The sequence below is a fragment of the Salvia miltiorrhiza genome, chromosome 1, assembly GCF_028751815.1.
Source record: "Salvia miltiorrhiza cultivar Shanhuang (shh) chromosome 1, IMPLAD_Smil_shh, whole genome shotgun sequence".
Lineage (NCBI taxonomy): Eukaryota > Viridiplantae > Streptophyta > Magnoliopsida > Lamiales > Lamiaceae > Salvia > Salvia miltiorrhiza.
The window spans coordinates 77,559,394-77,620,341 of record NC_080387.1 but is presented as its reverse complement, the minus strand read 5'-3'; the positions used below and the strand labels follow the sequence as shown (position 1 = coordinate 77,620,341).

The window sequence follows — 60,948 nt, the reverse complement described above, 5'->3', positions numbered from 1 at the left end:
TGATTACTAGTTTACTACTCTCTCCTCCCCATGCCAGGATAGGTTTACTCCAGCCATAGGTGCTAAATTGCATAAACATGTTTTGTGCCTAGTTTCACTTGCAATTAGAACTATCAATTTATTTGTATATATATATTGCGTTTTCATGAAATAAATACATTTTACTTATCACAAACATAAACAAGAAAAGAAAAAAAATATATAAAAATGAGCTTAAAAAAATATAAAAATGAGCTTAGGGTTGGAGAATTAAAAATATTACATATTATTAAAAATAAAAATATTATATATTTAAATATAACCGGGTCCATGGACCGGATCTGGGTTTTATATCAACTACTCCAGATCCGGATCCGATTTTTTAGAGAGTGATCCAGATCCGCCGGGTCCAAATTTTGCAAGGTCCAAATCCGAAAAAAAGGGTCTGGATCCGCGGATTTGGACCGGGTCTCGGATCCATTGCCATCCCTACTCTCAGACAATCACACAGAGAGCAACCCCAGCCCCGGTTCAAATCTCATTTCTTTCTCATTTCTTAAATTTCGTTCCAATTGCAGATCCATAATTCTCATAAAACAAAAATGATGAATGCTGGCCAAGATGACAAGTTTTTCTCCATGCTTTTATCAAGGGACAGAAGGTCAACTCGTCCAAGCAGTGGGCGACGAGGCCTCCTTCAAGGTGTTGAAAGAAACACAACCCCAGCCCCAGCGCAACCCCACCCCACGCCGCCACAAACTCCAACAGAAGGAGAGGACGAAACTTCAAAGCTTCGAGATCTTTCGCCGCCTTCGTTGGAGGACGAAGCTTCAAAGCGTCTGGGCGGATCTGGGCTTCAGATCTGTCGCTGCCTTCGTTGTGGGGAAGTGGCAGCGTGGGGTAGGGGAAGAGTACAGATTTTGACCGGAGACGAAGTGACGGAGGTGGCAGGGAGATCTTCTTGTTCGAATTCGGCCGTAAATCTTCATGTTCTGTGCGGTTGGGGAATGTGGCAGCAGCGGAGGATGGGGGAAGGGGAGGGGGGGCGGCAGGTGGGGGGAGGGGAATTAGGGTTTGAGAGTGGGGGAGGTTGGGGAAGATGATGATATGTAATTTTTTTTCTTTTTTTTTCTTAATTTTTTATCCAAATGTGCCTATATGTCAATTTTCGGCTACCACCTTGTTGATTCCGGCTGCCACCATGTAATTTCCGGCACCGGCGTAAGAAAAAATCGATGGTCGGACAAAAAGAAGACATAAATGAAAGGTTATGTATTTAATAAACAAATTTTTCAAATTAAATATGAGCAAAAACCAATTCCGTGTAAACATTATGGATTTACAGGCAATTACCTCCAAATATATATATATATATATATATATATATATATATATATATATAGGGGAGGGCTACAGTGAAAACACTTCTTAAAATATAAATATAAACGTTTTTTAATGTACGAATTTTATCCAACAGGGTTACGAATTCATCCAATAGAGTTACGAATTGCGAAAAATAAATTTTTGTTACCTTTGGGATTCGAATTCAGGACCACGAATTCATCCAACAGAGTTACGAATCAACCGTAGATCTTGATGATCTAAGGGCTGAAAATCATTTATATTTTATACACTTAAGAGTGTTTTTATTCTAGCCCTCCCCTATATATATATATATATATATATATATATATATATATATAGGGTTAGCTTATATTGAGATTTTAAATTTTTTGAGATTTTGAGATAAATGAACATATCAATAAATTCTTTGAACATAACCAATATAACTGATGAACATATGAATCTATTTAATTTATTTAAAAAACACGCCACTTGTAGGGATTGAACCCCAGACCAACGCGCGTTCATAAAAATTAATTGACAAGTTCATCAAAATGTACTTATATGTTCATTTATCTCAAAATCTCAAAATATATATAAATCTCAATTGAACCAATTCCTATATATATATATATATATATATATATATATATATATATATATGGTTTGGTTCTAGAGAGAACTACATTATTTGTGAGAACGTGAGAACCATCAAATCTAATGCATTCACTGTAAAAGTTAATGCATTCGCTGTTAAAATTAATGCACTAAAAAAAATATAAAATAAAATTGCTCCCTTCAGGATTCGAACCCAGGATCTGCATTTATCCAACAAGATGATACCCGTAAATTTTGATGATTGAATGATTGAAAATGATTCTCCGTTCTTTTTTTATTTATGGTTCTTTCTTTAACCTCTCCCTATATATATATATATATATATATAAAGAAGTAAATTCCATTATCCCACTAAAGAAGAAGAGATTTATTTAATTTAGAGGTCTATAAATTTTCCCGTCAGAAATTTGTGTTGCCAGCTAAAGGGCCACGTCTTCACCTCTTAACCAATAGATACCTCGAGTGGTAATCATGCAATCTTACACTCCAAATCAGAAAACAAGCTTCCAAAACACACACAATATGACTTCCGCTCCGCCTCACATTTAAATATTCTCTCTTCTCTACTGCCTAGCTCTCCATTTATATATATAGAGAGAGATAGTGTGTTCCTGCTTCAAATTGACATTGAAGAAATAGAGATACAAGATATATATATGGGATTTAAGGCACTTGGTCTGCTTCTTCCTCCAACACCCACTGCACACACATATTCACACTACAATTTTAACTGCAGAGGAAGAAGCTCATCAAAAGTTGGAACGGTGTGCGCCAAGAAAGAGAATGTGGAAGAAGAACCCATACCCAAGAGGAAACAATCCCTATTTGAGAGTGTGACAGAAGCCCTAGATTTCTCCCAGGTTAGGTCAGCTCGTGATGCCGAGCTGCTCGATGAAGCTAGAGAAGCCACCAAATCCGGAGATAAGATGTCAAGGGAGCAGGTACGTATAAATCCAAAGTTGGTATATTAGATATTTGATTCATCTAGTACCTTAATTATTAATTGATGTTTCAGTATGGAGCTCTGAGGAGGAAGATCGGGGGAACTTACAAGGATTTCTTCAAATCATATGTTGATGGTAACTAATTAATTAACCATTCAATCATTATTGACTTTTACATTAATTCATGTGAATACTCACTTTTAATCACATGTATATAAAATAGTTAGGGTGCGCTTATTTTGATTGTAAATTTTTTATTGGAAATATGAGAAAATATTATCATTTTATTTTTTATTTTTTTTATCATATGTTTACTAGAGATGAAAAGATGAGAAAATGTTGGAAAATATTTTCACACCCCTACTTTAGGATAATATTATCCAACATTGGAGAGAAAGTGAGTGAAAATGGAGTACCCAAATAAATATTTCACTTTGTTCAGAGAAATTTTTTCATCATAGTAAACATGTGAAAATGGGTGAAAATATATTTTTTTCTCATTTTCTATCAAGGTAAAGATAAAATAGTCCTTCATGTTGTGTTAGATTATTCAATAAATAGCATTTAGTTAAGTAGAATACGAATTTGTAGGCGTGTAAGGGAATTGACTTTATTTAAAAATATTTTTTAGGGGAAAAAAACTATGAATAGAATATTAACAACATATATAAATAGAAGAGAAATATTATGAGTTGATCATATTTAAATTTGATTTTTTAACACCTGTATACATTATTTTTTATTTCTATTTTTTTTTATAATTTACTTATAGTTTTTTAAAATTATGTTAAATTGGATCCTTTGAGCATAATTTTCTGGCTCCACCACTAAATATCCCATTGGATTTCCTAATTGAAATGGATTTTGGATTGGCTTACTCAACTATTGGATCGCTGTTATCCAATCGAAAAATCTGATGAGACAATTGAATTGTCTGATCGGACAGTTCAATTTTTCGATTAGAGTATTCAATTAATTGTTCAATCCTAACAACTTTGCAATAACATAGAGGTTATTTTAGTCAATTTAGATAAATTCTACATTGTATTATATAAGTGAGTGTTTTCAACATGTTACTTATTAAAAGTGGACAAAAAAAATTCCACTCTTTGTTTTATAATTTGTGTACGTTTATTAGGAAGAAAGAGTTGATGAAAATATATAATTGGAAAATTTGAAATAGTTTTAATTTTGTGATGAATTGCAGTGGATGGAGTGTACGTGGAGGAGGGATGGGTGGACAAGACGTGCAAAGTGTGCAAGAAAGACACCAAAGGTGAGGCGAGGCAAGTCGACAAGTTAGGGAGATATGTGCATGTTGCATGCTTGCAGAAACCTTCTTCTTCTGGAAACTTCTTCACTAAACTCTTCTCCAAATAATAAAATTATTCATTCATACAACCCAATCTTCCATATTCATCTTTATTTTTCTATTCATTTTTCGATTTTGCTTATGCCAGGATATAATATACAATGCAATATTCTGCCCATGTTTCCTCTTACTTTTCTTAAACTTTCTGCATACCAATAATAACGATGGAGCTATAAATTTTTATTGGGGTTGAATTCGTATGGAATTTAGCGTGATAGCTCTGAGTTAAATTTTTTGGGGTAATTCATAATATTAATAAGGGTTAATTACGTGAAAAATCATGAACTTTGGGCCCATTTCCAATTATGAATAAGGGTTAATTACGTGAAAAATCATGAACTTTGGGCCCATTTCCAAGTTTGCCATGAACTTTTTTTTTTTATCAAATTTTCCCTAAACTTAAGGGGCTGATCAATTTTGCCACGGTTTTTACCTCCGGTGAAGGTCCGGTCTTAGTTGGCGCCTACGTGGCAATACAGAGCTGATATGGCGCCTACGTGGTAATACCGAGTTGATGTGGCGCCTACTTGGAAAAAAAAATAAACAAAAAATAGTCCCTCTTCGGCTTACCACCTTCGGAGTCTCTCTTCTCTTCCGGCGACTGCACCGCTGCCGATCTGCCCCCCCTTTCTCTCGCCCTCTGCCTCACTGAACCCGGTGGAAACCGCCTCCACGCCGCCTCCACCTTCCTCCTCCTTGGCGACGGCGAGGCGTCGCCGCCTCCCTCTATCTCTCTCCCTCCGATTGACAGCAACCCAGCCGCCACCGGAGCCCTAGATCCCAAATTCCATTCGCCGAGCCCTTGCTCGACTTACCACCTTCGGAGTCTCTCTTCTCTTCCGGCGACTGCACCGCCGCCGCTCTGCCCCCCCCCCCCTTCTCTCGCCCTCTGCCTCACTGAACCCGGTGGAAACCGCCTCCACGCCGCCTCCACCTTCCTCCTCCTTGGCGACAGCGAGGCGCCGCCACCTCCCTCTATCTCTCTCCCTCCGATTGACAGCAACCCAGCCGCCACTGGAGCCCTAGATCCCCAATTCCATTCGCTCAAAATCCTCTCTGAAAACTCTCTCCCTCGGCTCTCTTCTCAGGTTGACGGCAGCAAGGTAGCGGCCGTCGCCCTTCAGCCCCTTTCGCGTGGAGAAGACTCGAGGGAACTGGAGAAGACTCGAGGGAGGGCGGTGGAGAAAAGGCGGTGGATCTGTGATGGTGGTCGGGGAAGGCGGTGGAGGAAGAGGTGTGGTGGTGGGAGAGGGCAGCGGAGGGAGCTAGAGAAGACGCAGGGGCGGACGGTGGAGGAAAGGCGGTGGATCTGTGATGGTGGTTGGGGATGGCGATGGAGGAAGAGGTGTGGTGGTGCCGGTGGGGGAGGGCAGGAGCGGCGAAGGTGTATCGATCTCTGCTGGGTGTGTGTGTGTGTGAGAGAGAGAGAGATAGAGAGAGACAACATACATGACAAAACGACGTCGTTTTATTAGTCGTCCGACAATTCCACATCATTTTTCCGGTAACTTAAAATGTGCCATGTCAGCTTTGAATTTGGGGATTTTCGAAAATCATGGCAAAATTGATCAGCCCCTAAAGTTAAGGGAAAATTTGATATAAAAAAAAAAGTTCATGGCAAACTTGGAAATGGGCCCAAAGTTCATGATTTTTCGCATAATTAACCCTATTAATAATAATTTTTTTATTTTTCTTAAACAAGAATAATAGTAATAATATAATGAACAATATTTTCATAGATCAAATATATAGTTTCAATACATTACAAATAACCTGAGAATGAGTACATGACAAGCTAGTTGTTTCTATTTGACAAAACAATGACAATTGAATTCGACGTGTACTCAACGTTGCAAGATCTTCTCATTATCAATTGTTGAGAATATATCTTTCTCAATAAGTCAATATACATGAAACTTTCCTTTATCCAGTACTCATCTTTCATATACGATTTACAAATCATTCTTGGCAATCTTCATTTAAGAAAATGCTCTCTCAATAAAAGCAACGGATACATATAAAATCAATGTTAATTTAATGATATATATACTAAACGGATTGAACAATTAAATAATTGTAACTTTTATAAAATAAACATTAAAGAAAAAAAATAGCCAACCCTAACCCGTATGCGACTGCGCCCCTACATGCCAATGTGTAAGATACTAAAAACAGTTGCAGTTGAGGTGTATGTGTATATATAGAACGTTGATGTATTATTCTAAAATAGAATGGTGAAGGGTATATACCTAAATTAAACGTACGCCACTGTTTAAGTGCATGTCGTACTTCCTAGTTTTCATTTTACCTGGTTTATTTCTTTCGGGACCATTATTAAAATGGATAAAATTATAATGTAAATGTGTGTGAGTTTATATTTACGTGACGTTTACTTTGGTGGATTATTATTGAATATAAAAATAGTAAAGTTGATCTTTTGTTTAATTTGATGGATTAAAACTTAGAGAAATCCCAAAATCCTTGATTATTTCATACATTTGAGCTAATTTTGCTTGATTTTTATCAGATTAAACATGTGAGATTGTAGAAATTAATCATTCTCTTGAGAATAAAAATACTCTATCATGTATTTGATCAATCATGCAAAGTAAATAGAACAAATGAAATGTTCCGAACCGAGGAACCCGCGGGTTTGGTGGTGTTTTTTCTAGTTTTTTTAAGAGTGCAATTTTAAATTTTCCAAATTATGATAGTAAAAATAAAAAGTATCCACTCATACATAAAAAATAATCACACTTATTATTTTACCCTCACAATTCACAAATAATATATGGCTTGATTGTGAATTCTAACTTTAAAATTAGAATTCACAACTGCAATTATTCCTAGTTGTGAATTTCAGATTTAAAATTCGAATACGCAATTAATATTATTCTTAGTTGAGAATTTGAACTTTAAAACAAGTGTCGATACTAATTAAAAGTTTTTGTATATATCATAATCAATTAGAAATGCATACATTTCATTGAGCAATAGGGGGGTGTACATTTGAGATAGGAGGCCGAGCCCTGTGGCCGTTTTTGTCGGCATCACATTCCCAGATACATTTACAGTAATGCAAATAACGGCCGTATTTGAAATACTCAGCACATACACTTCTAATGAGGAAATATGGCGGGAAATACAGCCCACTTCTGCAAATGTTGGTACACGACGACGGGTGGTCCTTCTCGCAACTTGCAAACTCTATCGGCGTTTCGCACGTGGCGCCTTCTCCTCCATGCCAAAATCCTGCATGCCACACATATATTCGGTCGTTAATTTCGATCGTTAGAATTGTTTTTTTTAATAGGGCCGTTTCCACTGTCCTTGGTGATTATATATCTTGCAAAATCCACATGGAATCTAGACCCACTTCAATTTTTTTGTACTAGAAAAGTTTAGTTGTTCTAATCTAAAAAATTGATTAAAACTTTATGGGTGTGTTTGCTTTTTATCCCTCTAAATGAAGGGATAACAAAAATTTATGCATTTAAATGTCTCATTTCTTATCCCACATTTTACACAAAAGATAAGTTCACTATTTTTCCTTCCTTATTTTCACTTCAAAGGAGAAAAAATGGTGAATTTCTCTTTTGTATAAAATGTGAGATAAGAAATGAAACATTTAAAGGCATAATTAAATTTTTGTCATCCATCAAAGTGAATGCACCCTAAGTGTAGAATGTTTTTAGTTTGGTACCTGTTGTGAGACCGAAAAGGATGAGCGCAAATGTCAAATGCTGTGTAAGATTTGCCATTGATGACTTTTGAGTAGTACGATTAATGTCTTCGCAATTTGTTATATATAGAGAGAGATATATCAAACGAATGATGCATTATTAATATTTGAAACTTGATACGTAAGATATAATTTAAATTTTCATGTTTCTATGATATGAATCTGATTTGTAACATATATTTTATTTAGAAACAATATACCACGGTATATATGTGATTGACTAAGAATCTGATTATTGAATTCGGAACTTGTTCATACTTATTCTAGGAATTTAATATGAATCTAATTATTGAATTTGGAACTTGTTCATAACTTATTCTAGGAATTTAATATGAATCTAATTATTGAATTTGGAGCCTGTACACTTATTCTAAGAATTAAATATTTAGATGGCAATATATGCTTGTGATACATAACCTTGATTTATTCAAACGACATTATATGTCAGATTATGTTGAAATTCTCATTTGTCTTAAAATGTCTTATTACACAGCCATTATAGATAATTAAATTAATCTGAAATTATTTTTTGTGGCTAATTCAAGTATCACTCGCTAGTCTATATTTAGACACGTCAACAAATATCGAGCAACATTTTTTCAGCCTATGATTTTTTTTTAGATCAAGAGCTAAACTTTCATTACTCAGTAGAAGAAGAATTCAGAACAAAGGGAAGAGACACTTGGGAAATAGAAGGCGAGAAATTAGAAAGTGCAAAACTAGCAAGCCTATCAGTTATATAATTACCCTCCCGTGGAGTCCAGCTGAGCGCAACCTCATGCAGCGAATCCATCACTCTAAAGATCTCATCAAGAGTGTCCCCAAGATAGGAAAGATCTGGCTCCCTCTTCACCAAACACCAATGCAGCATCTGGCTATCAGTCTCCACAATCACATCCCCCACCTCCTTCTCAGTGCACAACCGCAGCCCCTCCAGGACAGTCAAAGCTTCCCCCTCCAGGATAGAGAAGACTCCTCGCCTAGCTCCATAACGACACCCTACGATCTCACCGTCACCATTCTGCAAAACACCCCTCACACTAATCCCAACATCGTTCACAACAGCAGCGTCACACGAGATCTTCAGCTGACCCGACCTCGAGCAGAGAATCTTACGAGGCGTCATTTGATTGGTGGGCGACCAAATCTTCTTCGGCCAACTAGCACGTTGGGCAATTTGGAGACACTCAACATGGCTTATCACTTTACCTTGGAAAATCAACATATTTCTAGCATGCCAGGAGGACCAAGCAAGGGAAGCAAACATCGCATGACTCTCCTTTTGGGGTAATCGCCGGATCCGCTCAAACCACTCGGGAATAGTACAAATATCATCAATCGAAATCGGTTGGAGTCTAAGAGGTGAAACCGCCCAAAGAGCTTGAGTCCATGCACAATCCCATAATGCATGTTCCATATCTTCGTCACACTCTCCACATCTCCTGCAAATCGGATCAATGTCAATTGATCTTTCTCTTAACGCAGAGCTGGTTGGGAGAGCATCCGCTAAACATTTCCACATGAAAAGCTTAATCTTTGGAATCACATCCAGCCCCCAAATTCACCTCCATAAATCCCGAGAGGAATTTGACACCGAGGGTTCAGAACGTCTTTTCAAATCAGAAGCCAACCAATATCCCGATTTCACCGAAAAGGAATTGAATTTGCCATAGGGCCAAAAGGGTTTATCTTCTTCATTCGGATTCCTATGCAACTGCGATAAGATTTTCCAGCCATCACTATGGTTAACCAGATTCAACACCTTATCCACATCCCAACTAGAAGAACCATTCAAAAACAACTATTGAACTTTAACATCTGCCAGCGTCTCAGCCACACACGCCTTCCCAAATCTCCCTTCGCCCACCGGAATCCAAGAGTCTATGCCAATTCTAATTCTTGCACCATTTCCCACCTTCCACGCAACTCCTTCCGCCAACAAATCACGTCCTACAAGCAAGCTTTTCCATGCAAAAGAAGGGTTATGAGCTTTGCTTGCCAAGAGAATATCAGTCCGCGGGAAATATCGCGCTTTGAGTGAACGAGCCAGCAGTGATGAATCATCCCTTAAAATTTGCCACACCTGTTTGGCTAAAAGTACTCGGTTGAAGAGTGAGAGATCTCTAAAACCCAGCCCACCATCGCCTTTAGCCAAACAAAGTCTTTTCCAACTACGCCAATGGATTCGACGTTCATCCTCCTTTTGACCCCAAAAGAAACTAGCAGCCACACTGTTTAGCCTTTGACATATCTGATCCAGGAGTGCAAAGCAGCTCATAAGATAGCTAGGGATAGACTGCAACACTGCTTTGATGAGCACCATCTTGCCAGCACCCGATAAAAATCTCCTTTTTCCAGTCCTTTGATTTTTTTCTAGTTCTGTCCACCAATATCTGAAAAATTTTAGACTTCGATCTGCCCACAGTGTTCGGAATTCCAAGATAATTAGAACGGTTTACATTGAGAGTAACCCCCATCTGTCTCGCAAGATCCATCTGCTTTTGCTCCAGAACCCCTCCACTAAAAGAAATTGTGGATTTTTCCAAATTCACTTTTTGTCCTGAAACCTCCTCATAGGCCCGAAGATTCTTCTTTACTTCATCCACCTCCCTTGTATTAGCACGCCCAAAAATGATGCAGTCATCGACGAAAAGCAAATGGCTCACACGTGGAGTCGTTCTGCAAAGTCGGGCTCCATCCACTAACTGTCTTGTTTCCGCCTGTCGAAGCAACCCGGATAAAGCTTCGGCGCATAAAAGGAAGAGAAAATGAGATAAAGGATCTCCTTGGCGCAGTCCTCGGCTAGGCTGAAAAACACCCCCTGGAAAACCATTCACTAAAACACGAAAAGAAACAGAAGAGACACATCTCATAATCAAGTCAACAAAAGAGGTTTGGAACCCAGGTGTGTCAGAATCGACTCCAAGAAAGACCACTCCACTCTATCATAAGCCTTAACCATATCCAACTTATAAGCAAAAACACCCTTATCTTTGGCTTTATTCATTTTCATCATATGAAAAATCTCAAAAGCAAGCAAAGCATTATCCGTGATATGACGACCCGGTACAAAGGCAGACTGACTCTCATTAATAATATAGGGAAGACACAATTTAAGCCTATTTGTAATGACCTTTGACACAATTTTATAAACAACATTGCAAAGACTAATGGGTCTAAACTCTGCAGGGATAGAACACTTCTTCTTTTTTGGGATAAGACAAATAAAAGTATCATTCAAGGGAGCGGGAGACGCACCATTATTGATAATATCAAGCAACATGGGAACAACCTCAAAACGACACGACGACCAACAAGAATTATAGAAAAGAGCAGGCATACCGTCAGGCCCGGGGGCCTTGAGAGGATACATTTGCTTCAAAGCTTGCTCGATTTCCGCCTGAGTATAAGGGGAGGTCAGCTCCCTGTTCATTCCCTCCGTCACAACAGGCTCTATGGATTGCAGAACCTCTGAAGGGTTATTGGGGAATCCCGTAGTGAAGAGCTCCTAAAAATATCTCCTGAAAACTTCATCCATCTCATCATTCTTCCTTGTGGTAGTACCATCGGGTTTCATAATCTCCTTGATATGATTTATGCGCTTTCCATTAACTATTCATATATTGTTATATTAATATATAAATAATAGTAAGAACTGATGAAATAAAGACTCATTTTCAAACATAAATTAGGAACTATTTTATGTTATGAGTAGTGATAAATTGTCACTTTTAATCACAAACTAAAGACTTAGGGGAGTGTATTCGTTGTGGATTTCCACAGACTTTAAAAAGTCCATGGAATTTAAATTCCATGGAATTCACATAGATTCCAGACGACTTTCAAAGAATTCGTGGTTGGATTTCACCCCGATTTTCACTGATTTTCGAAGACTTTACGGGATAATTTTGGAATTGAATTCCATGAAACCAGCGCCCGCTAGAAGAGACCCAGCGCCCGCGGAGTCCCTGCACCCGCTGGAAACCCAGCGACCGCTGGGAATATCGCCTATATATACATACTCAGCGGGCGCTGGTGCCCTAATTCTCACATTCTCTATTTTCGCCGCTATACAGACATCTCCCAAGCATCCCAGCCAAAACCAAAAAAACCACCACCACTTCAGTCCTTCCATACCACCACCCTCTCCGGTCACCTTCAACGACATAATGGTCCGAACCAAGAACGCCAACGTCCGTAGAGGCGAGGAGGAGCCAACTTTGAGGGAAAGGTACGAATGTCCCTTTGACTTGCAAACCGAACTAGAGGGAGAAATATTTAAGAAATTTAACATGAACTACATTACTTGTCCGCATTACTTGGATTGGGACTTGGTTATTGATTTGAAACTTGAGCGGCAAGTTGCTTTGTATTTGAATAATCTAGGGATGAAAGAGTATGCTAGAGATATTGAATTTTCTGGGTATGATCCTCTATGTTATGAGTGGTGATATGAAATGGATTAAAGCTAGGATGTATGAGCGAGAGTATAAAATTAGTTTGGCTAGAATGAATGTTGTTTTTGGTTTCCCTACTTTTGGATTATCTGATAAACCTCGGGGATGGAATGTTAATCAAGTGTGGAATCAATTGACTGGCTGTGATAATTGGGATAGCTCGGGTATGCCTAGTGGGTACATTAAGGATCTGGCGTTGTCTATTGTTCATAAATTTCTTGCATATAATGTGTCTGGAAAGGAGCAGGCGAATAAGGTGAATGCATATATGAGGTATTTTTGCTGGCTTGTGCTTTAGATGGCACAAAAGTGTGCGTTTCTTCCTACAGCCACACCGTTTCCAACAGCAATCCCCAAGTCTTCAAAATCCGAAAAACTCCCAGTGCGTAAGTATGCATCTTTTGGGTGAGCCTAAAATAATAAATAAGAAAATTATTAATTAACTATATTATTTAAATAACATTGTGTTTAAAAAATAATTGATAACAAATTTACCTCTATATACGCATCCCATACTTCATCTGAGGCCGTGAATTTTTTGGTGTTGTTGTCATAGCCAAAACCAGAGTTAAACTTCAAGAGTGTTGAATAAGCATTCCAACGGCTCTTAAACCATTTGATACGACTTTGGTAGTGATTATAATTTTTATTGCACCTAAGTATTTCATTCAGAACAGGCAATATCATTTCCTCTACTGTGGCTTTGCTAAATAAACCACTATTATCGCGTCATCCCCTATGTGCAGACTCAACCAGAATTTCTAACAAGGCATCACTTTGTTCCTTTGTCCATGATTCATACACTGCCCTTTTTTTGGAATCTTGTGGTTGAGAGTCTCCAATCATAATATTACTAGACACCGAAAATAAATACGGATACAGTACTATATCAATGAATAAAAATAAAAAAATAAAAAACATCAACAAAAAACTGAAATCAACTCATATGCAATAGAAACACAGCATACAGTTGCTAACAATTTATAAAGGTACAAGATTCATGCTTTAGAAAAATTGCATAATTGTATTATTATTAATAATTCCTAACCACTTATTAAGCCCAATTAATTCTTACGAGGTTATTAAGCGGATGTTCGATTTAGCTACTTTCTTTTTATCGATTAAATAGGGCGAGATCTATTTAATTATCAAGTGGGTTAGAACACTCTAAGATGAGCGGATTAATTATAGTTATTATCCGACCTCATGCGACGAGCCTTATTTAAGTTATTTATTTTATTTAATCCGAAAGTTAGGATCAATAGTAGTATTTCCCGAACTATTAAGCAAGATAATAAATCATGCATAAGAGAGTCATGCATATTTATTTTCGCATTCTCATTATTTGAGAATTCTGTTCGAGCAAATTTCTTATTTAAAGTTCTCGCAATAAAGGTCAAGCGGGATAGCAATAACTAGATTAAGAGTCACTACACCACAACAAGAGTTGCTATCAGGTGGGCATTACTTTCATATATATATATCAAATGAGTTTAAATGTTACATTTGAACAACTATCTCGTTACAAAATCTTTGAATTGAAGTTATTTCAAGTATTGTCTTGCCATAAAATGTTTCAATTTCAGTATGATATCTATCTGATGTGGCTTTGCCAAATTATGTAATCGAATTCGGGTCCTGAGCAGTTGATAGCTATCCTGCCAGGGCTAGTGTACACCAGTGACCGTAAGTCATCTAGCGGGTTGGCCGGTCAAGTGACCGTGAGAGGTGGCCACCTCTCCGGCACGTAGTTCCAGATATGATAGATTACAAGAGAACTTAGACTGCAGTCGAACTTTAAGAATCACAAATGAATTTAGTAAGCTTGGGCCTATTTCACGAAAACTCCCTTGCTGTACTGTTTATGATGGCATGACAATTTACAGTTTTGAAGCATGTATTTTTATACTTAGGCATACGTGCCCACTGAGTACTTTTGTACTCAGCCCTGCATATATTTCTAAATGTGCAGGTTGAGCAGATGCTGGTGGTGATGAAGTGACGAGCGGAGTCTTTTGTCTTATCGTTATGTATTAATGAACTCTGGGGATACATGTCTTCATACATGTAATCAGAGCCTTATTCCGCTGCGTACTCAAAAGTATTATGATATTTTGGCTAAGTTGGAATTATCCGAACTTACTAGTTTATTTGAGTCAATATGACTAAACCTTCGTTATATTATAAATATTCCTTTTGTTAACATCGATTAAATACTATCCTTCTTTGTTTAATTATTCCCCTTTCTACCCCGCTTCTAATCTCCCTCCCTTAGTCACGGTTTCCCCGGCTTAATTATCCTCAATTAGGTCCGGTCGTGACAGAGTGGTATCAGAGCAGATCATTTGCTCTGAACCCTAGAGTTAACCCATTTTTCTAGTATGATCACTAGTATATAAGAGTCAGTCAACCAAAGCTCAACACTTCATCACATCGCCATGCTCAACCAGGAGGAAGAACAACAAAAGGTTTTCAAGAGTCAAAAGCTTTATATTTCGCGCGAATCCGCAAGTGTTTATTATCATGCTTATGCCTTTATTAAGAAGATCACTCAATGAACTTAGATGCGTTAAGAATGCATGATCACCATTGTGAGAAATACAGTAGAAGCAACTTGCAGGAACACGATTACTATTCACCACAGGTTAAGGTGAAGAGTGAGCTACAAGAGGTGGAAGTCAAACGTCACACAAGGGGACACAAGAAGCTGGCAACCAAGATACAACGAGGTGTAAAGAAGTGTGTCATGCTAGTTAATGACACGGGCATAGTTCTTCGTTCGGACTGTTCACGCAAGGCGGAACGCCGAATCAACTATAGCCTTAATCGAACGAGTATCATGAGCATTTCTCATTACAATAAGTGTGATATATATATATGGCTAGCTAGACGCAGCATAATAGGATACCTCCATCGAACCCTAGTCAGTACTATTTACAACATGATAGCGACTACACGATTGATACCCGAGTCTAGTGTTAAGATCTTACGATGTTGAGGTACGGTAGTTCAAATTATGATCACCCGTTCCGTGACTGAATACCTTGTAAAGGTTCCGCCAGATGGCCAGTACGTCAGGGGTAGCACTTAGATAGATCTTTAGATCCAGGCTCTCATATCGATGTGAAGTCCTCATTGAGGCAATTTTCTTATGAGGTGCATACAGTGACCTATTGGTCCTTCGCGGCAAGTCGTTCCACTATGTTTTATTTATATGTTCGCTTAAGTTTTAGTAGGAGCAGAACTCGATGAGTTAATGAGTAACTATAGAAATGATAGTATGTCCTTATTGCGTTTTAATGCGCTGACAACTTGTGTTTTGACTCATTAGAATGCCACCGAGACGAGGACGCCCGAGAGGAAGGGGAAGGGGTCCCCGAAATGAGGAAAGAGGTTCGGAAGTTGGGCCAGAACCAGAAATTGTCCCACCACCTGTGCAGCCGGAACGAAGAATCGAAGAATTATTCCTGCGACAGAACCCACCTACCTTTAACGGAATAGGGGATCCGGCAGAGGCCGAAACCTGGATACGCGCTATAGAGCGCATTTTCAACTTTCTGCGCTGCACTGATCAAGAACGCCTGAATTGCGTGTCCTTTCAACTGACTGGGTCAGCTGATTTCTGGTGGGAAGCAAGGATGAAAACAATGACAGCCGAGCAATTGGAAAATCTGACTTGGGAACAATTCAAAGCCGGCTTATATGACAAGTATATACCCAAGAGCTATCGCAAGAATAAGGAGGCCGAGTTTTACAATCTGAAACAAGGGAAGATGTCGGTAACCCAATACGACAGGATGTTCTGCGATATGTCTAGGTATGCGCCAGGACAGGTTGACACGGATGAGAAAATGGCTGAGAAATTTTGTGCCGGTCTGAGGCACGAAATTAGGATGGCGTTGGCAAGCCATGGAGGATTGTCTTATACTGAGTCGCTTAGCCGAGCATTGGACATTGAGGCAGCAATGCCGGGAAAAAGACCAGCATCTATGCCAGCACCTCCACATAATCAGAATCATGATCAGAATTTCAAGGGAAAGAGAAAATGGGACAATAGTAACTCGGGCCAAGCCGAGAAGAGGCCATGGCAGGGGCAGACTTTCCCGTCACAGAGCTATGGGGGTCAGAGTGCATCAAAACAGATGGGAAATAGCCAGCAAAGAACTCCACCTTGCCCCAAATGTAACAAAAGTCATGTGGGAATCTGTAAGGCCGGCAGTGATAGTTGCTATATCTGCAACCAGAAGGGGCACTATGCAAACCGATGCCCGAATAAGCAACACGGGATGGGTTCAAGGCCGAACCCACCTATCCAGGCTCCGCATCTGCGAGCAATCCAAGCTCTGCCCCAACCATACCCAGGGCAGCAACCACAGTATCAGCTGCCACAGCAACACCAACAGCTACCGTACCAACCACAACCTCAACAACCGTATCAGCAACAGGCTCGCCAACAACAGCAGCGACAACAGAAACAACATGAAGAGCCTCGTCATGCTAGAGCCTATGCTATGAGGCAGAAGCAGCCCGAGAACAACCAGGGAAACCTGGCAGGTATGGGCATGCTACTCAATACTCCTGTTGTACTCCTATTTGATACGGGCGCATCGCATACTTTCATTGCAAGTGCCTGCGTTGATGCCTTAAGACTAAAAACGGAAAGAGCTTATCAGGGGTTGAGTATATCATCACCAATAGGGGGGATGACGACAGTAGAACATGTGTGCTTGAACCTAGAACTGAACATAGGACCACTCAGGGTTTTAGTGAACAACTCATATGTTATACCGATGGGAGACGTGGACATAATTCTAGGAATGGACTGGCTGGCTGAGAACTACGCCACCATCCTATGTAATGAAAGACGGATATCATTTCGACCCCCAGGAAGGGAGCCGTCACATTTCCACGGAATTAGCATGGGGAGAAGAAAGATGATCATCTCCGCTCTGCAAGCAACGAGAATGATGAAGAAATGACACCCAGCCTACCTCGTGTATTTACATGGAGAACCGGGAACTGAAAAGAGCATAGAAGATGTAGCAATTGTACGGGACTTTTCAGATGTATTTCCAGAGATTCTGCCAGGGCCGCCACCGGACAGACCAATTGAGTTTACCATTGATTTGGAGCCCAGGGCAGCTCCCATTTCAAAGGCTCCGTACCGGATGGCTCCTAAAGAGTTGGAAGAACTCAAGATACAACTGCAAGAACTTTTGGATCTTGGATTCATTAGGCCAAGTGTATCACCTTGGGGTGCACCCGTACTTTTCGTGAAGAAAAAGGATGGCACACTGCGAATGTGCATAGACTATAGGGAGCTGAACAAAGTGACACTCAAGAACAAATACCCTTTACCAAGGATAGATGACCTCTTCGACCAGCTCAAGGGAGCAAGCGTGTTCTCGAAGATTGATTTGCGGTCTGGTTATCACCAGTTAAAGATTCGACCAGAAGACGTACCTAAGACGGCGTTTCGAACTAGGTATGGCCACTACGAATTTTTAGTTGTGCCATTCGGGCTAACCAACGCGCCAGCCGTGTTCATGGACCTCATGAATCGAGTGTTTCATCCGTACTTAGATAAATTTGTCTTAGTATTCATCGATGATGTCTTGATATACTCGAAGAACAAGAAAGATCATGAGGAACACCTGAGAATTGTCCTAGAAACATTGAGGACGGAGCGCCTTTATGCCAAATTCAGCAAGTGCGAGTTTTGGCTCAGCGAAGTCACGTTTTTAGGACATATTGTGTCATTAGAAGGGATTAAAGTGGACCCTGAGAAAGTGCAAGCGGTGCGCGAATGGAGATCGCCTACTAACCCTAATGAGATAAGAAGTTTCTTAGGATTGGCAGGTTACTATCGGAGGTTCATAGAAGGATTTTCCAAAATCGCAAGGCCAATGACGCAACTATTCAGGAAGGGAATAAAATTTTCTTGGACAAAGGAGTGCGAGAAGAGCTTCCAAAAACTCAAGGAAAAGTTAACTACGACACCAGTGTTAGCCGTCCCAACAGCTGACAAGGAATACGTGATCTATACAGACGCGTCCAAAAATGGACTTGGCTGCGTGCTGATGCAAGAAGGAAGAGTGATAGCATACGCATCGCGACAACTTAGACCACACGAACTTAACTACCCGACTCATGATTTGGAGTTAGCCGCAGTGGTACACGCACTGAAGATTTGGAGACATCACCTATATGGAGTTAGGTGCGAGATATTCACGGACCACAAAAGCCTGAAATACTTTTTCGAGCAAAAGGACCTTAACATGAGGCAAAGGAGATGGCTCGAACTAGTGAAAGATTATGACTGTGGTATTAACTACCACCCAGGCAAGGCCAACGTAGTGGCTGATGCATTGAGTCGTAAGACTCAATCCAAATTGGGATCTCTCATCACTCGAGAGATGGAGCTCATAAGAGAATTTGGTAAAATGAGCATGGAAGTGGTCAAACCACCAGGAACGATAGCAAGCGTTGTGGCAACGGTACCTAACTTAAGGAAGATGATCGTAGAAGCACAAAGAAAAGACGAGAAGATGGAAAAGCTACGGGAAGCGGTAAGGAAATGAGGCGTCAAGAATTATCAAGAAGCATCAGATAATGCTATCCTTTTTGAGAGAAGGATATGCATCCCCCACGATGATGAACTTAAGGATAAAATCATGAGCGAAGCCCACGATACCCCTTATACTGCCCACCCGGGGAGCACTAAGATGTATCAAGATCTAAAGAAGCATTTTTGGTGGGAAGGCATGAAAAGAGACATAGCATCCTTTGTAGAGAGATGCCTAGCTTGCCAACAAGTGAAGGCCCTACACCAAAGGCCATATGGAAAGCTACAACCATTAGAAATCCCAGAATGGAAGTGGGAGCACATAGCAATGGATTTTGTGACCAGTTTGCCCAAGACAAGGAAAGGAAACACTGCCATTTGGGTAATAGTGGATCGACTCATGAAGTGTGCTCATTTTATACCAATACCAATCACACACGGGTCAGACAAGCTAGCTCAGTTGTATGTTCGAGAGATCGTGCGCTTACACGGCGTGCCCGTGTCGATCACTTCAGACTGAGACTCTAAATTTACTTCTAGATTTTGGATGAGCTTACAGAAGGAGTTAGGCACGAGGCTAAATTTCAGCACCGCCTTCCATCCACAGACAGATGGGCAATCTGAAAGGACAATTCAGACCCTCGAAGACATGTTAAGAACAGTGGTGTTAGACAGAGGCGGAAATTGGGAAGCGGTGCTGCCATTGACCGAGTTTGCCTACAATAATAGTTATCAGGCGACCATTGATATGGCACCTTACGATGCGCTGTATGGAAGGAAGTGCAGATCCCCACTTTACTGGGATGAAGTGGGTGAAAGAAAAGTTTTAGGACCGGACATGGTCAATGACTCAATGAGATGGTTGAGATAGTCCGCCAGATCAGAGGGCGGATAAAGGAGGCACAGGATAGACAGAAATCTTACGCTGATGCACGCCGAACTGAGTTACATTTTGAAATAGGAGACAAGGTCTTCCTAAAGGTATCTCCTACCAAGGGGATAACTAGGTTTGGTGTCAAGGGAAAACTTAGGCCCCGATTCGTAGGACCTTATGAGATTTTAGAGAGGATAGGTCCAGTGGCCTATAAGTTGGCGTTACCGCCAAGTTTTGGAAACGTTCACAACGTCTTCCACGTGTCGCAACTTAGGAAATACGTTTTCGATCCGAAGCATGTGATCCACCAAGAAGAGATGATCCTTAGCCCAGACTTAAGCTATGAAGAGAGACCAGAGGCCATTCTAGATCGAAAAGTGCAACAACTTAGGAATAAGGCAATCACATCAGTGAAAGTCTTATGGAAACACCACGGACAAGAGGAAGCCACGTGGGAGCTTGAAGACAAGATGAAGGAGAAATACCCCGAGCTGTTTTAGCAAGAGATATGCAAATTTCGGGACGAAATTTTTGATAAGAGGGGTAGTATGTAGTAACCCGCTCTTTTAATTTATTAAAACCAGCAATGCAATAATTAATTATTGCGTCTTTCAGTGATGATCTATTATTTCAGAATTATAACTGACTTAGCGAAGTCATGTTATTTATTAAGTGCAATAGAAATATTATTTTTATTATTATTATTATTATTTTACTCGAGTCGTGGATTATTCCGACTTGTGAGGAAAATTAAATCTTCGGATTTAATTTAGATATTAGATGATCAGATGAATTAAATCTACGGATTTAATTTAGAATTATTTTACAGTCTATTGACATTAGCAAAACAAGAAATAGAATATCGAGACACGAGATTTATTAGAATATACAGATACACAGATAGGCGATTAAATAGTAGAATCAAAGTTAGCATTTTTGAAACAAAATGACCAACGCTGGAAGATTCTATCTATCACAGCACAATTTTTACAACATATCTATTACAATGATCACACAAAGTTCCAAGCCCACAATTCAAAAACACCATCTGCCAACATAGAAACAAAAAAAGAAAGCAAAGAGGAGAAAAAGGGATAAGAGGCGTGTGAAATTGCTGCTGCTGCTACAGCTACAGCCCCTCCCCTCCTATCCCCTTCTCCCTACACCCTCCCCTTTCCCTATGCTATAGCCGCCCACCCCTCCAATCCCCTTCTCCCTACCCTCCTACCTATTCTTTAGCACACTCAAGTGTGCAGCTAACAAGCCCTTTTTCCTCACACTCCAGTCTCCAATTCACTATCCTCCTCATTCTGCACTTAGAAGCTTTTGGAGCAGAAATCTTCATCCATTGCCCTGCCAACTTCAAGGTAAGTTTTGGCTTAAACTTCTCCATCTTCTTCCATAATGTTACCTGCATTCGTTAAGCAACAACAAATACTACCATTTTCAGTTTCAAGCATTTGATACTCCAGCTAACAATGGAAGAAGTAAGATAAACCATCAGTTCATTTCCCTGCCAAAAACTTCAAGAGGTAAATTTGGCTTTAATTCCTCCACTTAAATTCTTATACTCCTGCAAGTATTGAGAAAAGCCAACAACCTTCTATTTCAGTTATCATCAACTCAACCACAGCAACATCCCACCAAAACAAACATTCAAGGTGATCAGTCTATCTCAGTTTACTCCCTCATGCCGCACAAGTCACAACATCATATTATGTTTTTATGAAAGGAGTGAATAGGAAACAGGAAGGCTTATTCACATAAGAAATACAGAACTTATCGATGAGCAGTATAAACACCTATAGAGGCAACCATAGGATTTAGAACACTTAGCTTACGATAGGAAGAACGACGGCTTTCCCGTTCGGTTGAAGCTGAGACGACGATGACAGCGGTGAAGGCGAACTCCCGCTGCCTCGTTGGAACCGAATAGGACAGCAACAAGCGGCGTACCCTCCTCCGCCAGAATCCAGCAGCGGCATAGCACGGCTCGAACCCGCTGACTCCGGAGGGCAACAACAAAGCCGGACCTTTCCCTGGTCGCCGGAGGAACGTAACGGCGACGCTGACCTCACTGGCTCGCGGACTCGCCGGCCTCCACTGGTGGCGACAGCAATTCAGATAGGGGAATAACTAGGGCCTTTCCCTTCATCACCTTCGGAGGGCTTGAGAGAGGGGGGATAATGAAGAGAGAATCCGACGCAGGAGGACGGACGAGACCTCGGCTGTTCGCCGGGAGTTACAGCGGCGGCGGCGATTTTGGATTTTGGGAAATTAGGGCTCCTCATTGGGGATCCCCCATTCAATTGAGGAAGGAGGGAGGACGAACGAAGGCGGCGGCCTCAGAGACGCAGACGACAGCCGTTCGCCGGACACCCAGTTGCAGCGGCGACGGCGACCTTCAATTCATGAGTTAGGGCTCGATTAAGGCCTTCAATTCGTGAGTTAGGGCTGATGTGAATTGAGGAAGAAGCGAGACGAAGGGAGGAGGCTCGGCTGGCCGTCGTCCTCGCCGGAGCAGTTCGCGGCGGAGCTCGCGAAGAGACAAGAGCGGGCGAGAGAGAGAGAGAGGTCTTGAGCGGCGTCTGAAATTGAGAAGTGAGAGAAAGTGAGAGAGAGAACCGATTGTTGAGGGGGAGGGGTTGGGCCTCCTCATTTATTTTCTTTGGGCCGAATTTCTTTAATTATTTGGGCCTCTGCATCTTATGTAATCTAGCCCAGATTAATTTTCATTTTATAGTTTGGGCTTGTAATTATTTCAGTAATTGGACCATTTTCCTTGGGCCTGTTCAATTATTTTACTTGGGCCCAGAATTATGTTATTTTGGTTGGCCTGTTACTATTTCATTTGGGGCCCAGATTTATTTAGTTATTCGAGCCCAGTAATCATATCTCAATTGGGCCTTGTATTTTAATCATTCAGCCTAAATTTAATTATTTTACTTGGGCTCCAGATTTATATATAAATGGGCTGTATTTATTTATTTAATTTAGGCCCACTTTCACTCACTTAATTATTGTATTATTATTAATAATTCCTAACCACTTATTAAGCCCAATTAATTCTTACGAGGTTATTAAGCGGATGTTCGATTTAGCTACTTTCTTTTTATCGATTAAATAGGGCGAGATCTATTTAATTATCAAGTGGGTTAGAACACTCTAAGATGAGCGGATTAATTATAGTTATTATCCGACCTCATGCGACGAGCCTTATTTAAGTTATTTATTTTATTTAATCCGAAAGTTAGGATCAATAGTAGTATTTCCCGAACTATTAAGCCAGATAATAAATCATGCATAAGAGAGTCATGCATATTTATTTTCGCATTCTCATTATTTGAGAATTCTGTTCGAGCAAATTTCTTATTTAAAGTTCTCGCAATAAAGGTCAAGCGGGAGAGCAATAACTAGATTAAGAGCCACTACACCACAACAAGAGTTGCTATCAGGTGGGCATTACTTTCATATATATATATATATATATATATATATATCAAATGAGTTTAAATGTTACATTTGAACAACTATCTCGTTACAAAATCTTTGAATTGAAGTTATTTCAAGTATTGTCTTGCCATAAAATGTTTCAATTTCAGTATGATATCTATCTGATGTGGCTTTGCCAAATTATGTAATTGAATTCGGGTCCTGAGCAGTTGATAGCTATCCTGCCAGGGCTAGTGTACACCAGTGACCGTAAGTCATCTAGCGGGTTGGCCGGTCAAGTGACCGTGAGAGGTGGCCACCTCTCCGGCACGTAGTTCCAGATATGATAGATTACAAGAGAACTTAGACTGCAGTCGAACTTTAAGAATCACAAATGAATTTAGTAAGCTTGGGCCTATTTCACGAAAACTCCCTTGCTGTACTGTTTATGATGGCATGACAATTTACAGTTTTGAAGCATGTATTTTTATACTTAGGCATACGTGCCCACTGAGTACTTTTGTACTCAGCCCTGCATATATTTCTAAATGTGCAGGTTGAGCAGATGCTGGTGGTGATGAAGTGACGAGCGGAGTCTTTTGTCTTATCGTTATGTATTAATGAACTCTGGGGATACATGTCTTCATACATGTAATCAGAGCCTTATTCCGCTGCGTACTCAAAAGTATTATGATATTTTGGCTAAGTTGGAATTATCCGAACTTACTAGTTTATTTGAGTCAATATGACTAAACCTTCGTTATATTATAAATATTCCTTTTGTTAACATCAATTAAATACTATCCTTCTTTGTTTAATTATTCCCCTTTCTACCCCGCTTTTAATCTCCCTCCCTTAGTCACGGTTTCCCCGGCTTAATTATCCTCAATTAGGTCCGGTCGTAACACCATAAGAGAAAGTGATGATACAAGGTTGAAGACAAAGTACAACAATGACGTCTACGTAATCCAAAGAGCTCTTGCTCTTTACTCATAAGTTCCTTTTCGTTTGTGTTTGCCCTCAGCATTGAGGTTTTGCTATGTATTAAGTTGTTTCCCAGAGAAGGATTCTGCTTAGACTATTGCTGAGTTGATTCATATCTTTATATTGTGAGTGGGATCTTTGTTGCCGGGCTTAAAGTTTGACATCATTTGATATTCAGTGTGCTGTGTTTGTGATAACTTAGAGGCATTGATGGTTCTTAGAATCAGTCTGTCAATGGTTGCCTTTCGGTTTTCATCTGTCAGAAGTCGTAAAAGATCTTTTGGAATGGTCAATTTTATAAAATAGAGATTATCTCACATTTGAATTGGTAAATGCTTATTGTTAATTTTTAGTATAAACGATGATTTCAAATGCTTTATTGTGGTGAACTGGTGGAAATATGAGATGTAGATATTTAATCATTCTGAGCATATGCCGGATGGGGATTTTGAGTCAATGGCCCACGAAGCTGACACGTGTTGGCTTTCACAGAATTTTTAGTTTTAGCATAAGGAAATCCATTTTTTGATATGCAATTTGTGTTTGGGAAAAAATGTTATAGAAACTCGAAAGCTTGTCTTGTAGGCATGTTATAGAACCCCGCAAGCTTGTCATGTTAATTATTTATGCCAAGTATATGGCAATGGTTGTTTAGCAATGTCATCAAACGCCACCGAGAAAAATTAGACCAAACACTAAAGTGATTTTATCGACAGTGTTGAAGAGGTTGCCTTCAACTTCTGTTGGGAACCTTGTGGAATATCCTAATCCTTGTTTTGATGATACCAAAATTCATAGGACTTAACTGTAATAGACTAGAATTGTTTTGAACTCAAGTGTTAGAGTTCGTTTCTAGTTTAGTTTGCGGTATCGAAGACTGAAGACTGAAGAACGAAGGACTGAAGACTGAAGACTGCTGATACCAACTGAAAAATACGACATATGGAAGTTTCGGCTTGAAAGCTTCCCCACAAAAGCCTAGGGAGCCAACGAGGCACTGGTATGTTCTTACTCGTATCTCTTCTCTTATCCTACCCCTTTAATGAAGGCCTATTCGACAAACTGGGAACAATCCAAAACAAACTTGAGATTTTTGTAACCTCATATTGGAAGTTGGTGGTCTTGTAGCTCGAACACGTTCATGGAGGGGCGTTTTGATAAACCAGTTCCTTTATCTGTAAGTTCTTCAACCATTTTTTCCCCCTTTCATATTAGCCTTTTTGAGTTTGGTACCGTTGTCACAACTACTTTATACACGAACAGAAGATGGCCGAGTTCTTGGTTGCAGTGTGGGAAGAAGACTAATGCGACTCTTTATGACCAAGAAACGCGTCTGCCTTTCTTGCTGCTTTCGTCTTAACTAGTGCGAGTTTTTGTTAGTCGATGATCTTGGAACTGAATCTTGTAGTTCTTGGTGTAGTAGGAGTTTCAAAAATGGATATTGGTTTTCTTGTTTGCAATTCTTTTCCCAGATTGATTGCGTTGTTGAATGCTTCTTTGACTTTTCAAAAATTATACTATGATATATATGTCTACTGAAATTTCCACGTAAATTCAAGTTAGATGATGATGATGATTTTGTTTTCTAGCACTTTTAAATTTTAAATATCGATTGGTAGGTCATATTCCATTGCAACTTGTATTTTTTGTGGGCTGCTAAAATTTCCTAAGCAATTTCTTATTGAAATTTCTTTGTGGAATTCATGGTGGGTTTTCCTTCAGAAACTTCTTGGAATTTTGCTTGGACTTTTCAGAATTATTGCATTAATTATTTGAAAAAATATGGTTACGTAATGAAACAGAGTTTGTATTCATGATAAAGTTTGAGATAATATCGTGTCAAATTTGATGTGTTGATAAAGTTTTATGTGATATTTATATTTACATATTAAGTATGTATTCGAAAGAACCAGAAAACGAAGCTAAGTATATATATCTAACTATAAGAAATGAAAAAATCAAAAAATATGTAGATATTTATATTTGAGAATGACTACTACATATCACAATCGGAACAATTTGACACCATGCTATATCTAAAATGCATTTTTATTCTCCACACACTTACCTAAAGAAGAAAAGAAAAGAAAAAAAAACAGACTTCAATTAAGAAACACAAACTCCACAAAATTTTACACACACCACGCGCACAAAATACATTTCTATCTACATCTTTTTTCATTTATTTTAGTATTTTTTAAAAGATAACCCAAAAAATTAGGTATCAATTTGTGATCATTTTCTAATACTTCATATAAGTCCACATCATAAACCATCACATGACGCGAATAAATATACAAGTGAATCTAATCACTTATTTGTATAAATTCTATGTGACTTGGACATTACTTAATTATGATTTTATTGTAAAATATAACTATATTATATTACAAATAATGTTTTTCACGTATTTCAGCTTAGGCTAAGACGTATTTAAAATAAAATTAAACGAGAGTGGATGAGAAGTACCACCCGAAGTTTAAACCTTGAAAAAAAAAAAGCAATCTTTGAATTCAACGTTAAATTTTCATTTCCTTCCATGAATTTCATTGTCATGGAATATTTTATCTTGGAATATTTTTTTTGAAGGGTATCTTGGAACATTATTGGTTTAGAAAAAAAACAAAGTGGAGTTGCATTTGGGTGACGGATATAATTTTAATTTATTGTAGAGCAATCCGAATAAAAAGAAATAAAAGGCGAGGGCCGCGACCGCGAGGCACAGCCGCACAAGTGATGCACACAAGGATTTTTCTAAATTTGCGAACCTTCTTAAATCCTACTCTCCTTTGAGTCTTGAAATAAGGCAAATATTTCTTAAGTTTCTTCCAGCATAAATCTCCAAGTATATATCTGAATTTGTGTATGTCTTTATTTGTGTGTTGATTTAGTTATTTGATTGAATGTGAATCGTTTAATTTGAATGTTTTCAATCCATGGAAAACCCATTTACGTTTTGCATCGAAGTAAGCGAATTGTGGTTCTTGACAATGAATTCTTTCTCGAGTTGATGTAAAAAATGTTTCTTTCTTTTTCAATAAAAGGATTGATTAGTAATTGGGCACTTATGTTTTTCAACTATTGAATTTCACGAAAACTACTTGTTTACATTCAGTTTCTTGAATTCAAAGATAGTTTTGGTTGATTTTTTGTTAATTTTTTTGCCCTTTAGGAACCTTGCAGAAGGATACTTTGATTTAAAGTCAAAATGGAGATCGATAAGGCCATAAGAGAAAGTGATGATACAAGGTTGAAGACAAAGTACAACAATGTCGTCTACGTAATCCAAAGAGCTCTTGCTCTTTACTCGTAAGTTCCTTTTCGTTTGTGTTTGCCCTCAGCATTGAGGTTTTGCTATGTATTAAGTTGTTTCCCAGAGAAGGATTCTGCTTAGACTATTGCTGAGTTGATTCATATCTTTATATTGTGAGTGGGATCTTTGTTGCCGGGCTTAAAGTTTGACATCATTTGATATTCAGTGTGCTGTGTTTGTGATAACTTAGAGGCATTGATGGTTCTTAGAATCAGTCTGTCAATGGTTGCCTTTCGGTTTTCATCTGTCAGAAGTCGTAAAAGATCTTTTGGAATGGTCAATTTTATAAAATAGAGATTATCTCACATTTGAATTGATAAATGCTTATTGTTAATTTTTAGTATAAACGATGATTTCAAATGCTTTATTGTGGTGAACTGGTGGAAATATGAGATGTAGATATTTAATCATTCTGAGCATATGCCGGATGGGGATTTTGAGTCAATGGCCCACGAAGCTGACACGTGTTGGCTTTCACAGAATTTTTAGTTTTAGCATAAGGAAATCCATTTTTTGGTATGCAATTTGTGTTTGGGAAAAAATGTTATAGAAACTCGAAAGCTTGTCTTGTAGGCATGTTATAGAACCCCGCAAGCTTGTCATGTTAATTATTTATGCCAAGTATATGGCAATGGTTGTTTAGCAATGTCATCAAACGCCACCGAGAAAAATTAGACCAAACACTAAAGTGATTTTATCGACAGTGTTGAAGAGGTTGCCTTCAACTTCTGTTGGGAACCTTGTGGAATATCCTAATCCTTGTTTTGATGATACCAAAATTCATAGGACTTAACTGTAATAGACTAGAATTGTTTTGAACTCAAGTGTTAGAGTTCGTTTCTAGTTTAGTTTGCGGTATCGAAGACTGAAGACTGAAGAACGAAGGACTGAAGACTGAAGACTGCTGATACCAACTGAAAAATACGACATATGGAAGTTTCGGCTTGAAAGCTTCCCCACAAAAGCCTAGGGAGCCAACGAGGCACTGGTATGTTCTTACTCGTATCTCTTCTCTTATCCTACCCCTTTAATGAAGGCCTATTCGACAAACTGGGAACAATCCAAAACAAACTTGAGATTTTTGTAACCTCATATTGGAAGTTGGTGGTCTTGTAGCTCGAACACGTTCATGGAGGGGCGTTTTGATAAACCAGTTCCTTTATCTGTAAGTTCTTCAACCATTTTTTCCCCTTTCATATTAGCCTTTTTGAGTTTGGTACCGTTGTCACAACTACTTTATACACGAACAGAAGATGGCCGAGTTCTTGGTTGCAGTGTGGGAAGAAGACTAATGCGACTCTTTATGACCAAGAAACGCGTCTGCCTTTCTTGCTGCTTTCGTCTTAACTAGTGCGAGTTTTTGTTAGTCGATGATCTTGGAACTGAATCTTGCAGTTCTTGGTGTAGTAGGAGTTTCAAAAATGGATATTGGTTTTCTTGTTTGCAATTCTTTTCCCAGATTGATTGCGTTGTTGAATGCTTCTTTGACTTTTCAAAAATTATACTATGATATATATGTCTACTGAAATTTCCACGTAAATTTAAGTTAGATGATGATGATGATTTTGTTTTCTAGCACTTTTAAATTTTAAATATCGATTGGTAGGTCATATTCCATTGCAACTTGTATTTTTTGTGGGCTGCTAAAATTTCCTAAGCAATTTCTTATTGAAATTTCTTTGTGGAATTCATGGTGGGTTTTCCTTCAGAAACTTCTTGGAATTTTGCTTGGACTTTTCAGAATTATTGCATTAATTATTTGAAAAAACATGGTTACGTAATGAAACAGAGTTTGTATTCATGATAAAGTTTGAGATAATATCGTGTCAAATTTGATATGTTGATAAAGTTTTACGTGATATTTATATTTACATATTAAGTATGTATTCGAAAGAACCAGAAAACGAAGCTAAGTATATATATCTAACTATAAGAAATGAAAAAAATCATAAAATATGTAGATATTTATATTTGAGAATGACTACTACATATCACAATCGAAACAATTTGACACCATGCTATATCTAAAATGCATTTTTATTCTCCACACACTTACCTAAAGAAGAAAAGAAAAGAAAAAAAACAGACTTCAATTAAGAAACACAAACTCCACAAAATTTTACACACACCACACGCACAAAATACATTTCTATCTACATCTTTTTTCATTTATTTTAGTATTTTTTAAAAGATAACCCAAAAAATTAGGTATCAATTTGTGATCATTTTCTAATACTTCATATAAGTCCACATCATAAACCATCACATGACGCGAATAAATATACAAGTGAATCTAATCACTTATTTGTATAAATTCTATGTGACTTGGACATTACTTAATTATGATTTTATTGTAAAATATAACTATATTATATTACAAATAATGTTTTTCACGTATTTCAGCTTAGGCTAAGACGTATTTAAAATAAAATTAAACGAGAGTGGATGAGAAGTACCACCCGAAGTTTAAACCTTGAAAAAAAAAGCAATCTTTGAATTCAACGTTAAATTTTCATTTCCTTCCATGAATTTCATTGTCATGGAATATTTTATCTTGGAATATTTTTTTTGAAGGGTATCTTGGAACATTATTGGTTTAGAAAAAAAACAAAGTGGAGTTGCATTTGGGAGACGGATATAATTTTAATTTATTGTAGAGCAATCCGAATAAAAAGAAATAAAAGGCGAGGGCCGCGACCGCGAGGCACAGCCGCAGAAGTGATGCACACAAGGATTTTTCTAAATTTGCGAACCTTCTTAAATCCTACTCTCCTTTGAGTCTTGAAATAAGGCAAATATTTCTTAAGTTTCTTCCAGCATAAATCTCCAAGTATATATCTGAATTTGAGTATGTCTTTATTTGTGTGTTGATTTAGTTATTTGATTGAATGTGAATTGTTTAATTTGAATGTTTTCAATCCATGGAAAACCCATTTACGTTTTGCATCGAAGTAAGCGAATTGTGGTTCTTGACAATGAATTCTTTCTCGAGTTGATGTAAAAAATGTTTCTTTCTTTTTCAATAAAAGGATTGATTAGTAATTGGGCACTTATGTTTTTCAACTATTGAATTTCACGAAAACTACTTGTTTACATTCAGTTTCTTGAATTCAAAGATAGTTTTGGTTGATTTTTTGTTAACTTTTTTGCCCTTTAGGAACCTTGCAGAAGGATACTTTGATTTAAAGTCAAAATGGAGATCGATAAGGCCATAAGAGAAAGTGATGATACAAGGTTGAAGACAAAGTACAACAATGTCGTCTACGTAATCCAAAGAGCTCTTGCTCTTTACTCGTAAGTTCCTTTTCGTTTGTGTTTGCCCTCAGCATTGAGGTTTTGCTATGTATTAAGTTGTTTCCCAGAGAAGGATTCTGCTTAGACTATTGCTGAGTTGATTCATATCTTTATATTGTGAGTGGGATCTTTGTTGCCGGGCTTAAAGTTTGACATCATTTGATATTCAGTGTGCTGTGTTTGTGATAACTTAGAGGCATTGATGGTTCTTAGAATCAGTCTGTCAATGGTTGCCTTTCGGTTTTCATCTGTCAGAAGTCGTAAAAGATCTTTTGGAATGGTCAATTTTATAAAATAGAGATTATCTCACATTTGAATTGATAAATGCTTATTGTTAATTTTTAGTATAAACGATGATTTCAAATGCTTTATTGTGGTGAACTGGTGGAAATATGAGATGTAGATATTTAATCATTCTGAGCATATGCCGGATGGGGATTTTGAGTCAATGGCCCACGAAGCTGACACGTGTTGGCTTTCACAGAATTTTTAGTTTTAGCATAAGGAAATCCATTTTTTGGTATGCAATTTGTGTTTGGGAAAAAATGTTATAGAAACTCGAAAGCTTGTCTTGTAGGCATGTTATAGAACCCCGCAAGCTTGTCATGTTAATTATTTATGCCAAGTATATGGCAATGGTTGTTTAGCAATGTCATCAAACGCCACCGAGAAAAATTAGACCAAACACTAAAGTGATTTTATCGACAGTGTTGAAGAGGTTGCCTTCAACTTCTGTTGGGAACCTTGTGGAATATCCTAATCCTTGTTTTGATGATACCAAAATTTATAGGACTTAACTGTAATAGACTAGAATTGTTTTGAACTCAAGTGTTAGAGTTCGTTTCTAGTTTAGTTTGCGGTATCGAAGACTGAAGACTGAAGAACGAAGGACTGAAGACTGAAGACTGCTGATACCAACTGAAAAATACGACATATGGAAGTTTCGGCTTGAAAGCTTCCCCACAAAAGCCTAGGGAGCCAACGAGGCACTGGTATGTTCTTACTCGTATCTCTTCTCTTATCCTACCCCTTTAATGAAGGCCTATTCGACAAACTGGGAACAATCCAAAACAAACTTGAGATTTTTGTAACCTCATATTGGAAGTTGGTGGTCTTGTAGCTCGAACACGTTCATGGAGGGGCGTTTTGATAAACCAGTTCCTTTATCTGTAAGTTCTTCAACCATTTTTTCCCCTTTCATATTAGCCTTTTTTGAGTTTGGTACCGTTGTCACAACTACTTTATACACGAACAGAAGATGGCCGAGTTCTTGGTTGCAGTGTGGGAAGAAGACTAATGCGACTCTTTATGACCAAGAAACGCGTCTGCCTTTCTTGCTGCTTTCGTCTTAACTAGTGCGAGTTTTTGTTAGTCGATGATCTTGGAACTGAATCTTGCAGTTCTTGGTGTAGTAGGAGTTTCAAAAATGGATATTGGTTTTCTTGTTTGCAATTCTTTTCCCAGATTGATTGCGTTGTTGAATGCTTCTTTGACTTTTCAAAAATTATACTATGATATATATGTCTACTGAAATTTCCACGTAAATTTAAGTTAGATGATGATGATGATTTTGTTTTCTAGCACTTTTAAATTTTAAATATCGATTGGTAGGTCATATTCCATTGCAACTTGTATTTTTTGTGGGCTGCTAAAATTTCCTAAGCAATTTCTTATTGAAATTTCTTTGTGGAATTCATGGTGGGTTTTCCTTCAGAAACTTCTTGGAATTTTGCTTGGACTTTTCAGAATTATTGCATTAATTATTTGAAAAAACATGGTTACGTAATGAAACAGAGTTTGTATTCATGATAAAGTTTGAGATAATATCGTGTCAAATTTGATGTGTTGATAAAGTTTTATGTGATATTTATATTTACATATTAAGTATGTATTCGAAAGAACCAGAAAACGAAGCTAAGTATATATATCTAACTATAAGAAATGAAAAAATCATAAAATATGTAGATATTTATATTTGAGAATGACTACTACATATCACAATCGAAACAATTTGACACCATGCTATATCTAAAATGCATTTTTATTCTCCACACACTTACCTAAAGAAGAAAAGAAAAGAAAAAAAACAGACTTCAATTAAGAAACACAAACTCCACAAAATTTTACACACACCACACGCACAAAATACATTTCTATCTACATCTTTTTTCATTTATTTTAGTATTTTTTAAAAGATAACCCAAAAAATTAGGTATCAATTTGTGATCATTTTCTAATACTTCATATAAGTCCACATCATAAACCATCACATGACGCGAATAAATATACAAGCGAATCTAATCACTTATTTGTATAAATTCTATGTGACTAGGACATTACTTAATTGTGATTTTATTGTAAAATATAACTATATTATATTACAAATAATGTTTTTCACGTATTTCAGCTTAGGCTAAGACGTATTTAAAATAAAATTAAACGAGAGTGGATGAGAAGTACCACCCGAAGTTTAAACCTTGAAAAAAAAAAAAGCAATCTTTGAATTCAACGTTAAATTTTCATTTCCTTCCATGAATTTCATTGTCATGGAATATTTTATCTTGGAATATTTTTTTTGAAGGGTATCTTGGAACATTATTGGTTTAGAAAAAAAACAAAGTGGAGTTGCATTTGGGAGACGGATATAATTTTAATTTATTGTAGAGCAATCCGAATAAAAAGAAATAAAAGGCGAGGGCCGCGACCGCGAGGCACAGCCGCACAAGTGATGCACACAAGGATTTTTCTAAATTTGCGAACCTTCTTAAATCCTACTCTCCTTTGAGTCTTGAAATAAGGCAAATATTTCTTAAGTTTCTTCCAGCATAAATCTCCAAGTATATATCTGAATTTGTGTATGTCTTTATTTGTGTGTTGATTTAGTTATTTGATTGAATGTGAATCGTTTAATTTGAATGTTTTCAATCCATGGAAAACCCATTTACGTTTTGCATCGAAGTAAGCGAATTGTGGTTCTTGACAATGAATTCTTTCTCGAGTTTATGTAAAAAATGTTTCTTTCTTTTTCAATAAAAGGATTGATTAGTAATTGGGCACTTATGTTTTTCAACTATTGAATTTCACGAAAACTACTTGTTTACATTCAGTTTCTTGAATTCAAAGATAGTTTTGGTTGATTTTTTGTTAACTTTTTTGCCCTTTAGGAACCTTGCAGAAGGATACTTTGATTTAAAGTCAAAATGGAGATCGATAAGGCCATAAGAGAAAGTGATGATACAAGGTTGAAGACAAAGTACAACAATGCCGTCTACGTAATCCAAAGAGCTCTTGATCTTTACTCGTAAGTTCCTTTTCGTTTGTGTTTGCCCTCAGCATTGAGGTTTTGCTATGTATTAAGTTGTTTCCCAGAGAAGGATTCTGCTTAGACTATTGCTGAGTTGATTCATATCTTTATATTGTGAGTGGGATCTTTGTTGCCGGGCTTAAAGTTTGACATCATTTGATATTCAGTGTGCTGTGTTTGTGATGACTTAGAGGCATTGATGGTTCTTAGAATCAGTCTGTCAATGGTTGCCTTTCGGTTTTCATCTGTCAGAAGTCGTAAAAGATCTTTTGGAATGGTCAATTTTATAAAATAGAGATTATCTCACATTTGAATTGATAAATGCTTATTGTTAATTTTTAGTATAAACGATGATTTCAAATGCTTTATTGTGGTGAACTGGTGGAAATATGAGATGTAGATATTTAATCATTCTGAGCATATGCCGGATGGGTATTTTGAGTCAATGGCACACGAAGCTGACACGTGTTGGCTTTCACAGAATTTTTAGTTTTAGCATAAGGAAATCCATTTTTTGGTATGCAATTTGTGTTTGGGAAAAAATGTTATAGAAACTCGAAAGCTTGTCTTGTAGGCATGTTGTAGAACCCTGCAAGCTTGTCATGTTAATTATTTATGCCAAGTATATGGCAATGGTTGTTTAGCAATGTCATCAAACGCCACCGAGAAAAATTAGACCAAACACTAATGTGATTTTATCGACAGTGTTGAAGAGGTTGCCTTCAACTTCTGTTGGGAACCTTGTGGAATGTCCTAATCCTTGTTTTGATGATACCAAAATTCATAGGACTTAACTGTAATAGACTAGAATTGTTTTGAACTCAAGTGTTAGAGTTCGTTTCTAGTTTAGTTTGCGGTATCGAAGACTGAAGACTGAAGAACGAAGGACTGAAGGCTGAAGAACGAAGGACTGAAGATTGAAGACTGCTGATACCAACTGAAAAATACGACATATGGAAGTTTCAGCTTGAAAGCTTCCTCACCGTCTAACATTGCCGAATGTGGGAAGTCATCACCAGCGGACCGATCACCATCACCGAAACCGTCAAAAAGGTTCTTGTTGATCTACAACAAGATCCTTACGATGAGGTCCAGCCCTAGCAAAAAGCAGACTTCACCACCGAAGAAAGGAAGCAAGATGAGCTAGACAACCTCGCCAAAAGCATCATCTCCGGCACCGTTCCCGACAAGCATGTCATGAAGATCATCAAGTGCGGAACTGCAAAGGAGATGTGGGATATTCTGGAAAAAATGTGCGTATGTTCCGAGGAAATCAAGGAGAATAAGCTATACATAGCTTGCCATTAGTTCGACTCCTTCCTCATGCTCAAGAATGAATCTGTCGAGGAAATGGAACTTAGATTCAACCAAATTTTGAATGAAGTTCAATCCATTTCCAAAGACAAATACACTCAAAGAGAAATCAACCTGAAGATTCTTTGAGCACTGCCACGTGGAGAATGGCAGATCTACTCAGTCGCTCATCAGCATAAGCCAGGTTTCAGTCAGCTCCCGACAAACAAGCTTTCCTCCGATCTCATGGCAAATGAGTTCGACCTTCTGAGAAATCTTGGAAACAAGAAGGCTGGAGGATCAGACGAAGATGGTCCATCAACCTCAAGAGGAGTAGCATTGAAAGCCTCAACAAGAGAAGGCAAGAAGCATATCAAGGAACCAACGGAACTCAACCCTGAGGACTTCTTCAGTCAATATGCTTTGTTGACTGAAAGATTCAACAAAAGGAGTCCAAGTTTCGGAAGTACAGAAGGTTCCACAAGCAGCATTACAAAGGAAAAGAAAGAGAAAGCAACTCTAGACATTCCACAGATCGAAGCGGAGAAAGGAAGGCAGCCGCTTACGACATCAAAGACATGGAATGCTTTGGATGTAGAAAGAAAGGGCACTTTCGAAATGAATGCCCTGATCTGACTCTAGCTGAGCGCAGAGAGCTTAAAGCTAAGAAAGATCGCAGCTTTTCGAAGAAGAAAGCGATGGTTGCTGACGATGCTGACTCTTCCAAAGACACATCAGAATCATCCGACTTCGACAGTTCCAGCTCAGACGATGAGAGCCGAGCCCTGATGGCCAATGAATCAGAAAGCGTGGCTGACAACAGCTACGACAATGGAATGAATGGCTCAGAGGTAATCTCTCATTCAAAAACTCGTTATACTGATAACTTCCTGATGCTTTCAGGAGACCACTCAGAATCTGGAGATAGCTCATCCGATGAAACTGACGAGTTTGATCAGCTCATAACTGATCACTGTCAGCTGAGGAAAATGTTCGAAGATCTCCTCAAGCAGAATCAGAAAATGGACAAGGAGATCAATGATGAACGAGCTAAGAATCAGACAATCATCTACTTTCCGGATGAAACTTGTCTTGATCAGCTAATCATGGAGAACAGCCGACTGGAAGAAAAGCTCAGAATCTCCAACTCAGAATGTGAGAGAGCATCTCATGAGATCAAGAGGCTCAATCACAAGCTGGAAGAAACAGTCAAGAACTGCACGATGCAGTCTCCCATGATGAACAACTTTCCATCGAAAGGCCTTGTTAAAAGCATCGGAGGAAAGGTTGCAGCTGACAAAGGAAAGAATGTCATGATCAATTTCAAAGGACGATCCTTCTGAAATCACAACATCAGAAGAATCAAGAGATCATGATATGGATAAAGTTCGCAAACGCAGACTGATGGCTAGATCAAATGTTCCACCTCCACGGAGCTACAGACGAGCAAAGGTGGCCCCCAACTAGATCACCCTACTGAGAAGACTGGAAAGCAGATTTCAGTCAAAGATCGGGGAGGGAACATCAGGAGTCAAGAAGAATCTTCCTCACCAATCCAGGGGGAAGAAAGGCCACATCAGTCAGAGACTGACATCAGCTCAGTTTCAAAAGGAACAACATCCATGGAGACCAAACAATGTTGAGTCCAGTCGAGCCAAGCGACATCCACGACAACAAGCAACTGGACATCAGTCAAGTCTCCACAAGTCTGCAAAGACTCGAGTATCTCAAGGAAGATACTTCGCCGAGCAAAGAAGACCTCAACCACTCATCAGACTGAACTACTGCAAGAGTGAGGCCTTCAAAGGAATTTCTCAACAGAAGAATGCTCGTGTGCCAACTGAAGCGCCAACGACGTCAATCAGACAATCAACAAAGCGCAAGAGATTAGCCAGACCAATTCTGAAGCAGATATGGGTTCCAAAGGGAACTCGAGCTAACATCGAAGGACCCAAAACTTGATTGGGTGCCTGAAGCAACTCTTCCTTGCAGGTCAATGTCAGGAAACACAAAAAGAAGGAAGAGGTCAAAGCTTCAATCAGAACGTGGTATCTGGATAGTGGTTGTTCGAAGCACATGACGGGCTACAAAGAATATCTATCTCAGTATGTTGAGAAAGCTGGATCCAAAGTTGCATTCGGAGACAACTCAATCGGAAAAACAAAAGGCTACGGTGTGCTCAACATGGGTAACGCCAGTATCAGTAATGTTAGCTTTGTTTCTGGTCTTAAACATAATCTGTTGTCTGTGAGTCAATTTTGTGACAGTGGTTTCACAGTGAAGATCAAGAAGGATGAATTCACTGTTAGAAACAATCAAAAGAAGGTGGTTCTGAAAGGATTCAGACAAAGGAGTCTATACGTCGTTTCTTGGGAAGACAGCCCACCAGAAACATATCTCATCAGCAAGAGCAGCTCGGAGCTCAACTAGCTGTGGCACAAGAGACTCAACCATCTCAACTTCAAGACGATCAACAAGCTTGCTAAACATCAACTGGTAGAAGGTCTCCCTTCTATTGTGTTCCAGAAGAAGCAAGAATGTGAAGCATGCCACAGAGGAAAGCAGACGCGGATGTCATTCAAGTCAAAGTCAGGACACTCCTCTGAAAGAATTCTGCATCTACTTCACATGGATCTATTTGGCCCGATCACTCCAAGAAGCTACAACGGTAGGAAGTACACCTTAGTAGTTGTGGATGATTATTCACGATATACTTGGGTTATCTTTCTCTTCAAGAAGAAAGAGACGCTGGAGGAACTGCCAAAGCTGCTGAGAAGACTGAGCGTTGAAAAGGAAGTCAACATCATCAGCATCAGATCAGATCGTGGGATTGAGTTCCGCAATACTGTCATTCGTAAGTATTGTGATGAACAAGGAATCAGTCATCAAACTTCTGCAGCAAGAACTCCACAGCAGAACGGAGTTGCAGAAAGAAAAAACCGGTCTTTGAAGGAAGCAGCAAGGACGATGCTAGCCGAATCAAAACTCTCCTTGAAGTTTTGGGCCGAAGCAGTCAACAACGCATGCTACACGCAGAATCGCTCCTTCCTCACTCAGAGACATGGAAAAACTCCATACGAGTTATGGAAGAACAGAAAGCCATCGATTGCCTACTTTCATGCTTTCGGTTCTAAGTGTTTCATCCACAACAATGATAAGAAGAGGTTAAACACCTTCGATAGCAAAACTGATCCAAGAGTCTTCCTTGGATACTCTGGAACAGAACGTTCAAGCAAAGCTTATCGAGTGTTTAATTCTCAAACTCTTTGTGTTGAAGAAACACCTCATGTGATCTTTGATGAGTCTACAGATGATTTCAGGGAACAAGAAGCTGAAAAGTGTGTCCAGAACACTGAAGGTTCCAAAGCTGAAATCCACAACACTGAGCCCTCTACTATCTTGGTGTGGGGACCAGGCAAAGATGAAGAAACTGAGATACTTCAGTATCAAAAGATCAGCCAAAGGTCTGAAGTTCAGACTGGAGCCAATGCAGATGGCATCAGTCAAGGGGGAACTCCAGTTGCTGAAGATCGAGTTGAACGTGGTGAAGCAGCTCCAGCTCAACTATCCCCTGCTCCAGAAGGTGCTCAACACCTCAGAACCATTCTGACCGAAGAAGCCCCACCATTTCCAGAAGAGATCAAGAAGTATCGAAGATGGTTTGAACTCCACTCAAAGGAGAACATCATTGGAGAACCATCAGATGGCGTCAAGACTCGGAGATCAATGTGCGACCTCGTCTTTGACATCAATCAGAACTGCATCAACGAAGATAAGATTTTCAGCTGTTTCTTATCATCTATAGAGCCCAAGGATATTGAAGAAGCTCTGAAGTCTACTCATTGTGTCATCGCAATGCTAGAAGAACTCAACGAATTCAACCGGAATTCAGTTTGGGAGCTTGTGGATCGACCAAACGATGCAAAAGTGATTGGCTTGAAATGGATTTTCAAGAACAAGGAAGACGAAGAATGAAACGTTGTGAGAAACAAAGCAAGGCTTGTAGCTAAAGGATACAGTCAAGAAGAAGGAATCGACTACGATGAGACGTTCGCTCCAGTTGCCAGATTAGAAGCAGTCAGACTCTTCTTAGCCTTCGCAACTCACAAAGGTTTCAAGGTACACCAAATGTATGTCAAGTGTGCATTTCTTAATGGAGTGCTCACAAATGAAGTCTACGTGGAACAACCTCCAGGGTTTGAGGTTGCTGGACCAGAAAAGGTGTACAAGCTAAATAAAGCGCTCTATGGATTGAAGCAAGCACCAAGAGCGTGGTATGATACTCTCTCGGAGTATCTTGTTGAACAAGGTTTCAAGAAAGGATCTGTGGACAGAACTCTGTTCACTCTCAAAGAAGGAGAAGATCTCTTGCTTGTTCAGATTTATGTCGATGACATAATTTTCGGATCCAAATCCGAACGCATGTGCAAGAAGTTTGCTGACATCATGACCAACAAGTTCCAAATGTCCATGATGGGAGAAATGAATTTCTTTCTCGGATTGCAAGTCAAGCAGACCAACGAAGGAATACTGATAAGTCAGTCCAAGTATGCCAAGGAACTGATAGCCAAGTTCGGTATTCAGCACATGAAGTCAGTCAAGATCCCAATGAACACAAACTGGAAAGTTGATCCAGGTTCAGAAGGAAAATCTGTATCTCCGACGAAGTACAGAGAAATCATTGGATCTTTGCTGTATTTGACTGCGAGCAGACCAGACATCGCATTTGCAGTCGGGGTATGTGCAAGATATCAATCAGATCCTAAGGAAGCTCATTTGGATGCAGCAAAGCGGATTCTGAGATATCTCAAAGGCACACCCAATTTAGGATTGTGGTATCCAGCAGACGACGACATCAAGCTCACCGGATATTCAGACTCAGACTTCGGTGGATGCAAGCTTGATCGCAAATCAACCTCCGGAACATGTCAATTCCTAGGCAACAAGCTCATCTCTTGATTTTCAAAGAAGCAGACTTCAGTCGCCATCTCTACAACTGAAGCTGAATATGTTGCTGCCGAAAGCTGCTGCTCACAAATCCTGTGGTTAGTCCATCAATTAAAGGACTATGGGATCGACGAAAAGGAAGTTCCTATCTATTGCGACAGCTCCAGTGCTATTGCAATCTCCCAGAATCCAGTTCATCACACCAGAGTTAAGCATATTGCTATTCGACATCACTTCATCCGTGATCATGTCGAAAAGAAGAATATCTCTGTGGAATGGATTCCCACTGCTATTCAGAGAGCGGACCTGCTGACCAAGGCTCTTCCAGAAGAGAGGTTCAATGATCTATGTGGAAAGATCGGCCTCATCAACCCTGAAGAGTGATGCTGTGTTTGAAGACTTTCTCAAACAGTCATGCTGACTGGTGGTCAACCAACTGCTGATCCTACGATTGCCAACGTGGAAAGCAATGACGCCTGAACGCTCATCTGAAGAAGAAGTCATCCTGATGAATCAACCAGGATCAAGTGGTATCAACTGACTACAATGTTCAGTTGATCAGTAAGTATTTTAAAAGCTTACTTTTTAAATCAGTTATTTCAGTTAAGAGTTTTGAGTTTTTAGTTCAAAATCTTTTCTCTAACTGATTAGTTTCTTTTAAAAACTTTAACTGATTGTTGGAAAATGGAATATCCGAGAAGGACAAGATTTTTAAAAGGGAAAATCTGTTTTGATTGAACTTGTCCTGATCTTTTGCCAAAAATCTTTCCAACCTTTTTGCCTCTGCAATAAAATTTCTTGAGAAGCTCATTGACATGACAGAATGCAATGATGCCTCTTAACTTTTTGAAGACACAGTCCCTCGCAGTGACGGCGGACGTGAATTTTTCTTCAAATACATTTTAGGCACAGTTTTCGAAAAACCTTTTCATCTTCTTACATGGTTCACATCTTGTCTATTTATACCATGTTGTCTTCACGATTTTTCTGCATCAACTAACAACTCTCCACAGCCTTCACTGTGAGAAAAACTTTCAATCTTTCCAAAGTTGCAGAGAAAAATTGTTCCGACTAAAGGAAAAATCTATGACTGCAAAGTCATGGAGTGGAAGAATGACGCTCACATACCTGGTCTTCACTGGACCCTTCCACTGGATCTCAACGTCTCTCCGACGTCAAAGTTTGCTCTACCCTCACTTGTATCCAGCGAAGCGAGTGTCTTCTATCCTCATGCCCGGTGCATCGGCTTGAAGTACTTGTCTGAAATAGGACAGACTTCATCGTCTTCACCAAAAGGCCTCTCGCCTTTTGTGGAGTTTCGATGCGGAGCAACAACAATGAGCAGGAGCTCGTTGTCAACCGGCGCTACATCGACAGTGTCTATCCTCACGATAGCCACTGATTCGATTTTCCTTTCCCATACACTTCTTCTCATATGCTTCTTTCTCTTCACCATCAACCCTCTCCTCAACCTCCTTTGGTTTGCATGATTGCTGCTCTCTTCTTTCCAGTCTCGAGAGCCATGCAAACCAGTCCCTACCCCTTTCTTCGTCTCCTTCATCCCTCCTCCCATCACTCTTTATTTTTCTTTTCTAAACCCTCCGCGTTCTCCATCTACCTCTGACCCTCAACATCTTTCTCTGGACCATTCTGCGATTCTGTTTCCACGCAGTGGTCTTAGCTTCATCCTTCAGTCAAAATCCCACCTTTTTTATGTTGCCAAAAAGGGGGAAATTCTTAAGAGACTTATTCTCAAAAGACTGAAGACGATCAAGCAAAATGATCTTTCTATTTCATCCGATGATCATGAGGAAGATTAGCCAAGAGGATAAGACCTCAAATCAACGAAAAACAAGTGAGAGTGGAACAAGCTTAGGAACATGAAGACACGAAGACAGAAGATGAAGATCAAGAAGTTCAAGGCGCAGCCAAGCAGACTGCTGGAGTCCATGGGTTTCCCATGTTGTTTTTGTTTTTCTCTTTACTCCAATGAAAGTCTTGCTCTGTACCTAGACTGATGACTTATCAGTTTTTCATTAATGAAAAGAACTTCTTTTTTATCTCAACCTGAAGACAATGACTCTTTGTCCAGGCTCTGATTATATTTTTCTGTCTTCTCCTTGTTCTGTTTTAGAACTGTTTCGTTCTTAACTCTAAGTACAAGTTTTTAGGTTCTATTGTTAAGGGGGAACTGTTTTCACCCCAGTTTTAGAACTTGTACTGTGAGTTCAGTCTTTTTGTTGTCTAGAACTGCTGTGTGGTTTTGGCATCATCAAAAAGGGGGAAATTGTTGGGAACCTTGTGGAATATCCTAATCCTTGTTTTGATGATACCAAAATTCATAGGATTTAACTGTAATAGACTAGAATTGTTTTGAACTCAAGTGTTAGAGTTCGTTTCTAGTTTAGTTTGCGATATCGAAGACTGAAGACTGAAGAACGAAGGACTGAAGACTGAAGACTGCTGATACCAACTGAAGTATCAGTTGAAGACTGATTACTTAATGCGCGCAATGGACTGATACTAAAGTCAAGTATCAGTTGAACATTCCTCCTAGGACTGATCTTCAAACGTTCAGAGGAAGCCACGTACTCACAAGTACAGCCGCATTAAATGCAGAGATCTCAGGATATCCTTATCTCTGCAGAGGTCATTCCTATCTGGTGGTTACTTTTCAGAGACGTCACATCTCCTGTCCATCAAAGAGAGCCGTTTCCACCCAGACAAGGAACCTCGAAGATTGAAGCCTCAGCCCAAATTCGAATTACTCTCCAACGGAAGAAATCTTGAGGACGATCTACGCCAACGGATCTATTCAAGAGCTCTCCTACAAATAGCGCTCGAGGATCACTTCAACCTTCACCGATTCAACGACATAAGCTGAAGCTCTGCCGAAATTGCTACTCAGCCTAAAGCTTAACCTCCCCAAAGCTTGAATCGAAGAAGAGAATTCCAAAGCCAAAATCAGTCACTGCTGATTACATACATTCTCTTAGACCTTAGGCAAATATCTGTTTACCCAGAAGCCAAAGGTCAAACTTGCTTCAAAGAACTTGTTCTTTGTAAGTATAGTTGTCAGAAGTCGTAAAAGATCTTTTGGAATGGTCAATTTTATAAAATAGAGATTATCTCACATTTGAATTGATAAATGCTTATTGTTAATTTTTAGTATAAACGATGATTTCAAATGCTTTATTGTGGTGAACTGGTGGAAATATGAGATGTAGATATTTAATCATTCTGAGCATATGCCGGATGGGTATTTTGAGTCAATGGCACACGAAGCTGACACGTGTTGGCTTTCACAGAATTTTTAGTTTTAGCATAAGGAAATCCATTTTTTGGTATGCAATTTGTGTTTGGGAAAAAATGTTATAGAAACTCGAAAGCTTGTCTTGTAGGCATGTTGTAGAACCCTGCAAGCTTGTCATGTTAATTATTTATGCCAAGTATATGGCAATGGTTGTTTAGCAATGTCATCAAACGCCACCGAGAAAAATTAGACCAAACACTAATGTGATTTTATCGACAGTGTTGAAGAGGTTGCCTTCAACTTCTGTTGGGAACCTTGTGGAATGTCCTAATCCTTGTTTTGATGATACCAAAATTCATAGGACTTAACTGTAATAGACTAGAATTGTTTTGAACTCAAGTGTTAGAGTTCGTTTCTAGTTTAGTTTGCGGTATCGAAGACTGAAGACTGAAGAACGAAGGACTGAAGGCTGAAGAACGAAGGACTGAAGATTGAAGACTGCTGATACCAACTGAAAAATACGACATATGGAAGTTTCAGCTTGAAAGCTTCCTCACCGTCTAACATTGCCGAATGTGGGAAGTCATCACCAGCGGACCGATCACCATCACCGAAACCGTCAAAAAGGTTCTTGTTGATCTACAACAAGATCCTTACGATGAGGTCCAGCCCTAGCAAAAAGCAGACTTCACCACCGAAGAAAGGAAGCAAGATGAGCTAGACAACCTCGCCAAAAGCATCATCTCCGGCACCGTTCCCGACAAGCATGTCATGAAGATCATCAAGTGCGGAACTGCAAAGGAGATGTGGGATATTCTGGAAAAAATGTGCGTATGTTCCGAGGAAATCAAGGAGAATAAGCTATACATAGCTTGCCATTAGTTCGACTCCTTCCTCATGCTCAAGAATGAATCTGTCGAGGAAATGGAACTTAGATTCAACCAAATTTTGAATGAAGTTCAATCCATTTCCAAAGACAAATACACTCAAAGAGAAATCAACCTGAAGATTCTTTGAGCACTGCCACGTGGAGAATGGCAGATCTACTCAGTCGCTCATCAGCATAAGCCAGGTTTCAGTCAGCTCCCGACAAACAAGCTTTCCTCCGATCTCATGGCAAATGAGTTCGACCTTCTGAGAAATCTTGGAAACAAGAAGGCTGGAGGATCAGACGAAGATGGTCCATCAACCTCAAGAGGAGTAGCATTGAAAGCCTCAACAAGAGAAGGCAAGAAGCATATCAAGGAACCAACGGAACTCAACCCTGAGGACTTCTTCAGTCAATATGCTTTGTTGACTGAAAGATTCAACAAAAGGAGTCCAAGTTTCGGAAGTACAGAAGGTTCCACAAGCAGCATTACAAAGGAAAAGAAAGAGAAAGCAACTCCAGACATTCCACAGATCGAAGCGGAGAAAGGAAGGCAGCCGCTTACGACATCAAAGACATGGAATGCTTTGGATGTAGAAAGAAAGGGCACTTTCGAAATGAATGCCCTGATCTGACTCTAGCTGAGCGCAGAGAGCTTAAAGCTAAGAAAGATCGCAGCTTTTCGAAGAAGAAAGCGATGGTTGCTGACGATGCTGACTCTTCCAAAGACACATCAGAATCATCCGACTTCGACAGTTCCAGCTCAGACGATGAGAGCCGAGCCCTGATGGCCAATGAATCAGAAAGCGTGGCTGACAACAGCTACGACAATGGAATGAATGGCTCAGAGGTAATCTCTCATTCAAAAACTCGTTATACTGATAACTTCCTGATGCTTTCAGGAGACCACTCAGAATCTGGAGATAGCTCATCCGATGAAACTGACGAGTTTGATCAGCTCATAACTGATCACTGTCAGCTGAGGAAAATGTTCGAAGATCTCCTCAAGCAGAATCAGAAAATGGACAAGGAGATCAATGATGAACGAGCTAAGAATCAGACAATCATCTACTTTCCGGATGAAACTTGTCTTGATCAGCTAATCATGGAGAACAGCCGACTGGAAGAAAAGCTCAGAATCTCCAACTCAGAATGTGAGAGAGCATCTCATGAGATCAAGAGGCTCAATCACAAGCTGGAAGAAACAGTCAAGAACTGCACGATGCAGTCTCCCATGATGAACAACTTTCCATCGAAAGGCCTTGTTAAAAGCATCGGAGGAAAGGTTGCAGCTGACAAAGGAAAGAATGTCATGATCAATTTCAAAGGACGATCCTTCTGAAATCACAACATCAGAAGAATCAAGAGATCATGATATGGATAAAGTTCGCAAACGCAGACTGATGGCTAGATCAAATGTTCCACCTCCACGGAGCTACAGACGAGCAAAGGTGGCCCCCAACTAGATCACCCTACTGAGAAGACTGGAAAGCAGATTTCAGTCAAAGATCGGGGAGGGAACATCAGGAGTCAAGAAGAATCTTCCTCACCAATCCAGGGGGAAGAAAGGCCACATCAGTCAGAGACTGACATCAGCTCAGTTTCAAAAGGAACAACATCCATGGAGACCAAACAATGTTGAGTCCAGTCGAGCCAAGCGACATCCACGACAACAAGCAACTGGACATCAGTCAAGTCTCCACAAGTCTGCAAAGACTCGAGTATCTCAAGGAAGATACTTCGCCGAGCAAAGAAGACCTCAACCACTCATCAGACTGAACTACTGCAAGAGTGAGGCCTTCAAAGGAATTTCTCAACAGAAGAATGCTCGTGTGCCAACTGAAGCGCCAACGACGTCAATCAGACAATCAACAAAGCGCAAGAGATTAGCCAGACCAATTCTGAAGCAGATATGGGTTCCAAAGGGAACTCGAGCTAACATCGAAGGACCCAAAACTTGATTGGGTGCCTGAAGCAACTCTTCCTTGCAGGTCAATGTCAGGAAACACAAAAAGAAGGAAGAGGTCAAAGCTTCAATCAGAACGTGGTATCTGGATAGTGGTTGTTCGAAGCACATGACGGGCTACAAAGAATATCTATCTCAGTATGTTGAGAAAGCTGGATCCAAAGTTGCATTCGGAGACAACTCAATCGGAAAAACAAAAGGCTACGGTGTGCTCAACATGGGTAACGCCAGTATCAGTAATGTTAGCTTTGTTTCTGGTCTTAAACATAATCTGTTGTCTGTGAGTCAATTTTGTGACAGTGGTTTCACAGTGAAGATCAAGAAGGATGAATTCACTGTTAGAAACAATCAAAAGAAGGTGGTTCTGAAAGGATTCAGACAAAGGAGTCTATACGTCGTTTCTTGGGAAGACAGCCCACCAGAAACATATCTCATCAGCAAGAGCAGCTCGGAGCTCAACTAGCTGTGGCACAAGAGACTCAACCATCTCAACTTCAAGACGATCAACAAGCTTGCTAAACATCAACTGGTAGAAGGTCTCCCTTCTATTGTGTTCCAGAAGAAGCAAGAATGTGAAGCATGCCACAGAGGAAAGCAGACGCGGATGTCATTCAAGTCAAAGTCAGGACACTCCTCTGAAAGAATTCTGCATCTACTTCACATGGATCTATTTGGCCCGATCACTCCAAGAAGCTACAACGGTAGGAAGTACACCTTAGTAGTTGTGGATGATTATTCACGATATACTTGGGTTATCTTTCTCTTCAAGAAGAAAGAGACGCTGGAGGAACTGCCAAAGCTGCTGAGAAGACTGAGCGTTGAAAAGGAAGTCAACATCATCAGCATCAGATCAGATCGTGGGATTGAGTTCCGCAATACTGTCATTCGTAAGTATTGTGATGAACAAGGAATCAGTCATCAAACTTCTGCAGCAAGAACTCCACAGCAGAACGGAGTTGCAGAAAGAAAAAACCGGTCTTTGAAGGAAGCAGCAAGGACGATGCTAGCCGAATCAAAACTCTCCTTGAAGTTTTGGGCCGAAGCAGTCAACAACGCATGCTACACGCAGAATCGCTCCTTCCTCACTCAGAGACATGGAAAAACTCCATACGAGTTATGGAAGAACAGAAAGCCATCGATTGCCTACTTTCATGCTTTCGGTTCTAAGTGTTTCATCCACAACAATGATAAGAAGAGGTTAAACACCTTCGATAGCAAAACTGATCCAAGAGTCTTCCTTGGATACTCTGGAACAGAACGTTCAAGCAAAGCTTATCGAGTGTTTAATTCTCAAACTCTTTGTGTTGAAGAAACACCTCATGTGATCTTTGATGAGTCTACAGATGATTTCAGGGAACAAGAAGCTGAAAAGTGTGTCCAGAACACTGAAGGTTCCAAAGCTGAAATCCACAACACTGAGCCCTCTACTATCTTGGTGTGGGGACCAGGCAAAGATGAAGAAACTGAGATACTTCAGTATCAAAAGATCAGCCAAAGGTCTGAAGTTCAGACTGGAGCCAATGCAGATGGCATCAGTCAAGGGGGAACTCCAGTTGCTGAAGATCGAGTTGAACGTGGTGAAGCAGCTCCAGCTCAACTATCCCCTGCTCCAGAAGGTGCTCAACACCTCAGAACCATTCTGACCGAAGAAGCCCCACCATTTCCAGAAGAGATCAAGAAGTATCGAAGATGGTTTGAACTCCACTCAAAGGAGAACATCATTGGAGAACCATCAGATGGCGTCAAGACTCGGAGATCAATGTGCGACCTCGTCTTTGACATCAATCAGAACTGCATCAACGAAGATAAGATTTTCAGCTGTTTCTTATCATCTATAGAGCCCAAGGATATTGAAGAAGCTCTGAAGTCTACTCATTGTGTCATCGCAATGCTAGAAGAACTCAACGAATTCAACCGGAATTCAGTTTGGGAGCTTGTGGATCGACCAAACGATGCAAAAGTGATTGGCTTGAAATGGATTTTCAAGAACAAGGAAGACGAAGAATGAAACGTTGTGAGAAACAAAGCAAGGCTTGTAGCTAAAGGATACAGTCAAGAAGAAGGAATCGACTACGATGAGACGTTCGCTCCAGTTGCCAGATTAGAAGCAGTCAGACTCTTCTTAGCCTTCGCAACTCACAAAGGTTTCAAGGTACACCAAATGTATGTCAAGTGTGCATTTCTTAATGGAGTGCTCACAAATGAAGTCTACGTGGAACAACCTCCAGGGTTTGAGGTTGCTGGACCAGAAAAGGTGTACAAGCTAAATAAAGCGCTCTATGGATTGAAGCAAGCACCAAGAGCGTGGTATGATACTCTCTCGGAGTATCTTGTTGAACAAGGTTTCAAGAAAGGATCTGTGGACAGAACTCTGTTCACTCTCAAAGAAGGAGAAGATCTCTTGCTTGTTCAGATTTATGTCGATGACATAATTTTCGGATCCAAATCCGAACGCATGTGCAAGAAGTTTGCTGACATCATGACCAACAAGTTCCAAATGTCCATGATGGGAGAAATGAATTTCTTTCTCGGATTGCAAGTCAAGCAGACCAACGAAGGAATACTGATAAGTCAGTCCAAGTATGCCAAGGAACTGATAGCCAAGTTCGGTATTCAGCACATGAAGTCAGTCAAGATCCCAATGAACACAAACTGGAAAGTTGATCCAGGTTCAGAAGGAAAATCTGTATCTCCGACGAAGTACAGAGAAATCATTGGATCTTTGCTGTATTTGACTGCGAGCAGACCAGACATCGCATTTGCAGTCGGGGTATGTGCAAGATATCAATCAGATCCTAAGGAAGCTCATTTGGATGCAGCAAAGCGGATTCTGAGATATCTCAAAGGCACACCCAATTTAGGATTGTGGTATCCAGCAGACGACGACATCAAGCTCACCGGATATTCAGACTCAGACTTCGGTGGATGCAAGCTTGATCGCAAATCAACCTCCGGAACATGTCAATTCCTAGGCAACAAGCTCATCTCTTGATTTTCAAAGAAGCAGACTTCAGTCGCCATCTCTACAACTGAAGCTGAATATGTTGCTGCCGAAAGCTGCTGCTCACAAATCCTGTGGTTAGTCCATCAATTAAAGGACTATGGGATCGACGAAAAGGAAGTTCCTATCTATTGCGACAGCTCCAGTGCTATTGCAATCTCCCAGAATCCAGTTCATCACACCAGAGTTAAGCATATTGCTATTCGACATCACTTCATCCGTGATCATGTCGAAAAGAAGAATATCTCTGTGGAATGGATTCCCACTGCTATTCAGAGAGCGGACCTGCTGACCAAGGCTCTTCCAGAAGAGAGGTTCAATGATCTATGTGGAAAGATCGGCCTCATCAACCCTGAAGAGTGATGCTGTGTTTGAAGACTTTCTCAAACAGTCATGCTGACTGGTGGTCAACCAACTGCTGATCCTACGATTGCCAACGTGGAAAGCAATGACGCCTGAACGCTCATCTGAAGAAGAAGTCATCCTGATGAATCAACCAGGATCAAGTGGTATCAACTGACTACAATGTTCAGTTGATCAGTAAGTATTTTAAAAGCTTACTTTTTAAATCAGTTATTTCAGTTAAGAGTTTTGAGTTTTTAGTTCAAAATCTTTTCTCTAACTGATTAGTTTCTTTTAAAAACTTTAACTGATTGTTGGAAAATGGAATATCCGAGAAGGACAAGATTTTTAAAAGGGAAAATCTGTTTTGATTGAACTTGTCCTGATCTTTTGCCAAAAATCTTTCCAACCTTTTTGCCTCTGCAATAAAATTTCTTGAGAAGCTCATTGACATGACAGAATGCAATGATGCCTCTTAACTTTTTGAAGACACAGTCCCTCGCAGTGACGGCGGACGTGAATTTTTCTTCAAATACATTTTAGGCACAGTTTTCGAAAAACCTTTTCATCTTCTTACATGGTTCACATCTTGTCTATTTATACCATGTTGTCTTCACGATTTTTCTGCATCAACTAACAACTCTCCACAGCCTTCACTGTGAGAAAAACTTTCAATCTTTCCAAAGTTGCAGAGAAAAATTGTTCCGACTAAAGGAAAAATCTATGACTGCAAAGTCATGGAGTGGAAGAATGACGCTCACATACCTGGTCTTCACTGGACCCTTCCACTGGATCTCAACGTCTCTCCGACGTCAAAGTTTGCTCTACCCTCACTTGTATCCAGCGAAGCGAGTGTCTTCTATCCTCATGCCCGGTGCATCGGCTTGAAGTACTTGTCTGAAATAGGACAGACTTCATCGTCTTCACCAAAAGGCCTCTCGCCTTTTGTGGAGTTTCGATGCGGAGCAACAACAATGAGCAGGAGCTCGTTGTCAACCGGCGCTACATCGACAGTGTCTATCCTCACGATAGCCACTGATTCGATTTTCCTTTCCCATACACTTCTTCTCATATGCTTCTTTCTCTTCACCATCAACCCTCTCCTCAACCTCCTTTGGTTTGCATGATTGCTGCTCTCTTCTTTCCAGTCTCGAGAGCCATGCAAACCAGTCCCTACCCCTTTCTTCGTCTCCTTCATCCCTCCTCCCATCACTCTTTATTTTTCTTTTCTAAACCCTCCGCGTTCTCCATCTACCTCTGACCCTCAACATCTTTCTCTGGACCATTCTGCGATTCTGTTTCCACGCAGTGGTCTTAGCTTCATCCTTCAGTCAAAATCCCACCTTTTTTATGTTGCCAAAAAGGGGGAAATTCTTAAGAGACTTATTCTCAAAAGACTGAAGACGATCAAGCAAAATGATCTTTCTATTTCATCCGATGATCATGAGGAAGATTAGCCAAGAGGATAAGACCTCAAATCAACGGAAAACAAGTGAGAGTGGAACAAGCTTAGGAACATGAAGACACGAAGACAGAAGATGAAGATCAAGAAGTTCAAGGCGCAGCCAAGCAGACTGCTGGAGTCCATGGGTTTCCCATGTTGTTTTTGTTTTTCTCTTTACTCCAATGAAAGTCTTGCTCTGTACCTAGACTGATGACTTATCAGTTTTTCATTAATGAAAAGAACTTCTTTTTTATCTCAACCTGAAGACAATGACTCTTTGTCCAGGCTCTGATTATATTTTTCTGTCTTCTCCTTGTTCTGTTTTAGAACTGTTTCGTTCTTAACTCTAAGTACAAGTTTTTAGGTTCTATTGTTAAGGGGGAACTGTTTTCACCCCAGTTTTAGAACTTGTACTGTGAGTTCAGTCTTTTTGTTGTCTAGAACTGCTGTGTGGTTTTGGCATCATCAAAAAGGGGGAAATTGTTGGGAACCTTGTGGAATATCCTAATCCTTGTTTTGATGATACCAAAATTCATAGGATTTAACTGTAATAGACTAGAATTGTTTTGAACTCAAGTGTTAGAGTTCGTTTCTAGTTTAGTTTGCGATATCGAAGACTGAAGACTGAAGAACGAAGGACTGAAGACTGAAGACTGCTGATACCAACTGAAGTATCAGTTGAAGACTGATTACTTAATGCGCGCAATGGACTGATACTAAAGTCAAGTATCAGTTGAACATTCCTCCTAGGACTGATCTTCAAACGTTCAGAGGAAGCCACGTACTCACAAGTACAGCCGCATTAAATGCAGAGATCTCAGGATATCCTTATCTCTGCAGAGGTCATTCCTATCTGGTGGTTACTTTTCAGAGACGTCACATCTCCTGTCCATCAAAGAGAGCCGTTTCCACCCAGACAAGGAACCTCGAAGATTGAAGCCTCAGCCCAAATTCGAATTACTCTCCAACGGAAGAAATCTTGAGGACGATCTACGCCAACGGATCTATTCAAGAGCTCTCCTACAAATAGCGCTCGAGGATCACTTCAACCTTCACCGATTCAACGACATAAGCTGAAGCTCTGCCGAAATTGCTACTCAGCCTAAAGCTTAACCTCCCCAAAGCTTGAATCGAAGAAGAGAATTCCAAAGCCAAAATCAGTCACTGCTGATTACATACATTCTCTTAGACCTTAGGCAAATATCTGTTTACCCAGAAGCCAAAGGTCAAACTTGCTTCAAAGAACTTGTTCTTTGTAAGTATAGTTGGCACTCGTTCAAACCTCCCCTCCATAAGAGTGTTTGAGTGGTTCGGTGTTCAGGAAGGTACTCTGAACTCTGAGTGAGAAGTCTGAGCACGTGTTGTGCGGAGCAGAGAAATCCGATGCAAGTGAAGCGTGGGTACTGAAGAAGGGTTTTCTTCAGTGGAGTGGTTGTGTGCACCAGGCAAGCACACGATTCGGTTTGCAGTGCACCAGTTAAGCACTTGTGGAGTGGATTGTTGGTCTGATCAACCAACCGTGGATGTAGGAAAGGGTTTTTCCGAACCACGTAAAAGTCTTTGTGTTGTTTACAGCTTTCAGTTTTATATTCTTACTTGTGCTATCTCAATTGATAAAACTGAATACTGATTAACTGCAAAGAGCAACCTAAACCAACAACGTGCTCCACCGAGGCTATTGCGAAACTAAGTTTAATTTCCGCTGCGTATGATATCAGTCTGACTGACCTATCCTCTGATAGTCAGGAAGAGTGATATCATCTCTGTTTTAGCAAACGCGACTGAAGCCCTTATTTGCATCAGTTAAGTTCCAGCAACTTAACTGATAACTCCTTACTGAAGAGCTTTCAGTATCAGTCGTCAACCCTATTTGGTCAAAACTGATTTCAGTCAAACAAGCGTCTGTGTTTGCATGCAAAGTTTCGTTTTGATCTCTGACTGAGATCCCTCTGATTGAGGTCGGTAGATTGTAAAAATAGCCCATAGGTGTATTCCCCCCCATACACCTATTCGAGACCCTCAGGACCTAACAACTTCAATGGTGGAAAAGATTCAACTGTAAGTTCTTACATAAATGCACAAGTTCTCCCATGCCAATATCATTATATCTTTCCCAATTTGAAAGTTCTTACATAAATGCACAAGTTCTCCCATGCCAATGTCATTATATCTTTCCCAATTTGAAGAATCTAATAACGGAATATATGATTCTGTATTGGCAGGTTTTGTTGCACCTTCTTAGGGCAGGCCATTATTTGCACAAGGTTGGAAAGAATCCGTCCGCTGCAGATACTGAAATAACATTTCCAATACGGACCATTTATTTTGAGAGTTCTTCGGCTTTTCCTGAAATCAACTCATTCTGTCACACCCCAATTCTTGAAGGAATAAACTATAATCGAGGTGTGACTAAAATCATAGAAATGAACAAAAAAAGAACCTTGTGAAATTCAAATAATAGGATAAAAAGTCGGGCAACGCCCTTTGAGTGAAGAAAGATAGAAATCAAGTGATACTAATCAATCAACAACATTCTAAACCTTAGGATCACAAGTTTGATTTCATGCTTCTAATAACCAACGTTAAATAGCATAGAGCTAGAAGTTGAGAGTCTAAGCTCGATAAGAAACATAATTCAGAATTTAACATAAAAGTCTTAAGTTGGAGAAACAAAAGACAAATAAGAGCTAGTGCAACAGCGGAAGACAAAATACGGAGTTGAGCCCTAGCCTCAGCTCTGCCCCGTCAGCACCGACCAATCAACCTGAAAACATTTGAAAGTATTTTTGGGCTAAGTACTAATGTACTTAGTGGGCTAGCATTTTTATAAACATTTCATAATCATAAGAGCAGTTTATCCAATTATACTTGACATGACTTAGAAGGTTTTAAATTGAAATAACTTCTAAGCATGTTAAAACATTTTATTATATTGCGCGCAATTGTCACACTCCCTTTCCGTTACTCGCTGTGATCCCGGACCTTTTAGCCACCGACGGATCCATTACTCCTGCTTACTTGAACTAAGGGCGTAACCCAGTCAAGTTCTCATTTGGGACCCAATGCTCCGGAACACATCCCGTCGAGCACCCTTATAACGCCTCATACATGATTAGTGCCCGAATGGAGATCAACCCACCGAGTCAGCTAATAGGTGTACACAATTCTCAAATAACGTTTTAGGTCAAGAGAGAACCTCGATCGATTAACTTATGCGAGCCTTAAACAGAGCAGAGTGCACAAAAATATTTTATCGGATAAACAGTTTTCATTTCATTGAAATATTTAAGCTCAATAGCTAAATCATACATTTGGAAAATAAGCCCACCTGATTAGGTAATGCCTGTCGTTTAATCTTAACTTTGAATCGGAATAGCAACGCTAGTCCTCACGATCCACAAAGCCTACAAGAAATCTATAATCTTAATAGGTCGCTTGAATCTAATCTTAAGTCATGGTGAAGTGCTTATCATCCTATGATTCACTTAACCGGGTTTTCAAAATTTAATAAATAAATAATTAAAAACTAAATTCTTGAGTCAAGGACACCAACAATATCCTTACTCGATCTTTCTTAAATAATTGAATTAATAATAAAGACAATTTAATCATAAATAATTTTATGCAAAATTTTCGATGCAAATCTCTTTCATGCTTTAAAACATATAATCAATAATCACACTTAATACATATGCACATGATAATATTATTATTATGCAGTTCATACCTAGAAATAATTAATCGAACTTAACGTAAAATCTAATTAATAAATAAAAGGCAGCCCAACAGTAAATTATACAAAATAAGCAACTCAATCATTAATATATGTGAGGCCCAACTATTAAATAAAATCTGGGGTAATTTTATACATAGCCCCCATTTTACTCATCATAACCCCTTATTTAAAATAATAATAAAAATAGTTATAAATTTACTATTTTATCCTCAATTACATAGCCCTCTAAATTAGGAAAAATTAATTTCATAATCAAATTAGAATTTTCAAGCTTTGCTATAGCCCCCTAGAACCCCACCCACGCAACTCAAAACCAATTCTTCATCTTTATCTCATTTCTCCTTCGCTCGTCTCCAGGTTACATGCCATCTACTTTTCTTTTTTTGTTGCATGATCTCCTTTGTATATTAATTTGCTTATTTTCAAGTGGGTTTCTGTTTATAAGAAATTGAGTGTAAAATGATTCCTTCTTGACATTTTTCTTCAGAAGGTTGGAACCTGCAACAAGACTCCATCTTTGCTCTTGAAAATTTGGTTTAAGGGAATACTTAATTCACTCTTGGGGAGATACCCAAAATCATTGTTGGTAGAAACGGTCTTATTTTCCCAGTGCAAAACAGAGCAGACAATTTTCCGGTGCAAAAGAGAGACCTACTTCGCTCTCCTCTTATTTGCTCCGCAGTTGTGGTTTGTGTTCTTCCCCTTGTTCTTGAAAGTCATTAGAGAAGTCGAGCAGTTCACTAACAAATAAGTCATCGCCGGTGACGGCGTGAGAGCCGCCGTTAAGTACCACCAAGAAGTCATCGTTGCCGTTATACAAAAAAATCCCTTTACATGAAATCATATAGCCAAAAAGGAAAAAGAGATGGCAATGGAGATAAGATAAGATGAAGGAGGCGAGATGAAGACATGAATTAAATTTGATTTGGAGTCATCTCGAAGAAAAATTTGATTTGAAATTTAATTTCATATATTAAGATAATTATTTTTAATTTGAAGTTATAAATTATAGGATAAAATAGTAAATTAAATAAAAGCTATAGTGAGTCAAATGGGGGCTATGAATATAATCACCCTAAAATCTGCAGCCAAGTCTTTACAAGCCCAACTGTGAAATTAAAACAATGCCCCAAATCAATTTGTTCTTCTTCTTTAAAACACACGCACACACACACACACAAAATCACACACAACTCACACATCACACGCCTCCCTGCTGCCCTCTCCCTTCTCCGGCGGTGGAAGCCGCCGCCCCCTGACGCCCTCGCTCTCTCTCTTCTTCTCCCTCTCTCTCGTCTCTCACACGACAGCACACACAATCAGGCGCCCTCTCTTCCCCCAACCTTAGATCCCCAATCCCAGCCACCGCCCCTTCAAATCTCCGGCGACTGCACAACCATAGGCTGCCGCCGCCGAGCTCCAGATCTCCCTGATTTCAGGCACTCTAATCGCGGCTCTTGGCCTCGATTCCCGACGACCAGCAGCTAATTGCCGCCGTCGTCGCCACCCTGCCTCCCTCCATCTCCCTATTTCTCCTTCTCCCTCTGTAAAACCCAAGATCCCCAATCTCCACCACGGCCGACAACAGCAGCTCGAAGCCACAGCATAAATCTCCAAGTATATATCTGAATTTGCGTATTTAGATATGCCTTTATTTGTGTGTTGATTTAGTTATTTGATTGAATGTGAATCGTTTAATTTGAATGTTTTCAATCCATGGAAAACCTATTTACGTTTTGCATCGAAGTAAGCGAATTGTGGTTCTTGACAATGAATTCTTTCTCGAGTTTCTGTAAAAATTGTTTCTTTCTTTTTCAGTAAAAGGATTGATTAGTAATTGGGCACTTATGTTTTTCAACTATTGAATTTCACGAAAACTACTTGTTTACATTCAGTTTCTTGAATTCAAAGATAGTTTTGGTTGATTTTTTGTTAACTTTTTTGCCCTTTAGGAACCTTGCAGAAGGATAATTTGATTTAAAGTCAAAATGGAGATCGATAAGGCCATAAGAGAAAGTGATGATACAAGGTTGAAGACAAAGTACAACAATGCCGTCTACGTAATCCAAAGAGCTCTTGCTCTTTACTCGTAAGTTCCTTTTCGTTTGTGTTTGCCCTCAGCATTGAGGTATTGCTATGTATTAAGTTGTTTCCCAGAGAAGGATTCTGCTTAGACTATTGCTGAGTTGATTCATATCTTTATATTGTGAGTGGGATCTTTGTTGCCGGGCTTAAAGTTTGACATCATTTGATATTTAGTGTGCTGTGTTTGTGATAACTTAGAGGCATTGATGGTTCTTAGAATCAGTCTGTCAATGGTTGCCTTTCGGTTTTCATCTGTCAGAAGTCGTAAAAGATCTTTTGGAATGGTCAATTTTGTAAAATAGAGATTATCTCACATTTGAATTGATAAATGCTTATTGTTAATTTTTAGTATAAACGATGATTTCAAATGCTTTATTGTGGTGAACTGGTGGAAATATGAGATGTAGATATTTAATCATTCTGAGCATATGCCGGATGGGGATTTTGAGTCAATGGCCCACGAAGCTGACACGTGTTGGCTTTCACAGAATTTTTAGTTTTAGCATAAGGAAATCCATTTTTTGGTATGCAATTTGTGTTTGGGAAAAAATGTTATAGAAACTCGAAAGCTTGTCTTGTAGGCATGTTATAGAACCCCGCAAGCTTGTCATGTTAATTATTTATGCCAAGTATATGGCAATGGTTGTTTAGCAATGTCATCAAACGCCACCGAGAAAAATTAGACCAAACACTAAAGTGATTTTATCGACAGTGTTGAAGAGGTTGCCTTCAGCTTCAATGGTGGAAAAGATTCAACTGTAAGTTCTTACATAAATGCACAAGTTCTCCCATGCCAATATCATTATATCTTTCCCAATTTGAAGAATCTAATAACGGAATATATGATTCTGTATTGGCAGGTTTTGTTGCACCTTCTTAGGGCAGGCCATTATTTGCACAAGGTTGGAAAGAATCCGTCCGCTGCAGATACTGAAATAACATTTCCAATACGGACCATTTATTTTGAGAGTTCTTCGGCTTTCCCTGAAATCAACTCATTCACTTATGACATAGCATCTATGTATGTGAATATAACTTCCTTTGCCCCATACAATTTCTTTTTACCCTTTTTATCTGATCTTTCATTTTGTAGTTATTATGATTGACTATTGATATGTTATTTACAATTTGGCAGTTATAACTTGCAGATGGACATCATTCGCCTAGATTTCAAGTCAGGCTTGGAGGGCCTTTTAAAAGCACATCCTATTAGAGCTATTTTTCTAGGTGTTCGAATTGGTGATCCAACTGCTGTATGTTAACAGCTTCTTGATCTTGGGTTTTTTTTAGCATAATAAGTTAGTACGACTTAGAAAATGGTTTTTAATCTTCAGGTTGGGCAAGAGCAATTCTCGCCGAGTTCACCTGGATGGCCGCCTTTCATGAGAGTGAATCCCATCTTGGATTGGTCATACAGGTTAGTTCAGTGGATCAAAGTTGTGTGTGCATTTTTTTCTACATTCTCATATACATCTCTTTCCTGAGTAATTGGACTTCCGCATTTTTGTGGTTTGTTATAGCAAGATTTTATTCCTTATTTTACTACTTACTCTGGAGTGTGGGATGATGAAATCTGATATGGGTATGAATCAGTAGTATCTTTATTGAGGGAATTCGTAATTTCACATGTTATAAATGGCAAATACCTTTTTCGGTTGAGGTTGGTTAAATATTAAGGAAGTAGAAGAATTATGGGGTCCAGATTTCTCCAAATCTATACTCATTCTATTTTTATTTTTATTTTTATATTTGAAACTAAAGCGACGAATTAATCTAGTTCTTAATCTATTTCCCTTCAAATACCCCCAAAATTCACATCTTTTTTTTTTTTTTTAATTTTATAATACTTCGGGAGCTAATGAAACTATTTTAGTAAAATTTAATTGTCTCAATTCGCAGGGGATGTATATTAGTGTTTGGAGCTTGGTCTGACTCCCACTAGCCAAACTGATATACGTTTGCGAATGTAAAGCATGAACTCATTCAATAGAGTGAGGAGAGGCGAAAGATTTTGTTCTCCTGGCTAAAGAGATAGTCTAATGATACTCCCTCCGTTGACAACAAAAATTGTCATATTGTGGACGGCACGAGTTTTAATAAAATGTGAGTGAAGTTGTTAGTAGAGTAAGCGTCCCGCTTTAAATGTGAGTGGAGTTGTGTTGACCCTACTACTATAAATGGAAGTGGCAAAAATTTGTGGACAAACCAAAAAGGAAATTGTGGCAATTTTTTCGTGGATGGAGGAGGGAGTATCATGGATAGTCTATTTATATCATGTCGGAACACTTTATTTTATAAAGCAAATTCTACTCCTTTTTTATTTTTATAAAGCTAGACGGCTTGAGAATTTTTATAGCTTTTTACATTGAGCAATGATGATTGGCTCTTTGAAACTTGAACATTGTTGAAATAGCTGAAGCAATTCTAGGATTTTGGTTTTTTAGAATGGATTGTCTTGCTGCATTAATATGAGGTCTTACCTTTTAATGTTTCATGGCAGAGACGTTTGGGCCTTTCTCTTGACTTGCAAGGTTCAATACTGCAGCCTATATGATCAAGGGTAAATCTTTACTCCATGCTTCAAAATTTCTTCCGATAAAAATGTTAAAATTTATAGCATGTACTTAATGCTATTTTGCTTGTATTTATGCACAAAACATGTTTATGTTTCCTATACATATATGCAGGCAACAAATTTGTTGCCCCCCGTTCTTTCTTTTCCTTTATGTGAAGCTTGTTTTCCTTGTTTGGTACTCAGTCATTCTATTATTGTAATTTGTTTCTGCAGTTACACTTCAATTGGTAGCATTCACGATACAGTTCCTAATGCACTATTGTGCCATAGCAAGACAAAAGGTAACGAACAGAATTACAAACCTGCATATCTGCTTTCCGACGGAAGATTGGAAAGAGCAGGGAGGGTTAAAAAGGGCACTTTTAAGCCATCACCTGCTGCTAGTAATGGCTTTAAGCATGATGACTCACATTTGAAAAGAAATTTTACCGCCTCGGTTATTGCTGTGGGAGATGAAATTCTGTAAGTTCTTTTGTTTGTGATTGTTCTATTGCAAAAATATGATTTACTAGATCTTTTCTCCATGTTCCTTGATGCCCTTATTATGTGGTTGTTATAACTTATAAATGAGGTTGGCTGTCAAGCAGTGGCGGATCCAGAAAAGGGGGGGGGGTGCAAGGGGGATCCCCGGGCCAAATTTTTTTGCGCAGTCAATGCAATTCGTTTTTTGGGCCCAGGTGGAATCCTAATGTGCTGCTTAGGATTAGGGCTCAGTCACTTGCTATCATAAATAGTTGTTCTTCCATTGGTTCAACAACAGGACATTGAAAGCACGAGAAGAGCCACCTCTATGCGTTTTTAAAATAAATGTTCCAATCTTCTACAAAAACTAATTTTCATTATTAATAGTTCACAATCTTATTTCAACTAGAGGATTGACTCAAACTCAGCATTGAAAATTAACTAATAGTGGGAAAGGGGACAAAATAACACAAATGTAGCACACTAATTAACAAATCACTGCAAAATGTTAAGCAATTAGCATGAATGCTACAAACTCATAAAATAAAGACAAATTCTTCTATAAAAAATGCTTGTATTGAAAACTAGGAACTGACTTTCTTGCTAACTTCGATTATTAAAAGAATGTGTTATGTTCTCTCTCTCTCTCTCTCATATCTTATTTCTTAAAAAAAAACAAAAAAACCTACTGGATCCGCCCCTGCTGTCAAGCATTGCTGTGTTTGGAATTCAATCTTTTTCATTCCAATGTCTC

The 60,948-nt window shown here is 39.3% G+C and overlaps 2 protein-coding genes across 2 annotated transcripts in view; both read left to right on the top strand.

Annotated features, from left to right (window-relative positions):
• Nucleotides 1-2,397: 2,397 nt before the first annotated feature.
• On the top strand, nucleotides 2,398-4,375 carry LOC131006418 (uncharacterized). Its single transcript, XM_057933589.1, has 3 exons — nucleotides 2,398-2,882; nucleotides 2,957-3,020; nucleotides 4,093-4,375. The coding sequence occupies exons 1-3, from the start codon at nucleotides 2,598-2,600 to the stop codon at nucleotides 4,263-4,265; spliced, it is 522 nt and encodes a 173-aa protein (XP_057789572.1). The 5' UTR covers nucleotides 2,398-2,597; the 3' UTR covers nucleotides 4,266-4,375.
• A 51,807-nt stretch (nucleotides 4,376-56,182) lies between these two features.
• The window catches only part of LOC131006414 (uncharacterized), an 8,623-nt gene continuing 3,857 nt past the window's right edge, over nucleotides 56,183-60,948 (top strand). Inside the window, exons 1-8 of the mRNA XM_057933586.1 lie at nucleotides 56,183-56,689; nucleotides 57,025-57,161; nucleotides 57,870-57,915; nucleotides 58,018-58,178; nucleotides 58,293-58,410; nucleotides 58,492-58,574; nucleotides 59,658-59,717; nucleotides 59,946-60,194. Coding sequence (XP_057789569.1) covers nucleotides 57,061-57,161; nucleotides 57,870-57,915; nucleotides 58,018-58,178; nucleotides 58,293-58,410; nucleotides 58,492-58,574; nucleotides 59,658-59,717; nucleotides 59,946-60,194 — 818 coding nt within the window. The 5' untranslated portion in view covers nucleotides 56,183-56,689; nucleotides 57,025-57,060. The remainder of the gene's footprint in view (nucleotides 56,690-57,024; nucleotides 57,162-57,869; nucleotides 57,916-58,017; nucleotides 58,179-58,292; nucleotides 58,411-58,491; nucleotides 58,575-59,657; nucleotides 59,718-59,945; nucleotides 60,195-60,948) is intronic.

Excerpts from the sequence above, each read along its gene's own strand:
- LOC131006418 (XM_057933589.1), top strand. The coding sequence starts at position 2,598 with ATGGGATTTAAGGCACTTGGTCTGCTTCTTCCTCCAACACCCACTGCA. Across the intron at positions 2,883-2,956 it reads ATAAGATGTCAAGGGAGCAG|TATGGAGCTCTGAGGAGGAA; the intron begins GTACGTATAAAT and ends TTGATGTTTCAG. Across the intron at positions 3,021-4,092 it reads CTTCAAATCATATGTTGATG|TGGATGGAGTGTACGTGGAG; the intron begins GTAACTAATTAA and ends GATGAATTGCAG.